The 72,089-nt window shown below is 46.9% G+C and overlaps 1 pseudogene; it reads right to left on the reverse strand.

The window, feature by feature from the left end:
* Positions 1 to 26,521: 26,521 nt before the first annotated feature.
* LOC109745311 (uncharacterized) lies at positions 26,522 to 28,611 on the reverse strand (annotated as a pseudogene).
* Between the last annotated feature and the right edge of the window lie 43,478 nt (positions 28,612 to 72,089).

Raw genomic sequence — 72,089 nt, forward strand, 5'->3', positions numbered from 1 at the left:
GGGTGTACGTCGTAAAATCCTCCAAAATTCCTTCAGAAATCGTAGTACATTTTCATTATAAACTTGGGAAAAGGTGCAAAAAATTGAACTCCCTTATGGTTAACATTTAACAGGAAAGGAACATCACCTCGATATACAGCTTCTTCAGGCACGTAAAGCATCTCAGGCAACTGACAACTTGGTCCAGGTTGGGGCCGATAGGTTCTAGTGCTAAGACCTTCACTGTGCGCAGAATCTGGGTGAAGCTTTTCTGGATGACAGATGAACATACATCTTCAAAACTAGAAATAATGTTGATATCAAGAAGGAGAGGTAGAAGGCGACTGTTGTACCTGAAAGTAGGAGTATTTGACAGACGAGTAGCCCACCACTGTCAATTTTGATGCAGAAATGACATTGATTCTTGTTGGACCTTGTTGATCAACTACAAGTAATCTCTCAAGTGATGGTGTGTCCTCAATGACCATATTGTGGTCCACCTTTTGTGATCTCTCGTTGCAGCACCAACAACACACACAAATAGTCCGGAGAGTCTTGGAGATGATGTGGAAGCTACTCGACCAATTCATCGCCTCGAGACGAAGGAACTCGAGTGCAGTACAGCCGCGGAGCAGGCACTCCATGTCATCCTTTGGGATGCAGACGGCGACGAGCTCGAGGTGCTTCAATCGTGGTAGAAAAAGAGTGGGCGCGTCATTAAGGGGGGTGGTAGTTCATGAACTTGGCGAGGCGCAGCATGGGCGCGAAGCGGAGCGCGGACGTTGGTAGCGAGCGCATATGCCCATCATTAAAACTGAGCTCCTCGAGCTGATCTAGGGCAGGGGATCAGAACCACTCGTCAAGCTTGGCTCGGTCCTTGCCATTGGAACAGAACTTGCCCGTGATAAGGCCTTTGATTGGGCCATGGTGACTGCCAAGGATCTAGGAGAACGCATCCAAGCTTTTGCGACAGCTATGGTAGAGCTCGTGGGCGTCGAGGAGGTCGAGAGTGGTGGAGAGCCATAGGGGGCGCCACCGCCGGGAAAGTGCGGTTGTCCTCGCCCCATATTTGATTGGGAGGATGATGACTGTCAACATATCATCGGGGAGGCTGCGGATGAAGTCTAGGCCTGCTGGAGTCGCTTGCGGTTCTTTCTCAACCCGCCTCCGCTTGTTGGCAGCCTTGTTCTCCACCTCGTCGGTGGCGACGGAAACCTCTGTCTCTGTATTCACGCCGTGCTCCCGTGCTTTAGCAGCCCCGGCGTCACCACTCCCTCCGATGGGGCGCTTCGGCGACATCCTCATACACTGACGGCTTTGAGGACTGAGAACGGCGTCAAGGATGCGGGCGGAGAGAGAGGATTGTGTGTGTGGCGAGGATGGGGGTGACGGCTTTGAGGACTGAGAGCAGCGTCGAGGATGCGGGCGGAGAGAGAGGATTGTGTGTGTGAGGATGGGGGGTGCGACCGCTCGGGCGCGCCATTAATACGGACCAGTGGGAGCGAGGTGGGCGGCGGTCAAAGGCTGTCTCGCTTCCCGGTGAGCCTGCGCGTTGGACATCTGGCATTCCTATACCATCATTTCACGGAGCGAGGTGGGCGGTGGTCAAAATCAATCCTCAAGATCTGGCTTCGAATTATTAGCACACACACTAACCCTAGTCGGATTATTAGCAAAAAAATCATTTGTACAGAACAAACAATTAATCACTAACCATAGATACCATTCAAACAATTAATACACTACACGGATCTAACAAATCTTACTCTGATTTCATGGACTGGGTGAACATAACCAAGGGTTTCTGTTCCAACAAGGGGGGGGGGGCTAACCGGTTTTCCATCGGAGTCCGAGTTGTTGCCGTAGTAGCTATGGACGGGGTGTGCGGCCGCCTATTATGACCAGCGGATCAGGCGCGCCATTAATATTGTATCATCCCAATTTTCAATTTGGATGCTAATCATTAGGTCATCATATGCATCCATCATTCTTGCATTTTATTTGGTTTTATTTGGACATTTTGATCCTAGAGACCTTAAGCAACTCAAGGACCATTTGAGAGAGTTGGAGGTTTTCATAAAATCCATTTCTGAATTTTTCAAAATTGGTAAAATTGGATCAAAATGATTTTTATTTGAATTTATTTTTTTCCAATTATTTGGAAAATAAATAAAATAATGAGAGAAGATAATATGACTTCTTCAAAACAGAGGAAATAACGGAAATTTAATTTTAAATAAAAATATTTGTTTTATTCCAATTTTATTTGACATTTTATTCGAGTAAATTAGGGAATAATTGCATTTTAGCCCAGAAAAATTTTCATGTTGTCCTAAATATTAGTAGAGGACTGTGAAAATTGTTTTTGGGATTTTAGGATTTTTATTTATTTTATTTTGGATTTTTTTCCGTTTGGGCGAAATTATTAAAAAAAACTTTTCGGACCAACTAGGCCGAAGCCCAGCCGGCCCACGTGCGCCGCCGCCTCCCCGGAGTCCGCCTCCAGCATGCGCCGCCGCCGCCCGAGAGTCCGGCTCGGACTCCCGACGCCGCCGTCACCCCTCCCCCGGCCTTTATAAGGCGCCGCCCCGGTCCCCTCTCGCCTCAGCCGTCGCACCCCGCCTCCCGCCGCCGCCTGCCCCCGCTGCCGCAGCCGCACGCGCCGCCGCCTCCCGCCAATCCCCGTCGCCGATGACGCCGCCGCCCGACGCCGCTGCCGCCGCTCGCCGGAGTTCGCCGCCGCCTGTTTTTCCGCCCCGAACCACCCCAAACCGGTATAAAACCGAACTGCCGCCCTGGTTTTTTTTCGGTTTATTCGTTTAGGTCGGTTTTACTTTTAGGGTTCGCTAATTAGCGAATGTTCACCCGATCTTCTCTATTAGCGAACGAATTCGTTCGTTAGTCTCTGTTAGCGGACGTTCGGCCAATAGATTTTTCTTTTTAGTTTTATTTTCGGCCAGGGACCTTTCTGTAATTACTTTTATCACAGATTAGTCCCTGATGTTTAAACCTTCGTTACTTTTTACTCGTTTGTCCAAATCTAGTGAAACCAACGCCAAAATCTTGGTCGTGTTCCCCTCTGGCCAGATAATCAACTTGAACATGATTTTGAAAATTTAAAATTTGGTTTAAAGCGTATTTGAATTTGAACTTCTTTTGATCGTAGTTTGAGTTTCGTAACTCCGATTCGATTGATTCTTTTTGCAAATCGAAGCTCTTCACTTGTATTTTCTATTTAGATCTTTTCTTTTGGGTTTTACCTTTGCATATTATGCTTGAGTGCTTATGTATGCTATTGTTTGTCCACGATAGAGTTTCCGGAGTGCGAGGCTTGCTACTACGAATCTCTAGGGTTTTCCGATCGTCAGCAAGGCAAGTAACACTTGGATCATACCCCTTTATTACCCAGTTTTTTATGCATTAGATTCAACTCTCAAACATTGCATGAGTATGACTTGTTAACATGTGGGTATTGGGATGTAGTTGATGAGGTAGAACCTATTGTCTTGCATTCAAACCTTGGGTGTTACTACGTTATGCTTGCACTGCTATGCTATGCTCGTAGACATGGATTGGTTTGAGTGATTCATGAAAGATGTGAGAATTATTATTAATGGTTAACCCATGGATAATTTAATACACATCTGGGTGGATTTGTTGCGGGCACCTGGGGATATACCAATGTTGTCCAAGGAGATCCCGAGGAACCCGTGTGACCATCCTATGGTTTGCCACCCAGGCTCTATGGGATCATAATGTTATTCATGTGGAAACTTCCGTGTGTAGCCACAAGCCATTATGGGCTCTGGCATAGTTGAGTATGTTGTGTGACCTCTTTTAGTGGTAGACTAGCAGATGTAGGGGATGTAGGTGGTACTGTCTTCCCATAGTAAAGAGTTAATGCTTCTGAAAGACTGTGTTTCGGTCATCCGTTTCTCAAACATCATGTAGTGCGAGAAACTCAACGGAGGAGATCGAGTCTTGTGGGGAAAAGTGCGCAAACCTCTGCAGAGTGTACAAACTAATCATGGTTAGCCGTGTCCCCGGTTATGGACATCTTGAGTATCTGGTGCTTGAATTATTATGTTGATCTCATCACTCTACTTAATTAATTTGTCGGGTTATTAACTTTTAATTTTGGGATTGAGTTGGGGTTACCTTCTCAATGATTTCGACCAACTTTGTAGTTAAATAAAATATATTCCTTTGTTGTAGGGAAAAACTAGCTTTATGAAAAAATGATAACCATAGAGCCTCCACCAGCCATATATGCATGTAGTGATAGCTGTTATTCTGTTCATTGCTCTATAGTGTTATCTTGCCAGCATATTCCATGTGCTGACCTACACAGGCTGCAACGTATTATGTTGCAGAGTTTTCAGACGAAGAGTAAGGTGCCCTAGGTCGTTGTCGTGCACTTAGTTTTGCCGTGGAGTTGGATGGACTAATTTATCTTCGAAGCTTCCGCAGTTATCTTATTTAGATGGCCTTCAGCCATATTATTGTAATAAGTTCTCTTTTTGAGACTCTCGATGTAATAAGTGTGTGATTGAACTTGCAATAAATCCTCGAGTACTGTGAGTGTTAGCAATACCGATCCAGGGATGACACTTAAGCACAGAGACTTGACCGTCTAAGGTCTGGTCGCTACAATTGGTGTCGTATTACACCCCGATAAGTTTCAAGAATTTCAACTTAGTTTTCGATTTATTGGATTTTAAAATCAAGATTCTAGATGTTAGAAATTTCTTGCATGAGGACTAAACATGCACCCAGGGACACATACACATATGATATTGCAATCCATTTTCGTGCACTATCATGGGTCTCATGTAGATCAAACTTGATTTTTGCACATTTCAATCCCTGGGAATTCAATCAATGAATAAAAAACGGACAGATGTTATCTATTTTTTTTCAATTTTCAACACTAAACTCCTTTGGTCGCATGTTCGCTGCAGAAACTTTTTGGCATGCATCTTTGGGCCACATGCATGCGGTGGTCCTAGGACACTCACTCGCGTGGGCCCGCGAGGTCGCCGTCCAACACTATGACATGCAATGAGAGAGGTTAATTTGACCGACAAGGATGGTCATTTTTTGGTTTTTGTTATACGTACGGTAGGAATATATATATATATATAGCACACATTGAAGAGGGTGGCCGGGGGCAATACTACGCGTCATATAGGACACTCACTGGCGTGCGATGCTTCCATCCATGGGCCTGCGAGGTTGTGCTCCATCACTTTGACCCAACAAGGATGTTTATTTTTGGGTTGTGTTGCGGTAGGAGTATATAGTACGCGTTGAAGAGCGGAGGAGGGGGTCGGGGCAGCACATATATACTACACATGCCTCATGAATCGATCCCGCTCCGTGTGGGGACTTTTCGGTTTCCGAGGCAGGTGCCGCAAGCAAGTTGTGCATATTGGGTATTAAAAACATCACCAACACATTGGGCCATGTGTAGACGATGATTGTCACTCATTCGCCTGTGACTCTTCCCTCCATGGGCCCGTGAGGTTGTCGTCCATCTAATACATGACACAACGAGAAAGGTAATTGACGAACAAGGAGGATTATTTTTGGGTTGTATTACGGTACGTAGGAGTATATATGGCGCGTCGAAGAGGGGAGGGGGGCAACATATATATACTACGTGTCATGAACCTCGGTTCGTGTGGGGGACTTAAAGGTTGCCGAGGCAGGTGCCACATCAAAGTTCTGCATATATATTAGGTATTCAAACATCACAACCACACATCTCCATACATGTGTTTGGCCCACAAGCAAGCGATGGAGGATATCCTCTAGCACTCACTCATGGGGTTATCGGCGATATGCTTCGTCCATCTCTATGTGCCCGCTTGGTCAATCACTTTAACCGACAGCGATAGAGGTTAATTTGACTTATAATTAGGAGGGGATTAAATTTTGGTTTGTCTTATACGGTTCGGTACGTGCAACTATACTTCGCGCGCATGTGTACACACGAATCCCTCCCACCGGGTCGAAGTGGGGGGGGGGGGCGAGCATGCGATGCATCATGAACCAGATCTGTGTGGGGACTGTGCGTTTTTCGATGCATGCATGCGCCACATCAAAATGTTGTGCTTTTGGTATTCAAACATATATGCATGCATCACGCATGTCCATAAATATGTTTGGGTACATACATGCAGTGGTTGTCTTTGGACACTCTCCCTTGCTTGGTTATCATCGACGGCCCATATATTCGTGGGCCTGCGTGGACGTCCATCACTTCGACCAACAATGTGAGAGAGGTTACCAGGGTGGATTCTTCTTCTCTTGGTTCACGTTACCGTATAGTTGTACGTCGATCATGGCGAGATTCGAGACCTAAGTTCGAGGGCTCGCATCCACTTGAATCAAAGTTGTGCATTGGGTATATTCAAACACCACATGACACTTCATACATATTGTTGGGCCACATGCACGCAGTGGTTGTCTTCCGGCACTCCCTCGCGTGGTTATCGGCGACAAGCTAGCCTATTTTATGGTGCCGCATGTGGAACATTAATGCATGACTTTGACCCAACAAACAAGAGAGGTTATACGACCAAGGTGGTGATTCTTCTTGGTCAGTCTTACAATACGCCTTGGTGAGAAGCCCCTCCCACAGACTCAAAGTGTGTGTGTGTGGGGGGGGCACGTTACTACTTCGTACTAGATGAACCTCCATGGGGTCGGGGATGCCCGGTTAATTGGCGATGCACATGTGCCACATCAAATTTGTGACTTGGTTATTTAAATATCATAACACATCGTTTTCACACACACACACACACACACACACACACAAATCGGGCCACCCGCAGGTGTGGTTGGTAAGTGGTCTCACCCATCTAACGCCAGAAGAACACATCAGTGGGCCCGCACACGGTCCACATTTGATCGGAAGCAAAGGGGGGAGGGGGTTGATGTACTCCTTTCAGTTTTGTGTTATGGTACAGTGAGATGTGAGACCTAGCTATTTGGGGGCATGTGTTCATTGCTAGGATTCCCCTCCCAGCAAGACGAAGTGTGTGTGTGTGTGTTTTGGGGGGGGGGGGGGGGGCTAGCAATAATAACGTGCGCTTTGTCCGACAGGTGCCACATCGAAGTTGTGCATTGGGTATTTGAACATCAAACCACCCTTTTCATACATATATTTGGTCCACATGCAAGTGTGTTCGCGTTTTGACCCTTTCCCGCGTATTTTGGCCAAATTTATAAACAGCAAATGAGTCGGACGCAGCAACCGTCTGCGATCGGGTACGAAACAGACATAGTTCCCTAGGACTACCCGTGTGTCGCGCCCCTGCCCCTGTCACCCACATGATCACAGTAGATTGGGATCCACGAGGCTTCCCTCCCCCTCTCAAAAATATCAACTCCCTTGCCATCTCGAAAATATCTACCCGCGTAGATGATTTTTCTATTTGATAGCACACAATTAGTATGTCTAGTCCGTGTGCGATGTCTGTTACTCCCGCTCTGCTTCAATTAGTAGATCCAAATTTTCAGTAGCCCCGGCATTTTACTCCCGCCTCCATCCCTCGCAATCTCAAAAATATCTGCTCGGCTGGAGTGTTTTTCTGTTTGATAGCACACAATTATTATGTTTTAACTGTGCGATGTTCGTTACTCCCGCCCTGCTCTGCTTCAATCCCTTGATCCAAATTTTCGGTAGCCCCGCCATTTTACTCCCGCCTAGTAAAATTTTAAGTACCCGCGACATTTACTCAAACACCACCTTGGACCCCCTCCACACACACCCCCAAATCCTTCGCTCACCCCTAATCCCCCGCTCACACACACACACACACCACCCCTCCCGCGCTCCAAACCTAGCTAGGTCGCCGTCGCCGCTGCCGCCACGCCGCGTCCATCGTCAACCTTTGCTGGTCAGGCCGTGTTGTTTACCCACCGATATACATACCCTGCCGCCTTGAGTTTCTTAGATGACACCTGCGAAACGCCGCCTTTCCCAGAGATCCCCTCCCCCACTCTAGAGCGTCGCAGCCTAAGCTTGGCTACGCTTCCCGGGAGCTCGAGGAGCGAATGGCCCAAAAGAGCTTTTCCACGGCCTCTTCGCCCAACATCGGCGAGGTGGCCGCTGAGGAAGCTTACGATGATGACTGGACCTGGATTGCCTTTCAATCAGCGGGCTAGAGTATTATGGCATGTCGCGGACACAGGCTACGACATCGAGGTCGTCGACACCGATGGCTTGACGCAGGTTATGTCACAGGTTAAGTTGCCCAACCCCAACCCTTCGGGTCCGACAACCGTCGATCTCATCGATGGCCCTGCTGCTGATCTCCTGCGGCTCGTTATGAACAATTTGCCATCCTTTATTGCCATGGAGCCCCTTTTGTCATTTCTTAAGGACACGTTCTGTGACGCGGGCTTGGGATCCTCAGCTTCCAAGTCAGACCTCATCGACGGCGAGCACGAGGAGGAGCCAATCTGTGACAAGGTGAGGAAACCCATGATTTGTTTTCTCGAACCCCTTCTGTAGTGAGAACATGTCCAGTATTTATTGCTATATTTGGTTGTTTGAATTACAACTTGTTTATTTCTACGGTTTATGGTTTTTCGGTTGTTTGTAGTTAGCAAATGTCCAGTTTCAATTTCCATCTTTGCTTGTTGGTAGTATGCCTTGTTTATTTCAGGTATTAACTGTGTGATGTTCTATATATGCTAGTATGAACTGTCCAATTCAATTTCATTAATACCAAATTTAACAATAGCTCTATGAATGACTATATTTGGTTGCTGTTAAGCATGTTGTACTCCCTCCGAATCATTTTAGTTCGCATATAAGATTTGTCTAAAGTCAAGCCTCGTAAAGTTTGACTAACTTTATAGAACAAAATACCAACATTCACAATATGAAATAAATATCAGTACATGTGTCATGACTTAAATTTTCATATTGTGTAACTTTAGCATGGTAGATGTTGATATTTTTTCATATAAATAAGGTCAAACTTTATGAAGTTTGACTTTAGACAATTCGGATATGCAGAGTAAAATGGACCAGGGGGAGTATTGAACACGCCTTTCCATTTGATTTAACAATGACACTGTTGGGATACTCTAACTTACATAGTGGTTAGAGTTAGTTTCTAGGTCATGACAGTTAAAAGGGAGAGAGAGAGAGATTGGTGGAATAGTTGATTATATTGCTTGATCCTCGTGGACATATATATAGGAGTACATGGTCATATTGGAGTACAAGTGACGGTAGAATAAATCCTACGCTATCCTACATTTCCTAAATAACAATGATACTAAACAGTGACTAACCCTAAAGTAACTCTAGCCAAAGAGGTGTATGGATGACAGTGTTAAATTGACAACAAATGCACTAGGAGAACTAGCCCCAATCAGCACCTCTTGGGTCGGATAGTTGTTTTGGGTGGGTTTGACGCAACTAGCTTAAACTAGCCCTCATGTTTGGATACTTTAGGGATATTTGAGACCAAACTAGCTCAAACTAACTCTAACCCATGGATCCAAATAGGGCCAATAACTAGTGTACTTAGACCTGCACAATACAAGTTTGAATAACTACCTTTGCTTGTTTTTGAATATTTGGCATGTTGCAGTTAATAACACACATTTCCACTTCTTGTTTTTAAATATTAGGTTTTTAACAATTCAGTTTGCACATGTAGGTCCTGCTGTCAGAGGTTTTGACCCACTGTTTGACCCTTTTGCATATGTGGAAATGAGTTGTCCATGAATATCAGTCAAGTCAAGAAACTTAGAAAGATTGTTACGATAAAGAAATTAGCGACAAAAAACAACAAGATCTTTGTCTACACAATGAAGAAGACACCAGTTCATTACGGGATGGTACTAACTGTTATACCTTGTCTTTTTAATTCCTTTGCACCATTTCAAATCTAGAGAAGATATTTATGCATATCCTTGTTTCTTTCCAAAGCAGTTCACTGATGATTACCTCTCAAACCACCTGTATGGTCAGGAGGTGAGGAAGGTTTTCATACAACACCCACGGTTCAATATTGAAGTGTTCTTGAAGAGGACGAAGGATGGATGGTCAATCATCCACAAGCACTGGCCTAAAGTTGGAAAGACCTTCAACATCAATGAACGCTCAATATTCGCCTTCCGTTTCAGCAGTTTTCCAGATGAGATTCATCTGTCTATGTACCGTCTATGATGCTAAATTCGAAAGGTTATAGATGTTGCATGTGAAACTTGGTGCTGGGGAAGTTGTGTAATGGGGTAGCTCAGTGCTGCAGCTATATGACGTTGTAGTCTGATGTATTTCAATTATGAAATCCTGCTTGCTTAATATGGAAATGAAATATATTGTGTGCTTAATATGAAATGTCAATTAGATTAATAAATGGATTATTAATAATAGGGCAATAAGCCTGCTAATTGGGTTTTTCTATTGCAAATGGTTATTGAGAAAACACCGTGGGCGATGACCTTAGGCAACGCACATAGTTTCTAGGAATAAACCATGTTGGATCAATGAAAAATCACACACGACATCCTCTTGAAAACTGTTTATGTTAGGCTACCTTGCGCAAACATTTACCACATAAAAAGTGTGTGTGATGGACAACCTTTATCACACAGTTTCTTCTACGCACCGTGAGTGATGCATTCAATAACGCAAACGATAAAATTGTTAATATCGCGTGCAATGGCAACGCTATCACAAACGATTTAATGGGGAAAATTGTGTGATGTACCTACGAACGGAAACGTTTTCTTTGGAGTGACTATGTGGGATGTATATACGAACGTAAACATACTTCTTAGATTAACTGTGTGGGATGTACATACTAACGGAAACGTATTCCTTGGATTGACTGTGTGGAATGTACATAAGAACGGAAACGTTTAGCCAGGACTGATTGTGTGGGATGTACTTACGACCGGAAACGATTTGGCCTGTATAATTGTATTGTTTTAGCACAACTATACGTATAACCGTATTTGATCGCTCGCCCATCGCACACGACCTCATTTTTCCCAGCGTGTGTACCAGGAGGGCCTACCCCTGACGGTTTTTGGGTTGTGTGGGAAGGACCCCCCCTATCGCAGTCACTCACTTGGCGATGGTTCAGAACGACGTCGCGGAAAGGGGTTAAAAACCATTTGTATAGCACCTCGCTATACCAATGTAAGATTGCTTGCCGGCTTCAATTTAACCTCTCCTTGGCAAAGATGATCACCTCAAGAGACAACATGATACCAACTTCACCTGGAGATGCAAACAACTGATTAGCACTTTCCTAAAAGCCACTTCTCATATTCTTACTGTTGTCTTCCACATCTCCAAGAACAACAATGAAATTGCTCACAACTGTGCTCACCAGGTTCTCTACTCGAGAGTAGAACATGTTTTTAGTTCTACTCATTCTGTTCATACTAAAGCTTCTTGCCCTATTCTGCAATCCTTTCTTGATTTTCATGAGCAAGGTTATGTAATTCATGTTGTACACCGTCGATGAGTTGAATGAAAATTTGGTGCTTGATGGCGCCTTACTTGTGTAAAAAAAAGAACATAGAAATAACAAAAATTACATTCATGTCTGTAGACCATCTAGCGATGACGCCGAAGGCATGCCGCCATCATCACTCCTCCCTCACCAGAGCCGGGACAAAAAATTTGTAGTAGAGAGTCGGGAAGTCATCGTGCTAGGGCCCATAGGACCAGTGCACCAGAACAACAACCATTACCAATGAAGTGATGTGTAGATCGAAAGGATCCAACCTGTAGACACATGAACGGAGACGAACAAAAGACGATATCCAAGTTAATCCACCGAAGAGCAGCACCGATCAAATTCTATGAGATCCGTCAGAGATGCACCTCCAGACGCACTCCAATGATGCTAGATGTATAACCAAAACGGGGGCTAGATAGAGAAAACCTTATTCCATCTTCAAGGAGCTGCCATCGTCTCATGTTCTTAAGCAGGACACAAAACCTAAACAAACTAAAAACATCTAAAATCAGAGTGAGATCCCTCCCACTTGCAAGGTCCGGGGTCCACCATGCCTCCATGACACTAGGGTCAGCGGAGACAAGTGTCACACCCAATATGCGATCCTATCCGAGAGGAACTCGAAGGTCCCACCAAGGATAGAGCCGCATATTGAAGACGCTTTGCAAGGTGGATATCATTACATCATACCATTACATAATAGTTGGGGATACATATATACAAAGGGCATACAAATGCCACATGAATACGTCAATACATAGCAACCATCATATAGAAGAGCGGCATCCACCCTGCTAGCCCAAGCTGCCGACCAGGAACCTATCCCTCAAACAAAGAAGAAGCAGAAGAAGAACTCCAAAACAAGTAAACATCGCTCTCACGTCATGATCATCGCATTACCTGTACCTGCAACTATTGTTGTAGTAATCTGTGAGCCACGAGGACTCAGCAATCCTATTTACATGGGTAACAAGACTAGCAAAGCTTAATGGGTATGGAATGGATAAGTGGTGAGGTTGCGGCAGCACTAAGCATTGTATGATGGCTAACTTATGAGTACAAGAATAAGATGAGAAACTACGCAACGGTCGCAAACTAGTAACGATCAAGAAGTGAACCTGAACTACTTACGTTCAAACATAACCCAATCGTGTTCTCTTCCCGAACTTCGTCGAAAAGAGGCAATCACGTTTACACACGCAGTTGGTGTATTTTAACGAGTTTAGTGTCAAGTTCTCTACAACCGGATATTAAAAAAATCCCATCTGCCACATAATCGCGGGCACGACTTTCGAAAGATTAAACCCTGCAGGGGTGTCCCAACTTAGTCCATCACAAACTCTCATGATCAACGGAGGAAAATCCTCCTCCCAGAACAACCCGATCAAGCTCGGAATCCCGGTTCACAAGACACTTCGACAATGGTAAAACAAAACCAGCAAGACCTCCTAACATGCTGACACCCTGATAGTAGCCGCGCGTATCTTGTCTCAGGCCACGATCGGATGGGAAAGCCTACGAGTAAAACCAGACCTCGAGTTGCCTCGCGGTGGCCCCGTAGTCTGCCCATTTTGGACCAGCAGTCATGAGGAGCACTGGCCCAGGTTGTTAATTAAGAGTCCTCGGGTGCTAGCCAGTCTCTATGCAAGTTTCAGTTGTTATTAGGCAAATGGTAAAACCAATGTTGGGTCTTTCTGGAAGAGTTTTATTCAAAGCAAACTGTCAAGGGGGTCCCATAAACCCCGACCGCGTTAGGAACGCAAAATTCAAGGAACATAACGCTGGTATGACAGAACCTAGGGCGGCAAGAGTGGAACAAAACACCAAGCAAAAGGCCGAGCCTTCCACCCTTTACCAAGTATATAGATGCATTAATTAAATAAGAGATATTGTGATATCCCATGCTATCCATGATATCCATGTCCCAACATGGAACAACCTGCAACTGCACATGCAACTAACAATGCTATAAGAGGGGCTGAGCAAAGCAGTAACATGGCCACACAATGGTTTACTGGGATGGTGGAAAAGGTTAGAGGCTACCATGGCAATTTGGGAGGCTTGATAAACAAGTGGTAGGCAGCGCAACATAGCGATAGCATCGAGAAAATTAGCATAGCAAAGATAGTAATGAGGTCCAAGGTTATGGTCATCTTGCCTGAAATCCCGCTAGGAAGAAGATCGAGTCCAAGAAGTAGTCGAACCAACGTAGTCGAACGAATCCTCACGATCGCAACGAAACAGGAACTATCGAGAAGAAGAACATCCAGAAAGAAGCAAACAACACGGTAAACACACAACAGATAACATGGCATGATGCTCATCCAAGTATGATGCATGACAAGGCTACATGATGCAACTCATGGCAAGAGATGATGCATACAAGAACTCGACATCAAAGCAAGTTTAAATGAGGCCAAATTTCGAATTGGGCACTGGTCAGAACAAAACATTATGTTTAAGTCATTAAACAACAAGTTAAAGTGCACCATGATGATCTACACGTCTTTCGAGTCAAGTTACATATAAGGTTCATTTAATTCGGAGCTACGACCTAGAAGATATGATCAAAACAAGTTAAACATGGCATTGATGCAAAATGCATACAAACATCAAGCACACATACTCAAATCAAGGGTGCAACATGACATGACGAAATTACATGTAAAACCAAGCAAGTTCCATATAGAGCATGATCAAAACGGAGCAACGGATCAACACATACACACAACGCAAGTTTAAACAACAGTCTGCCCAAAACAACAACTAGGCATATGGAAAGCATCAACACAACATGCTACAGGAACAATATGGGCACAAACTTAATATGCACTTAAAGTAGAGATGACATGCTTCAAAACATCTATACTAATCAGGTTCATAAGCATCATGGTTAATTTACTATGATCCATGCAAAATGCAATGTTATGAAATAGATCATGACAGTGAAAAACTGGGCATACATGACATCAGAGTTAATATAGTGGCATGTTGGAGGCATGAAACAAGTATGCTACAGTGCATGAACATGGCATCAAAAGGCATATCATGCTAGTAAATATAATGGGGCTCAAGTAACACAACATGGCATATACATAGGAGCAACAAGTTCAGGGGAACCATCAAAACAATATGCAGCCGTGAAATAAGCTGATTCTCACACAGTAAAATCTAGGAATGCAAAACAGTAACATTATGATGCTGACTTTGGAGGCACATAACAGCACGCATAGCAATTTTAATATTTATTTGAAAGAAATGGGCTTGTAGTAGACATGGCATACTCCAACTTACTCCATGGGCACAACTCCATATGATGCATAGATTAATTACAATGAGGTTTGCAAAAAGGAACATGCTGTTAACAGGTTGACAGATTTAACATGATGACAACTTTAGAGCAAGAATGAGTCAAGCTATAGCAAGTTTATGTGACAACCAAGGGCCTAACATCAAAGTAAATGTAACATAAAGCAAAACACGTCAAATAATCATATGCATATGACTAATGGATTAGTGAGAACCATCAAGCAAAGATGGAAAGTTTTATAACAAACAGCTTTAACTTAGTGAAATCAACAAGGCGGAAACAGATTTAAGATGCACATTTGGATCCAAGAAATAAATATGCTAGATGTCAAGAACATGGCATAAAATGGCAGGGCATGATAGAGCATAACATATATGACAAAACTTGTTTACTAATCATGTTCAAAAGAGGCATGGATATGATGATAGCATCAAGTGAACATGGAAAGAAGATAATAGACATGTAGACATGTTGGTCAAAAGAAAATCACACGTTTCAGACTTAGCAGAACAGTAACAGCAAGTACCCTACTTTGCAAGCTTGTGCTAGTCACCGCAGGGCATTTCATGGCATGAGAGTTATACCATTGCAAAGATGACATGATTATTCTCCTAAAACATCTAGACATGTAGCTCAAACAAAATCACACAAAAAGATATGAAAAAGACAAAATGACAAGTTATAACAGTTTTTAGCACTAAACACCAGCAAGCACTTTTGCAACAGAGATTATGACATGAAGATTAACCCTAACATGAATGCAACAGCCACCATCATAAAGAGCACACTGAGCAGATCATTTCCATATAAAGAATATCATCATCGGACAAATATGCACAAAATTACATCATTTTGAAAGTGCACATGTGATGCTGGAAATGCCAGGGACTTAGTCGAAATCAACAGAAAAACAGATTGAGCGTAAAGTAATTATGTCAGGCATGGGCGGAGTTTAAGGGCGTAGTCCCCCACCTAGGACCCAAGGGCCTGTCAGTGCTGGGCTGGGCCGGTGGAGACGGCTCTGGGCCGGCGGAGAGAAGGCCGGGCCAAGCGGGCGTCAACTCGAGCGGCGCGGTGCTCGTTGCCCTCGATCCGGCGACGGCTGGACTCCGGCGACGGCGGGGAGCAGGGGAGGCCGGAGACAGACGGGGACAGGTGGATCCGGTCCGGCCTGGTCGGATCCGCAGCGAGGGCGAGGTGGTGCGGCACGGCGGGGCGGAGGCCGGCGGCGGCGGGCTTGTGGCGGCGCGAAGGGAGGCCAGCGCGGGCGGCGACAAGGCGGGGAGCGGCGGCGGAGGATCCGGTGGCCGGGGCCCTCGAGATCGTCGGATCCAGGCGGGGCGAGGTCACGGAGGCGGCGGGGTCGAGGGCGCGAGGCAGATCGGGAGCTCCTCTTCCTAGAACTCGGGTGAGGGTGGCGGCGTGGTGCGGGCGCCTCCGGCCCAGATCGGCCCGGGGCAGGCCGCGGATGGACTTGGAGGGCCACGGCGGCTGGTGGGTGGCTGGGGGCGACGTGGCGCAACGCGGTTGGCTGCGGGCGCCGGCGCTGGCGACGGCTGGTGGGTGGGACGGGGCCAAGTGGCGGAGGAGGAGGGGTCGACGCAAAAATCGAGAAAGGGGGAGGCTAGAGGTAGGGGAAGGCTAGGCTGCTAGATCTGGAAGGGGGAGGTGTTTATATAGAGTAAAGGGGTTAGGGTTAGGGGGTTTTGCTCCATTTTCGGACCGTTTGATCGCCATCGGACGGTCCAGGGCTGAGGGGGTTGGTAGGTGGGCTAATGGGCTGTGTAGAAGGCCGTGGGTTGTGGGAGAGAAGAGAGAGATAGAGGCCCGACGACTGTTTCCAGAGACCGAAAACGTCCGACGAATAGACCGACTATAGTGCCGCTATAGTTATCCGTTGGGGTATCAAACGGACTCCGAATGCGATGAAATTTGGTAGGCGGTCTACCTACAGCATAACAACACCGCACTCCAACTTTCAACTCATTCCGAGAACATTTTTATCCCACTTATAAAATAATATTTCGCAGGTGCCGCGGGTGATGAGGACATCAATACCACTGTTACACCCACAACCCCTACTGTTACATACAATGGACCAATTACTAGAGCTCGCGGATGCCAATTAAATTACCAGGTACTTTCGTTTCTTGGTAATGATTCTAATGTTCATGAGAATATGATGCTGCCTAAATTGGATACTTTTGTTTTGCTTACAAATGAAGGGCCTAGCTTGGAGAACGATGAACATTGGAGCAAGAACAAGCATGGAGTTGATGGCATGTGCAAGGGGAACAAGAACGGAGTTACAAGTGATGATTTCAGGACTTTGAAGCCACCATAAGGAGTGAATGAAGCCTTGGACGAAATATACAAGATGCCACTTCATAAATTTCGTCCAGAGGCTATTCTAGGTGTTGCGTCACCTTATTATTGGGCCAGGCCCATGTAATTTCGAAATACATAAGTATAGGCTGTTTTTAGAGTCCGTATGTGTGGGGAAATAAGAGATAGGGTTGGTTTCGGACCCCTTCCCCAAGGGACACGAATTCCCCCCCCCCCCTCTTCCTCCATATATACAGCCCTTAGGGCACCGTTTAGACTTTGGGTTTTGTTTAGATTAAAAGTTCACCATAGCTGCAACTTCGCGTACTTCGTTTGTGTTCAACAACCAGACAAAGGCGTCACAGAACCCCACATTGATCAATAAAGCTTTCCTCTTATATTCACAATATCCAGATTGCAACCTTAGTTTCTTGCTTGTTCTTCGTTTGCCTGCAGGAAACAGACCTTCGTGGTCAGGTTGATCGTGCTCCGGCGTGGTCAATAACCTCTCGGAGTTGGTTTAGCGATTGCTAAGGTGCGATGTCCTCGCACGTTCGTAGTCGGATCGTCAAAGTCTACTTCCTTCGAAATGATAGCCACCATCTCATCGAAAGACGGGACACCTTTGCCTCTATCAAGTGGTATCAGATTTCCAGGTTGCTCGGTGAGATTTTACAGTTTTTTGTAGTTTAGATCGAGTCTGTTCTTCATACCTATAGTCCACGAAAAACCCAAAAAAATATATTAGGGTTAGTTCATCTTATCTGAACCAATCTGAGCCTTTGCATAATATTTTCTTTATTTGGTTTGTTGAATTTGCGGTTGCATCGTCGTGTCAAGTTGCTGGTCCTAGCGTCTAGTACTTTAGAGTTTCGAGTTCTGTTCACAAGTTGTCACGCCGCCGCCGCACCATCGTCATCACCGCTGCCATATACCACCATCGTCATCGCCGCTACCATATACCACATATCCACTGCCATCACGCTAATCCGAGTCCACCTGCATCACAGATTCGCCACCGGTTCGTGTTCCATCGCCATACAAATATCCGCCACCAGTCCGAGTTTCCACCAGATTCATCTCCGCCACTAGTCCTAGTCCGAGTCCAGTAATTATTGCTTTGTTCTCGATTTCCAGATCACGCGATACTCCGAGTCGTGACAAAATAGGACTCCCCAACTTCCGAGCCATCCGCAGAAGAAAAATAGTTCCAGTTTAAAAAAAACTAAGTCTGGAAAATTCTGGCTAGGTAGTTTTTAGGACGTTTGTAGACTTTTTCGAAAAACTTTGTTGCGGAGGAAAAAAAAAGAGGAAAAAAAGTGCAAAAAAAAGTGAAAAAAGAAAAAATCAGAGTGTGCTCCTCCCTTGTTTACGTGTAGCGCCGTGATTTTGTTAGTGTTCTAGGCTCGCGTCTCTAGTACGGTCTAGCCTAGGACCAGCACAGTACCGTCGTTGAGCGTTTATTCAACTTTGCATCTCTGAATTGATTACTGCCGACCCTTTTTGCTAACATATTATAAGTCTTCCCAACTCCACATACATCTACATCGTGCGTTTGACTCTCCCTGGTAATCCCTCTATCCAAGCTTTGAGAGTTTTGACTAGATCGGTTGCCGATCACCGCCTGCTGCTGGGTAAGAACTGGTAAGAATTTGAGATTTGCTTGATGGATTTGTGACACCCACCACCACCACCACTTGTTAGTAGTCTATAGGATCATATTTGTGTGTGTTTCTATTACTGCTAACCATGCCAGGATCATAAGCCGACGAGATTGATTGGGAGAACTTAACGAACAAGGATCTTCATGATAAGTTTCAGCAAATGATGACTGAACAGGTGCAAGATGTGCTGAACAATTTTGAAGAGGCCATGGACAAGAACACTGGCCTTGAGAAGACGTTCGAAACAAAGCTTGATAACAGATTTAATGAACTGCTTGCGCGTCTTCCACCATTTGATATGCTCCACCTCTACAACAACAACAACAACAACAACAACAACAACAACAACGACGACGACTACCTCCACGTCGGGAAACAGCCGTCCGCCGAGCGAGCCGTGTCCCTCTTCAGCCTAGCCAAACTGCTAGTGCTGCTGTTGATACTTCTGTGGCTCCTACTGCTGATGTGGAGGAGGATGATTATGTGGGAGATTACGAGAATGAGGTTGATCAAAATCAGAACTACGTGCAACCACCAGCACCACAACCACGAGGTCGTCCTCATGCAAATAATGGCAATGTTAGGGCTCCCCCTCAGGTACGAGATCGTGACCATCTCCCTAAACTGAAATTGAATATTCCACCATTTGAGGGTAGATATGTTCCTGATATATATCTTACTTGGGAGTTAGAAACTGAACAATGATTTACATGTTCACATTATCCTGAGGAGAGACGTGTTCCTGCTGCTGTTTGTGCTTTCACTAGCTTTGCATGTGTTTGGTGGTCTAAACATTGTAGATTATATCCTGTTCCAGCTACTTGGGCTGCTTTGAAAACTGCTATGCGTACTCGTTGGGTTCCACCATATTATCAACGTGAATTACTTCAAAAATTGCAATGCTTAAGACAAGGAAAAATTATGTAGAAGAATATTATGAGGAATTACAAACTGGCTTGATTAGATCTGGTATTGTTGAGGAGAATGAAGCTATGCTTGCACGTTTTATGGGTGGATTAAATAGAGAGATTCAGACCATTCTAGAGTATAAGGATTATAATAATGTCACTCGTTTATTCCATCTTGCTTGTAAAGCTGAACGTGAAGTGCAGGATCAACAGGCATTGGCGCGAACTAACTTTTCTGTAGGTCGACCTTCACCATGGACACCACGTGCATCATCTACTTCCACTGCACCATCACCTCCTTCAGGTGCCACCTCCAACCGTGATACAAGAAAGCAGGCACAACCACCACTATCTGCCAAGAGCACACCTGCCGGGCCTGCACAGAGCTCTTCTTCTTCCATGGTGTCAATAGGGCACACAAGTGATATTATTTGTCGTCGTTGTAAGGGAAGAGGACATTTTGCGAGAGAATGCAAATCTCAGCGTGTGATGATTGCTACTGAGGATGGTGGGTATGAGTCCGCTAGTGACTATGATGAGGAGACTTTGGCTCTTATTACACATGAAGAACACGGTGGAGATGATTCTGATCATGAGACGCAATACATGGCTGCTGAAGATGCTCACAGGTACGAATGTTTAGTTGCTCAACGTGTTTTGAGTGTGCAGGTTACACAAGCTGAGCAAAATCAGAGGCATAATTTGTTCCATACAAAGGGAGTTGTGAAGGAACGTTATATTCGCGTCATCATAGATGGAGGGAGTTGCAACAACTTGGCTAGCATGGAGATGGTGGAGAAGCTATCTCACCACAAGACCACATCCACATCCTTACTACATCCAATGGTTCAACAACAGCGGCAAGGTTAAGGTAACACGTACTGTTCGGGTGCATTTTAGTATCTCTACATATGCTGATTATGTTGATTGTGATGTGGTACCTATGCAAGCATGTTCCTTATTACTTGGTAGACCATGGCAATTTGATAAAAATTCTGTACACCATGGTAGAAACAATCAGTATACTCTTGTTCATAAGGATACAAATATTACTTTGCTTCCTATGACTCCGGATTCCATTTTGAAAGATGATATTCATCGAGTTAATAAAGCAGAACAGGAGAAAAATAAGAGTGAAAATCAGATTGTGGCAAAAGAATTTGAGCAACAAATGAAGCCTAATAATAAACCATCTAGTGTTGCTTCTGAAATTAAATTGAAAAGTGCATGTTTACTTGCCACCAAATCTGATATTGATGAGCTAGTTTTTAGCAAATCTATTTGCTATGCTTTTGTGTGCAAAGAGGCATTATTTTCATTCGAGGACGTGCCTTCCTCTTTGCCCCCTGCAGTCACTAACATTTTGTAGGAGTTCTCTAACGTCTTCCCACAAGACGTGACACCGGGGTTACCACCTATTCGAGGGATTGAGCATCAAATTGACTTAATTCCCGGTGCGTCGCTACCCAACCGTGCACCATACCGTACCAATCCAGAGGAGACGAAGGAGATTATGCGTCAAGTACAGGAGCTGCTCGACAAAGGTTATATTCGCGAATCCCTTAGTCCTTGTGCTGTTCCTATTATTCTAGTGCCGAAAAAGGATGGTATGTCGCGTATGTGTGTTGATTGTAGAGGCATTAATAATATTACTATACGTTATCGTCATCCTATTCCTAGGCTAGATGATATGCTTGATGAATTGAGTGGCTCTACAATATTCTCCAAAGTTGATTTGCGTAGTGGATACCATCAAATTCGTATGAAATTGGGAGATGAATGGAAAACAACATTTAAAACTAAGTTTGGTTTATATGAGTGGTTAGTCATGCCTTTTGGGTTAACTAATGCACCTAGTACTTTCATGAGACTAATGAACGAAGTTTTACGTGCTTTCATTGGACGATTTGTGGTAGTCTATTTTGATGATATACTGATTTATAACAAATCTTTGGAAGAACATTTGGAACATTTACGTGTTGTTTTTATGGCTCTACGTCATGCACGTTTGTTTGGTAACCTTCGGAAGTGCACCTTTTGCACCGACTGAGTATCTTTTCTTGGCTATGTTGTTACTCCACAGGGAATTGAAGTTGATAAAGCCAAGATTGAAGCTATTGAGAGTTGGCCGCAGCCCAAAACGGTCACACAAGTGCGGAGTTTTCTTGGACTCATTGGTTTCTATAGGCGTTTTGTGAGAGATTTTAGCACCATTTCTGCACCTCTCAACGAGCTTAGAAAGAAGGATGTCCCTTTTGTTTGGGGTACCGCACAGGAAGAAGCCTTCATGGTATTGAAATATAAGTTGACACATGCTCCTTTACTCCAACTTCCTGATTTTAATAAGACTTTTGAGCTTGAATGTGATGCTAGTGGAATTGGATTAGGAGGTGTGTTATTACAAGATGGCAAACCTATTGCATACTTTTCTGAAAATTGAGTGGGCCTAGTCTGAACTATTCTACTTATGATAAAGAATTGTATGCTCTTGTTCGGACTTTAGAAACATGGCAACATTATTTATGGCCCAAAGAATTTGTTATACATTCTGATCATGAATCTTTGACACACATTAAAAGTCAAGCAAAACTGAACCGTAGACATGCTAAATGGGTTGAATTCATTGAGACTTTCCCTTATGTCATTAAACACAAGAAGGGTAAAGAAAATGTTATTGCTGATGCATTGTCTCATCGTTATACTATGCTTTCACAACTTGACTTTAAAATATTTGGTTTGGAGACCATCAAAGATCAATATGTGCATGATGCTGAATTTCAAGATGTATTGCAGAATTATAAAGAAGGTAGAACATGGAACAAGTTCGTCGTTAACGATGGATTTGTGTTTCGTGCTAACAAGCTATGCATTCCAGCTAGCTCCGTTCGTCTTTTGTTGTTGCAGGAGGCGCATGGAGGAGGACTAATGGGACACGTTGGCGTGAAGAAGACGGAGGATATACTTGCTACACATTTCTTTTGGCCAAAGATGAGACGGGATGTTGAGCGTTTTGTTGCTCGCTGCACTACATGTCAAAAAGCTAAGTCCCGACTCAATCCTCATGGTTTATATATGCCTTCGCCTGTACCTAGTGTTCCTTGGGAGGATATATCTATGGACTTTGTTTTAGGTTTAGCTCGAACAAAGAAGGGGAGGGATAGCATATTTGTTGTCGTGGATAGATTCTCGAAAATGGCACACTTTATACCATGTCATAAAAGCGATGATGCTGTTAATGTTGCTGATTTGTTCTTTCATGAAATTATTCACTTGCATGGTGTGCCAAATACTATTGTTTCAGATCGTGATACTAAATTTCTTAGCCACTTTTGGAGATGTTTATGGGCTAAGTTGGGGACTAAACTGCTTTTTAGTACTACTTGTCACCCCCAAACTGATGGACAAACTGAAGTAGTCAATAGAACATTGTCTACTGTGCTTAGGGCTGTTTTGAAGAATAATAAGAAAATATGGGAAGAATGCTTGCCTCATATTGAATTTGCTTATAATCGTTCATTGCATTCTACTACTAAGATGTGCCCTTTCGAAATTGTGTACGGTTTCCTACCTCGTGCACCAATTGATTTGTTGCCTCTTCCATCTTTGGAGAATGTTAATTTTGATGCTAAAGAACATGCTGAATTGATTTTAAAAATGCATGAGTTAACCAAGGAAAACATTGAGCGTATGAATGCTAAATATAAACTTGCTGGAGATAAGGGTAGAAAACATGTTCTGTTTGCACCTGGAGATCTTGTTTGGTTACATTTGCGTAAGGATAGATTTCCTAATTTGTGCAAATCAAAGCTAATGCCACGTGCTGATGGTCCTTTTAAGGTGTTAGAGAAAACAAATGATAATGCATATAAACTTGAGCTACCTGTAGATTTTGGGTTTAGTCCCACTTTTAACATTGCAGATTTGAAGCCTTATTTGGGTGAGGAAGATGAGCTTCCGTCGAGGACGACTTCATTTCAAGAAAGGGAGGATGATGAGCACATCAATACCATTGTTACACCCACAGCCCCTACTGTTACATATAATGGACCAATTACTAGAGCTCGCGCACGCCAATTAAATTACCAAGTACTTTTGTTTCTCGGTAATGATTCTAAGGTTCATGAGAATATGATGCTACCTAAATTGGATACTTTTGTTTTGCTTACAAATGAAGGGCCTAGCTTGGAGAAGGATGAACATTGGAGCAAGGACAAGCATGGAGTTGATGGCATGCTCAAGGGGAACAAGAACGGAGTTACAAGTGATGATTTCAGGACTTTGAAGCCACCATAAGGAGTGAATGAAGCCTTGGACGGAATATACAAGATGCCACTTCATAAATTTCGTCCAGAGGCTATTCTAGGTGCGTCGTCACCTTATTATTGGGCCAGGCCCATGTAATTTCGAAATACATAATTATAGGCTGTTTTTAGAGTCCGTATGTGTGGGGAAACAAGAGATAGGGTTGGTTTCGGACCCCTTCCCCAAGGGCCACGAAATCCCCCCCCCCCTTCCTCCATATATACAGCCCTTAGGGCACCGTTTAGACTTTGGGTTTTGTTTAGATTAAAAGTTTGCCATAGCTGCAACTTCGCGTACTTCGTTTGTGTTCAACGACCAGACAAAGGCGTCACAGAACCCCACCTTGATCAATAAAGCTTTCCTCTTATATTCATAATATCCAGATTGCAATCTTAGTTTCTTACCTGTTCTTCGTTTGCTTGCAGGAAACAGACCTTCGTGGTCAGGTTGATCGTGCTCCGGCGTGGTCAATAACCTCTCGGAGTTGGTTTAGCGATTGCTAAGGCGCGACGTCCTCGCACGTTCATAGTCGGATCGTCAAAGTCGACTTCCTCCAAAATGATAGCCACCATCTCATCGAAAGACGGGACACATTTGCCTCTATCAGCGGGCGCGCAAGAGTGTGTATTGGTCTCGGAACGGACAACAGAGAGAACTGGGAGTAGCCGGCAACTATGAACGGATGCAAGTTTTAAAAAATATGCGGATGAAATGCACATGATGACATGGCAAAGTACAACACACAAGCAGATGGCATGGCAACGACGGCGAATAACTTGAAGACATCTGGCGCATCGGTCTCGGGGCGTTACAACGAGGCATACTGATGACGGCGTAGGCGGAAGGCAGAGGAACCATAAGCTTTTTTTCTTGGAGAAAGGTCGTGGCTGCATTCGTAATAGCTGTCATCCGACTTGATATATTTAATGTTAGTTTTTAAGAGAAAATACTACTAAACAAATGTCGTCGTGCAACCTCACTTTAAGTCATCGATCGATAATATTCAACTATATGTAGATCCTAATAAAAATGTCGTGTTCCATAAATTTTTCATTGATCCCAAATTTAATCATACTCCACAAAAGCAGCCTTCATCTCGAGCTTTCTCTACTCGAGTTTCAACTTCTTCATTGACGTTCACCTAAATGGGTTGCTCCTTGAGCTTCATACAACAATGCGTTAATGTGAAGGGCTTGCCCTCCGTCCTTTGATACATCAGGGCAATGTGTCTAAACTATAGAATGATGCGATCATTAAGTTGCAACATTGAGTAAATCATAGAATTGACCAACACATAGTGCAACAAGAAGTAAAACTTATGATCTCCATAATTGACGCGACCACCAGCCACATGCTTTCCATTTGTACAATTGCACCACAATACTTCACTATGGCGTTTGAAATGGTGTACCACCGATGGATTAGCGACTTTGCATTGCGATCATGGATCACATCCAAGTTGCAAGGCACCTAGTTTTTGGTGCTCATGAACCATTGCATCTTCAGGTCTGAGCTTCTCGATGAGCCGTATGTCACCGTGAGGCTACCAGGTGGAGGTTCCCTCATTAGCAGTAACAACAACTCATAGTTAGTGTTGTACTAGAAGGGTTGGGTGCGCTTTGTTGTGCCGTTGGCGTTATTGAGTTTTCCTAATTTTTTTACTCAGCATGTTTAAAAAAAGAAGGTGTATTAATCCTTTGAAAAGTCAAATCTCTTTAAGTTTGATCAAATTAGTAGAGAAGTATATCAAAATCCATAACATAAAACGATATCATTAGATTCATCATGAAATGAATTTATATAAATTATCTTCTTTAGTATTTTGGATGTCGATATTTTTTGCTCCGAACTTGGTCAAGTTAAATAAATTTGACTTTCCAGAAAACAAATGCACCTTATATTTTGGAATTGGGGCGCTATTTAGTTTACCGAGTGAGGGAGATGATGGAGTCTGTTTTAATTTTATTTATTTAATGTGGTGTTTTGGTCGGACTTTTATAGCGTGATTTTATATTATCCGCTAATCAACCCATATTTATATGGGGAAATTTCTGCAACGGTTGCGGCGTATACTATATTGGTACTACAGTGTCGTATGATGTCTTTTTTCTAGGTGGTAAGAGGGTGCACGAGATTGATTTGTTTTTATAGGCTCCAAAATTAGGGAGCATAGTGAATTAAAAGAATTGAATAAGAGAGCCCCTTGTGAAATTTTTGACCCGATTAAAATCGAATGACCTAATTTTAAATTGGAGTCCTCAATTAATTGCAAGGTCTTAAAAATTAGGAAGCATAGTGTATAGTATAGAATAATTGAATGAGAGAGCTTTGAGAAATTATTACTCCGGTCAAATTTAGATGACCCAGTTCCAATTGAAGACCTCAATTGAATGTAACCTCTTTAAAACTAGGGAGCATAGTGTTATAAAGGATGTGTAATAAATGGCTATTCATTCTGAAGACTCAATAGGTAAGCAAAAGAAATACTTCTGACAAATCAGTTACTGACCAGCAAATTCAACATTTTCAAACTGGACTCACTATACTTGTATTCAACTCATAGTAAGTCACGGATGTGTCATAATCAATTGATATCCCTTTCTCCGCTAAATCCTTCCTCAGAGCTTCTACCTTAGATCCTTCCCCACATTTTACATAGGCCACAACCATGATATCAGAAATATCACTGCAAGCAACAACATCCTTGTCCAACATTTATTTATACATATTTTCCATCTCATGTATTCTTCTTGCATCACCCAACGCACTCAAAATAATATGATATTTTCTAAATGAGGGTTTGATGCCACACTTGCACATTTCTTTCCGAAGCTCCAAGGCTCTATCAGTGTTGCTCCTGTCGCAATATGCTGATATTAGAGTATTATAGCCGACAACATCAGGAGTTAATCCATGATTTCTTAAGCTGTGAATTAGTTCCTTTGTTTCAGATATCCGAGACTGCTTGCATAGGCCTTTCATCAGCAAATTGCATGTAACTGTACCCCACTAGTCTTCATCTTCTCAGCTAGAGTAAAAGCCTGTTCAGTGGCATCACAGTCTATATATGCATCTATGATAGCATTGTACACCTGTGCACTTGGTAAAACATCTTTATGGAACATATCATCCAAAATAGCTACTGCTTCCGGGATTTTCCCATTCTTGCAAAAGGCATTGACAATAAAACCATAGGAGACTACATTTGGCTTTACCCCCTTCTCTCGCATATCAGAAAGTAGAATGAAATTTTTTTCAAGCTGCCCATCCCTTCCATAACCATCAATAAGCATATTGAAAGTTTCCACACTAGGACTTGCTCCATTTTTCTCCCTCTCTTTGACCAAAGCATGTGCTTCTGTGATCCTTTCAGCCTTACCCAAACCGTTTATTAGTGCATTATAGGTGATGTGATTTGGACTAACAAGGCGTGATTTCATGTTCTGAAAGGTTGAGAAAGGCCCCTTCAAGCTCTCCAATCTGACAGTACCCATTGATTACAGTGTTGTAGATAACCCTTGTTGGGAGTTGTCCTGCATTTACAAAAGTCTGCAATAACTCTTCTGCATTTGAAATTTTGCCATCGTTGCAAAGACCATTCAGCAAAATACTTAAAGTGTAAGCCCCAATCCTCACACCCTTCTTCACAGACTCCTCAAACAAGGAAAGCATTGCCTACGAGTCTCCAACTCTGGAATGACCATCAAATCGAATGCTATATATGAAACCATCCAGCACCATCTTCCATGACATCATTTCATACAACACAACGGTCATCTCGCCTATCCTGCCAGCATGGCATGGCCCTGACAGGAGCATATTGTAAGTGATCATATTCGACTTCATGCCATGATGCAACATCTGATCCCGCGGCCTAAAACAAGCCTCTAGGTCCCCTATCTTGATGTGTCCATCAATCATCGTATTGTACGTGATATGACTTGGCAGCACAACCCTCTTTGCCATTTCATCAAACACGTCGACAACATCACTACCCCTTCCTGCTCTCCACAGTCCAGCGATGACCACATTGTATGAGAAGGCGTGGGCGCCGGGGCGCTGTGACCTTCACAATCCATCCGATGAAGCATCAGGACAGCCTTGTCGACATCACCTAACACGACGCACACTTGGATGGCCTTGTTCCATGTGAAGGTGTCGGGGCGTGCCCCAGGGGCATTTAGGAGGTCGAACGCCCGGCCCACATCGGCGTGGCGGTCGAGGGAGAGGAGGAACTCACGGAGGAGGTTATAGGAGGAGAGGGATGGCAGATTTGCGTGGGCGTCGGCGAGGAGGGATAGTAACCAAAGTGCGCCATCTGGGAGGGCGAGTAGCGCGGAAGCAACGATGAGCGCGGAGGCGGCGTTAGAGAGGAAGGATGGGGGATGCGGGTCGACCTGGGAGGCGGCGGCAGTGGAGACAAGGGTGTGGTAGAGGTCGGGGACGGAGGTGGCTGGCGGCTGGGAGTAGAGTAGGAGTGATTTCGCCAGGCCGACGGAGGTGTGGAAGTGGCAAGCAGCGACGAGGGTGGCGAGCTCGCGGATGAAACCAGCGCCAGCGGTGGGAGTGGTGGAGGAAGAGGAGCAAAGGAAACAGCGCAGGAGTAAGCGATGCATTTCTTCTCCATCTTTCGACGACAACCCCGTTCTCCTTGTACCGCTTCCCCGAAAATCATCAGCGCCTTCACCGGAGGTTCAATTCGATCCCCCACCCCCTCCGAGCAGCAAATCGTTCACTTGAATTTGTAATTTCAGGATGGTAAGATCATCTACAGCCGCACTAACCCTAATGCCGAATCCCCCTTGTTCCTCGATGGTAGAGTGGTCGGCTGTTAACTCACTGGTCATAGATTCAAATCCTATTCGAAAAGATTTTATTCATTCTTTAATATAAATAATTTTAATGTAAAAAAATTGAATTAAAGGGCTTGCTTTGACCCTCAAGAGTAGGTAACCCATTTGCTATCCTCGTTTCTATTTTTATTGCATTCTATCTTATTGTATCACATTATGTTCTACGATTTCATTTCGACAAAAGAAAAGAGCATAGTAAGTTCAATAGTTTCATGTCCGCTATTTCAATCACGATTTTCCCTACCCACAGGGGAAAGGTAAAGGCCCAAATTCTTTTGCCACAATTTGATTTTCACTTTTATTTTGCTTTACTAACTCTAGTAAGATCATCTTTCAAAATGTGTTCAGGAGACATAGGAAGCAAAGTAATATGGTTATCCTTATAAACAAAAGTATACTGATTCTTTTTACAATCGTGTACACATTTTTATGCTTGCATGGGTACCACATCACAATCAACATAATTAGCATATGTAGCGATACTAAAATGCACACGAATAGTACATTTTACCTTAACCTTGCCGCTGTTGTTGAACCATTGTGTTTTCTCTTCCCGAACTCCCTCGAAAAGCGACGATCATGGTTACGCACACGTGGTGTATTCTATTTTGGGTTTCGTGCCAAATTCTCTACAAACGGATATTATAAATTTCCAAGTCACCACATAACTGCGGGGACGACTTTCGAAAAGATTTAATCCTGGGTGCTCCAAGTAGCCCATCATAAATTACCACACACATGCGATGAAAAACCTCACACCGTGATAACATGATGCCTACCTTGAATGAGGTAACAACCACGAAATAGAACGAACGGGTCTTGAATGAAAACCCGATTCTTCTGAGATATCTTCAGCACACCGGAGAACGGATCTAACAAATCTTACTCTGATTTCATGGACTGGGTGAACATAACTAAGGGTTTCTCTTCCCAACAAGGGGTGGGGGACTTACCGATTTTCCGTCGGAGTCGGTGTCGTTGCCGGAGTAGCTGTGGATCTCCGGCTCTGGCTAGGGAGGCACGACGACGGCGACGAAATCAAGGTCACGCTACTGCCCGCACGAGACCTCGTTGGCGCGATAGCAACCTCTGCGCCCAGCTTCATGCGTTGCGCGGGTGCTTCACCAGCCCCGGCGTCGCCACTACCACCGATGGTGCGCTTCGGCAAAATCCTAATACACTCTATGTGGCGGTGACAACTGTGGACGGGGTGTGCGCCCGCCTATTATGACCAGCGGATTAGGTGCGCCATTAATATGGAGCAGTGCGAGTGAGGTGGGAGGTGGTCAAAGGGCTGGCGCGCCTCCCGGTGAGCCTGCGCAGCGGACTGCTGGCACGCGAACTGTCATTTCACACAGCAACCACACCAAAAAAAGGACACATCCGTGACATTTTGGGCCGAACAATTTTTTTTCTGTCATGCTTACAACACTTCTATGACGATAATTGTGACAAAACTCGTTATCATCATAGATGTGATGGGCTCCTACTTCTATGACAAAAAATCATGACAGAAAATGGGCTTTTCGTCCTGGGCGGGCCAGAGACGCAGCTGCATGACATTCTTTGGGCCGTCCATGACGGAAAAAACCATCGTTCAAGCCAGGGCGAGGAAAATATCGGGGAGTTCCCGGTTACGGTGGGTGGTCGGGGCCGAGCGATGCGCGTTTCTCTTGTACCCGCACGTGCGTGGGTGCGAGGCGTTGGGCTCTAACTGAACCCGAGTGTGGCGTTCGCCTACTGAACTCGAGCGACTGCACTGCAGGCTAAGAGTTACTGAACCCGAGCGATCGATCGATGCCTGGCTGTTAACTGAACCCGATCGAGCGATTCCTTCGCTATTACTGCTAACTGAAGTCGATCGAACATGCTGCCTCTTGATGAATAGTGAGCATTGTTGGGGGGTTGGATGAATAGTTCCTGGTGGGGGCTGGATGAACATGACCCCGTGGTAGTAGAGGCCATTGCCGCTGGATGAACAAGAGCACGATCGATCCGGTTGGGGTTGGATGAACTGGTCCCCGTGGAGGCCTGGATAAACAGCAGCCGGTGGAGGGCTGGTTGATCAGTAGCTGGCGGAGGGCTGGATAAACAGTAGTCCGTGGAGGGGTGGTTGACCAGGACCCCGTGGAGAGGGCTGGTTGAACAGTAGCCGGTGGAGGAGCGTTGGAGGCTGGATGAACGGGAGCCCGTGGATGAACAGTAGCTCATGGAGGCAGGAGGGAGACGCCGTGGATGAACAGTCGTTGGTGGAGGCTGGAGGAGGTCGACGGTGGATGAACAGTAACCAGTGGAGGCTGGAGCGAGGCAGTAGACGGTGGATGAAAAGTAGCCCGTGGAGTCCCGTTTTGCGGTACGCCACACCCCTCCCGATGAACATGACCCCCGTTTCGACCGTAGGAGGTCGAAAAGAAGTCCATTTTGCGGTACGCCACACCCCTCCTGATCAACATGACCCCGTTTCGACCGTAGGAGGTCGAAGAGAAGTCCGTTTCCTCCGTTTTGCAATACGCCACACCCCTCCCGGTGAACAAGATCCCGTTTCGACCATAGGTGGTCGAATACAAGGCCGTTTCCTCCGTTCTCCGGTACGCTAGGCCTCGTTTCGGTTGTTCTGTCCAAACCGGTTGGCTCCCGATGAACACGACGCATTCCGTTGCCTCCCGATGAACACGACGATGCAGTTTCTCCTTTCCGACCCAGCCGGTTGGCTGCCGATGAATAGGACGCCGTCGCTGCCTCTCCGTGTACACGAGCTATGGCCGTGTGTATGCGCGAGTAGGCGTTGGAGACCCCGCCCGTATGTACGTATGTGGTCGTATTTACTTTCTTGCACCCTGGTTGTACGTACATGTACATGCTACGTTCCCGCCTCTACTATGACACGTGCCCTTCCTTACTCGGCCATGGTTCATCGCTGCAGCCTGCGGACAGACCAATCGTATGTACGTACACGTTCCCGACCAGAATGACAACGCTACGTACGCTTCGACCAGGTGGGTCCCGACTGTTAGGGAGGATAAGGAGGAACTTCCTTGTGTGCGAAGATGTAGCTGGTGGATCCCAGCACTCAGGGGGAAACGTTTTTTCCACGAAATACGGTGGCCCGTCCGGTGGGTCCCTGCTGTCAGGTGGGGAATCATTATTTTGCGTGTAATAAGGAGGCACTTCGTTGCTGCGGCTGTGGACCCAACTGTCAGCCTCTCCACGTATAGTACTCTTCCGATGGAAGTCATTCCTTGACCACATTGACCACGCCGCGCCGAGAGCACCAAGGCGGTGGACGATGGCGAGGCCTAGGAAGGGGACGACGCGGAGCTGGGGTAGACGCGGTAGTGGATGCCCACGCGGAGAGGAGTACAAGGGTTGACTAGTTCGGCTGCAGTGTGAGGCCGCCGTCGCCGCAGAATAACAGGGGGTGTGGGTGAGTAGAGGGATGACCTGGCCAGCGGTGGGAGTAGTAGGGGGTGATGAGGCCTTCGCGGCAGCACAGCCGGCCACCGGAGGAAGGAGCAGGCGACATGACCGGCGCTGGTTTGGGCGGCTGGAGCAAGAAGACCAGAGGTTGAAGAAGCACTACAGCCGTTGGATGGACATCGTACGGTCACTGGAGCTAGAATCGTTCATATTGACTAAGATGACAAAGCCTCCGTCCGCGTCAACTTAGTAGGCCCACAAGTCAGCCTCCCACTATGGCGGGTCCTAGCTAGCAGGGGGAGTATTCATTTTTTTGTACGTAATAAGGAGGCACTTACTTGCGTGCGAGGATATAGCTGATGGGTCTGAGCTGTCAGCGAGAGGAATGTTTTTTCGCAAAATACAAAGGCCCTTCCAGTGGGTCCCAGCTGTCAGGTGGAGGAATCATTATTTTGCGCGTAATAAGCAAGAATTTCCTTGCGTGCAGCCGTGGACCCAGCTGTCAGCCTCTCCATGTACAGTCCTCTTCCGATGGATGTCATTCGTTGACCATGTTGACCACGCCGCGCCGAGAGCTCTAGGGTGGTGGACGACGGCGAGGCCTAGGAAGGGAACGACAGAGATCCAGGGAAGAATCGGCAGTTGTTTGCCATGCGTAGGGGAGTACGAGGGTTTACTGGTTCGTCTACCATCGCTGGAGAATAACAACAGGTGTGGGTGAGTAGAGGGATGGCCAGGCCAGCGATGGGAGTAGGGTGGGGCGGTAAGGCCTGCGCGGCAGCGCAGCCGGCCACGAGAGGAGGGAGCAGGCAGTCCTGCCGGCGCTTGTTTGAGCGGCTGGAGCAGGAAGAGTAGAGATTGAAGAAGCACGATGGCCGTTGGATGGACATCCAACAGTCACTTCTCTCGTGTGTTGACTAAGTTGACACGGCGTTGCGTGTGCGTCAACCTATTTTTTAGGAAAGCGTAGCGTCAAACTATAGTAGGCGCACAAGTCAACGTCAAATCTATGGAAAACAGCATACAACCGTCTGCCATTATTTCTAATAATTTACAGCCCATTTTCTAATAGGTTTTTTTGGAGCCCATATTCTTTTTGTTAGCATTACAACCCATATTGTGGCCATGGTTAAAAATTATACGAAATTTTGCATATTCCGGTGCGGTCCGAACTATTTTTAATCCCGAAATTTCGAGTCACATTCAAACTAATTTAAAAAATAAATTTATATCAATATAAAATCCAACAAATTGTCCACGCATAAAAATCATTGGAATTTAAAATCTTGAAATGAAAAAAAAATTGAAACTAATTGTCGGTTTGATGTGTTTTAAAAATGTACAACCCATTTCTCAGTACTGATAGCCCATTTTCTGGGCCAGCTGACTGAAGCTCTCCACATCTTGAAAGATTTGCAGCCCAACAGGGCTGACGAAGCGACCTACTTGACAATGCACGAAAAAACTGGGCTAGCCATTTTAAGAAAGAAAAAAAACTACTGGGCTGGTCTTGTGGTAAACATAAAAGAAAAGGCTGTCTAGACAGGCCAGAGTGGCCCGCACAGCCCAGTTGACACCCTGCTTCTGTCTCAAAAACAAAAATAACTGGGCGAGCTGCTGGGTCCCTGGTGTAAGCCACTCGTTGTGCAGTTCTCTCATTTATTGACTACATTGACAATGGAATCGGACCCAGATGTCAGAAATCCATTAGGAGGAACCATTTTGTTTTTGCTTGAAATAAGGAGCCACTTGCTTGCGTACTACCATGACCTTGCTGGGTCCCTGCTGTCATCCTCTCCACGTAAAATCATGTCCTGATTGTGTACGCGTCAACCTGGTAGGCCCACAAGTCAGCCTCTAAATCCGTGGCGGACAAATACAACTCATTTAAAAAAACTAACAGCCCATTCCATATGTTCAAACGGAAAGTTCAACATTCAGCGCAAAGTAACAGGTCTCATCCAGATATAGAGTACTGAACTTCCACGTTGACAACCATCATAGCCAAGTTAACAATATACTCCCACTAATACTCTAGTAGTGTACAAGTACTAACTTACTCTTAGCTAACTAGATGATGCCAGCCGCCATCTGTGGTACAAGCTAAACGCCGGCACCGACGTCCTCCGCCTCGCCTTGGACTTGCCAGAGGTGCGATAGGGCGCATTGCTCGCACGCGTTGGCCCTTTCCATGCCGGCGTGGTGCACCGAAGCTTCGGCTTCTAAGAGGGAAACCCACTTGACGAGCTGGTAGTAAAATTCGGTGTAGCGAACGCGTGCATGCCCGACAGCCTCCGGGGCTATTTGTCGGGCGCCGGCCTCCATGTAGTCGGCCCAGTTGTGGGCGCTCTGCTCATGACTTAGAGCATCGGTGCTCTGCTGCTCCATGCCCCGCTAGCGGTGCAAATCGGCGATACACTGCTCCTCCGCCAGGCGGTCGCGCTCCAACAAGTCCTCATACTCCGCATTGCCATCTAAAGATCGATAGAATGCCTCCTCCCTCCGTCTGCCTTCCAGTGAAAAACCGAACACTAGTTCCGGCGGTGACCGCCTCCGGTGTCGCCTATTGCGAATGGGCGGGGACATGGCGGAGGTGGCGGGAGCGAGGATAAGTGACGAGCGACATCGGGCCGGTGGGGGCTTATGAGGATAGGGCGATTTGGGTGATGGTGCCACCGGAGAATGCCGGGAACCAGTAATTATAGGCGGAAGGTAGGTGAACTAGCGTGTCACGGGAAAAGCGACGGTCATCGTGGTCATCGGAATTCAATGCATAAGCAGGCGTGGCTTAGCACGCCAGCTTGCCGTGGAAAACTAGAAAAACTGAAATTATGACTGTGCCGTCCCGTCCCGTCCCGTCGCGTCAGTGGTGCGTCCGTCCGTGTTGGGTCGCACGTTGGCATGACGGTCAAACTAGTGCGCTCGATTCAGCCAGATGAGGTACGTGTGTGATCCGCTGGTTATTCGCGTAGGATCGAGTCGGTCGGATGGTGTATGTGTAGGATCGCAATAGCGTATGAACGTTTGCTGGGCGAAAAGGCATTTGCGAACGTTTTTGCTGGCAGTTTCTTCAGATTCGCATGGCATTTTCTTCAGAACAGCATGTCAGTTTCTTTAGAGGTAGGCATTTTTATTCAAAAAAATGCCACTTCCGATCTTGCGTCGGAACTAGAACTGCCAGGAGCGCATTAGTAGGCTAGCTAGTGATCGATCAGTAACTTGTAAACACTGAGCGAACAGAAATAAGGAACTGTTAGTAACTTGTAAACACTGAGAACGTAGAATAAGGATCATGATGTGCACAGTAGTAAGAGCCGATCTGTTCGAAATGTTCACACGAGACTCACAGGCCTCGCATTGTAATATGTTCTCACACTAGTACGCGTCGGTGCTATACAAACGGTTTTTAACTCCTTTCTACGATGACATTTGGAACTGTCACCAAGTGAGTGTGGGCGATAGGTGGGTCCTTCCCACACGAGCCAGAAATGGTCGGGGATAGGCCCTCCTAGGACACAGGCTGGGGCCGTGTGCGATCGGGCAAGGCATCGAAACCCCATCATTTCCGTTCGTATGTATATCCCACACGGTGAATCCCAGAAAACATTTCCGTTCGTATGTATATCACACACAGTCAATCCAAGGAATACGTTTCCGTTCTTATGTACATCGCACACAGTCAATCCAGGGAAAACATTTCCGTTCGTATGTATATCACTGACAGTCAATCCAAGGAATACGTTTCCGTTCTTATGTACATCCCACACAGTCAATCCAGGGTAAACGTCTCCGTTCGTATGTACATCCCACACAGTTTTATGTGTAGGCTCATGTGTGAAAGGTGTAACTATCACACACGCTCTGCCTTGGTTAACTGTTTGCTTTTATCAACTACATCACACACGATTTGATGAAGAAAACTGTGTGGCATTGGGCTATCCATCACAAGCGCTTTTACTGCTAGAACCGTTTGCAAAGTTCCATGAAACATTTAGTTTACAATAATAATTCTAGTATTACGCAGATTCACATTTCATATCAAACAGTTGTTTGCCAATTTCATATCGGGCACATAAATATATTATAACATCACAGTATGATAGCTACATGAAAACAGCACAGTACAACATATAGCTAGTTAAACTTCATAAGAACAATATTAGAACAATATATTCATTTCCCTAATTGAGATCATCCAGGCTCGTCTTATCCACCTTTGCTTTCAGTTTAGTAAGAACCTGTTTTGCACTGGCCAACTGGGAAAGTGCCTCCTCCTTCGCCAACACCATCTTAGCATAGTCTGATTTAAAAAATCTGAGCTCATTCTCCACCTTCCTCTTTTTATCCCGCATCTTCAAATATTCTTCAGCGTTGACAACACTTTCTCTAAGCGTACGTCTGTTCTCTTCCTCATACATACTCCAGAGCTTCGCTAGGCACATCTCCAAAGACTGTGGCCACTCTTGATCAACCCACTCCAAGCAAGAACACTTCGTTCATCCTGTAATATTTAAAACTAGATCAGTAACAATTGTAGGGGAAATGGGTTTATAGCAACATAGAAAATCACCAGTGCTTATTTTGAAAAACTGAGGAAACATTTTAATTATGACATATATTCTCAAAAAGATCAATGTGCAAATGAATTAATTGCTACTGAGACAACAACCAAATTCTAGAACATCAGAAGCTGTAATTAACTACAACAACGCTACAAGTTCTTATTCATGTACAATAAAAACAAACTGAACATTTTATGAGGAAGGTAAATATAACTGCAACATCATAGTGACAGTGTTTGGATGACATCAAATTGATACTAACAGGTGTGTAGATGCACAAATTTAGTAACATAGAACTAATAGCACTAAGGCCGTCCACTATGTATGCCAAAACTGGTGTAAAGACAACTGTTGCTACATCTCGCACCTGTGCCCTGCACTGGCGAGCCGATGCAGCGGAAAAAAATCAGGGACCCGGACTCCGGAGCACCTAGTTGCTCCGATGCGCAGTTCCTTCGTGCCATAAAGATTTAGTATTTTACTGCTTAGCTGCTCAGATGTGTGGACCAAAGTTGGCTGCACAAACTGCTGAAGCGGTGCCAAATAATTTTCTAATGGCACCGCTGATGAGATGGCAAAAAATTTAGATACTAGGTACAAATTGTGACATTGTCTTAGGATGCGTTTGGTTGAAGGTGTTGTATGAATGGGTTGGGACCGTGAGAGTGTGTGAATCACATCTAACAAATGATTTGTAACAATGAAAGAGGGTCTAACCTTCTCTGCACATGCCAGAAACTTCCTCCCACTGTCCACAGATTCAAACGCAACTAGCTTCACGGATGGAGATTGATGGTGACAATGAGCAGATAGATCTTCAGCCACCCTGCTCCATTCGTTGCCACTGATGGTCCTAGGGAGCTACAAGAGGAAGAAATGACTCAAATCGACCGCCGGGTAAAAATCCTTCATTCCAAGTCATAGCCCGAGAGAGAGAAGAGAGGCATACCCGGGTGGTGAAGGAGTCATCGCCTGAGGAGGAACCGCTGGATAGGTCTTTGAAGAAGACCATGGTGACCCCGGCGGTAGGATGCGAGACGGCGAGAGTGAGGAAGCGGCTATAGCTTAGGAAGGAAGGAAGGAAGGAGGAAACAGGGGAAATGTGACTTGTGGTCAGGGAGAAAAGGGGGTGGGGAAGGGGGTAGATATTTTGGCGGTAGGCCAAAATTTTGGAAATGTGGAGGGAAACTTTGCGCGCGGTGCTGCCGGACCATTCACTTTGAACGACTGTGTGCATCGCAAATGACTCTTCTGCTTTACGCACATGGGATGAGTTTGATAATTCAAATTTTGGTGGAAATTTCCCCGGGTACGTCATTGCATAACTTACCATCGCTTGCTAATTTGGGCACAAAAATGAGCGTACAACAAACATACCACTGTTACTAAATCGAGCAATTTTAGTAATTAAACAGAGCCAGTTGACCTAAAAATTGCTCTAACAAAAGACCAGCATTAAAAACAAAGCCTAAGTACGCATAATTTTAATAAATCGGCCGCCGCGCCGGCCTATGCATCGCCGGTGTGAGATGAGACGTCGATGACATGTCCTGGCGACATGCCGCTGTTGGTTGACTCCGCGTCCCCCCTCCTGAAGTCGAGCGCGTCCTCTTCCTCATCCTCATCCTCGTCCTCAGCGCCGCCCTCAAGGTTGTAGTACTCGTAGTAGTGGTTGTGCCAGAGCTCGCGTTGGTACTCCACCGCCTATTCCTCGACGGACAGACTCTTCTCTACCTCGACCTTGGCCATGCGCAACTCCTCCTCCCGGCGCTCCTCGATCTCCGCCGCCTCCTGCATCACCAGCTCCTGCTCGGCGACCTCATGAGGAAGCAGGTGCTCCATGGCCACCACCGCCTTTTCGAACATGGGTTGCATGCTGTAGTCCGAGGTGGCCTGGAATATCTTGGCGTGTGCATCCTCGATCTTGGCGTGGATGGCCTCGACCCGGGCGAGGGCGACATCGGCGGCACGGACGGCAGCTCCGGCGCTCTCGGCGTTTGCAGCCGCCGTCTCGGCTGCTGCAGCTTCCTTGTCGGCTGCCGCAGACGCCCTCTTGGGTGAAGCGGCCGCGATCAATGCGGATGCGGCGGCACTCTCGGAGTAGGCGGCCGCGATCTCATCACAGGCGGCGGCACTCCGGTGGAGGGGGGACGTGGCCATTGTACGGAACTTCACAAAGCGTTTCCACAGCGTCATCTATGCAAGAAGGGGGTGCGGGAATGGGGATGAGGATCCGTGGATTTGGGGGTTACCGGTGACGATGACATGTACCTAGGGTAGGGCAATAGACCTGATCTAAGTACCCTACCCAAGGACACTGCCCTACAGTCAAGAGGTCCAAGTTCACAAGATTTCTGTGGTCAGAGGATAGTCAGTCGACAGGCGCAAAGTATGATTGCTTCCGAGTAATAAAATAACAAGTTCAAAGAGTTCTAAGACTACTGCCGAATCAAACATTCAACAGTAGTCTCGGGGAATACACCCAGTGGGTGCACTCAGCGTGCCCCCACTGGTTCGACTTTTCAATTGATTTGGTCCGTCCAGTCGAAATATATATATATATATAGCTTGTTCTCAGACCATAGCCGACCGCTCGCAGTCGACTATGGTCTCGGGGACTACACCGAGTGGGTGCACTCAGCGTGCCCCCACTGGTTCAGGTTCCACTCGACATGATCTGCTTAGACCGAGTGGATAAGTTCCGTTCAAAAACCCCCGCCGAATCAAACATTCTACGGCGGCCTCGGGGACTACACCCAGTGGGTGCACTCAGCGTGCCCCCACTGATTTCAAGATTCAATCGACACAACATAGTCGACTCAAGTGGAAAAACTATTCAGAAAGAAATTAAAACACCCAGTGGGTGTACAGATGCAAGATGCAGACTGACAAGTAGAAGCACGATACAAGTTTTCAGGTAGCATATCCTAACAGAACAAGCGACAAGCCAGAAGACCAGTCGGATATCAGCTAACCTAGACATTGGCTTGGAGTGCTGAGCTGCCGTCGTAAGCAGCTTGGCTGGCATCGCGAACCACTGTCATCTGATCCATCATAATGCCTTCCTGGCGTATGGCTTCCTTAGCAGCACCCACTTGGTGATGAGGACATCAATACCACTGCTACACCCACAACCCCTACTGTTACATATAATGGACCAATTACTAGAGCTCGCGCACGCCAATTAAATTACTAGGTACTTCCGTTTCTTGGTAATGATTCTAATGTTCATGAGAATATGATGCTGCCTAAATTGGATACTTTTGTTTTGCTTACAAATGAAGGGCCTAGCTTGGAGAAGGATGAACATTGGAGCAAGCACAAGCATGGAGTTGATGGCATGCGCAAGGGGAACAAGAACGGAGTTACAAGTGATGATTTCAAGACTTTGAAGCCACCATAAGGAGTGAATGAGGCCTTGGACGAAATATACAAGATGCCACGTCATAAATTTCGTCCAGAGGCTATTCTAGGTGCTGCGTCACCTTATTGTTGGGCCAGGCCCATGTAATTTCGAAATACATAAGTATAGGCTGTTTTTAGAGTCCGTATGTGTGGGGAAACAAGAGATAGGGTTAGTTTCGGACCCCTTCCCCAAGGGCCACGAAATTCCCCCCTCTTCCTCCATATATATAGCCCTTAGGGCACCGTTTAGACTTTGGGTTTTGTTTAGATTAAAAGTTCGCCATAGCTGCAACTTCGCGTACTTCGTTTGTGTTCAACGACCAGACAAAGGTGTCACAGAACCCCACCTTGATCAATAAAGCTTTCCTCTTATATTCACAATATCCAGATTGCAATCTTAGTTTCTTGCTTGTTCTTCGTTTGCCTGCAGGAAACAGACCTTTGTTGTCAGGTTGATCGTGCTCCGGCGTGGTCAATAACCTCTCGGAGTTGGTTTAGCGATTGCTAAGGTGCGACGTCCTCGCACGTTCGTAGTCGGATCGTCAAAGTCGACTTCCTCCAAAACGATAGCCACCATCTCATCAAAAGACGGGACACCTTTGCCTCTATCAAGTGGTATCAGATTTCCAGGTTGCTCGGTGAGATTTTACAGTTTTTCGTAGTTTAGATCGAGTCTGTTCTTCATACCTATAGTCCACGAAAAAGCCAAAAAAAATTAGGGTTAGTTCATCTTATCCAAACCAATCTGAGCCTTTGCATAATCTTTTCTGTATTTGCTTTGTTGAATTTGCGGTTGCATCGTCGTGTCAAGTTGCTGGTCCTAGCGTCTAGTACTTTAGAGTTTCAAGTTCTGTTCACAAATTGTCACGCCGCCGCCGCACCATCGTCATCACCGCTGCCATATACCACCATCGTCATCGCCGCTACCATATACCACATATCCACCGCCATCACGCTAATCCGAGTCCACCTGCATCACAGATTTGCCACTAGTCCATGTTCCATCGCCCTGCAAATATCCGCCACCAGTCCGAGTTTCCACCAGATTCATCTCCGCCACCAGTCCGAGTCCAGTAATTATTGCTTTGTTCTCGATTTCCAGATCACGCGATACTCCGAGTCGTGATAGAATAGGACTCCCCAACTTCCGAGCCATCCGCAGAAGGAAAATAGTTCCAGTTTAAAAAAAACTAAGTCTGGAAAATTCTGGCTAGGCAGTTTTTAGGACGTTTGTAGACTTTTTCGAAAAAAAATTGTTGCGGAGCAAAAAAAAGAGGAAAAAAGTCAAAAAAGAAAAAAAATTCGGAGTGTGCTCCTCCCTTGTTTACGTGCAGTGCCATGATTTTGTTAGTGTTCTAGGCTCGTGTCTCTAGTACGGTCTAGCCTAGGACCAGCACAGTACCGTCGTTGAGCGTTTATTCAACTTTGCATCTCTGAATTGATTATTGCTGACCCTTTTTGCTACCATATTATAAGCCTTCCCGACTCCACATACATCTACATCGTGCGTTTGACTCTCCCTGGTAATCGCTCTATCCAAGCTTTGAGAGTTTTGACTACATCGATGCCGATCACCGCCTGCTGCTGGGTAAGAACTGGTAAGAATTTGAGATTTGCTTGACGGATTTGTGACACCCACCACCACCACTTGTTAGTAGTCTATAGGATCATATTTTTGTGTGTTTTTATTACTGCTAACCATGCCAGGATCACAAGCCGACGAGATTGACTTGGAGAACTTAACGAACAAGGAGCTTTGTGATAAGTTTCAGCAAATGATGACTGAACAGGTGCAAGATGTGCTGGACAATTTTGAAGAGGCCATGGAGAAGATCACTGGCCTTGAGAAGACGTTTGAAACAAAGCTTGATAACAGATTTCATGAACTGCTTGCGCGTCTTCCACCACCAGTTGCACCTCTGCAACAACAACAACAACAACAACAACAACTACTACTACTACTACTACTACTACTACTACTACCTCCACCTCGGGAAACAGCCCTCCGCCGAGCGAGCCGTGTCCCTCTTCAACCTGGCCAAACTGCTGGTGCTGCTGTTGATACTTCTGTTGCTCCTGCTGCTGATGTGGAGGAGGATGATTATGCGGGAGATTACGAGGATGAGGTTGATCAAAATCAGAACTACGTGCAACCACCAGCACCACAACCACCAGGTCGTCCACATGCAAATAATGGCAATGTTAGGGCTCCCCCTCAGGTACGAGATCATGGCCATCTCCCTAAACTGAAATTGAATATTCCACCATTTGAGGGTAGATATGTTCCTGATATATATCTTACTTGGGAGTTAGAAACTGAACAACAATTTACATGTTTACAATATCCTGAGGAGAGACGTGTTCCTGCTGCTGTTTGTGCTTTCACTAGCTTTGCATGTGTTTAGTGGTCTGAACATTGTAGATTATATCCTGTTCCAGCTACTTGGGCTGCTTTGAAAACTGCTATGCGTACTCGTTGGGTTCCACCATATTATCAATGTGAATTACTTCAAAAATTGCAACGCTTAAGATAAGGAAAAGATTCTGTAGAAGAATATTATCAGGAATTACAAACTGGCTTGATTAGATGTGGTATTGTTGAGGAGAATGAAGCTATGCTTGCAAGTTTTATGGGTGGATTAAATAGAGAGATTCAGACCATTCTAGAGTATAAGGATTATAATAATGTCACTCGTTTATTCCATCTTGCTTGTAAAGCTGAACGTGATGTGCAGGATCGACAGGCATTGGCGCGAACTAACTTTTCTGTAGGTCGACCTTCACCATGGAAACCACGTGCATCATCTACTTCCACTGCACCATCACCTCCTTCAGGTGCCACCTCCAACTGTGATACAAGAAAGCAGGCACAACCACCACTATCTGCCAAGAGCACACCTGCCGGGCCTGCACAGAGCTCTTCTTCTTCCATGGTGTCAATAGGGCACACAAGTGATATTATTTGTCGTCGTTGTAAGGGAAGAGGACATTTTGCGAGAGAATGCAAATCTCAGCGTGTGATGATTGCTACTGAGGATGGTGGGTATGAGTCCGCTAGTGACTATGATGAGGAGACTTTGGCTCTTATTACACATGAAGAACACGGTGGAGATGATTCTAATCATGAGACGCAATACATGGCTGCTGAAGATGCTAACAGGTACGAATGTTTAGTTGCTCAACGTGTTTTGAGTGTGCAGGTTACACAAGCTGAGCAAAATCAGAGGCATAATTTGTTCCATACAAAGGGAGTTGTGAAGGAACGTTCTATTCGCGTCATCATAGATGGAGGGAGTTGCAACAACTTGGCTAGCATGGAGATGGTGGAGAAGCTATCTCACCACAAGACCACATCCACATCCTTACTACATCCAATGGTTCAACAACAGCGGCAAGGTTAAGGTAACACGTACTGTTCGGGTGCATTTTAGTATCTCTACATATGCTGATTATGTTGATTGTGATGTGGTACCTATGCAAGCATGTTCCTTATTACTTGGTAGACCATGGCAATTTGATAAAAATTCTGTACACCATGGTAGAAACAATCAGTATACTCTTGTTCATAAGGATACAAATATTACTTTGCTTCCTATGACTCCGGATTCCATTTTGAAAGATGATATTCATAGAGCTAATAAAGCAGAACAGGAGAAAAATAAGAGTGAAAATCAGATTGTGGCAAAAGAATTTGAGCAACAAATGAAGCCTAATAATAAACCATCTAGTGTTGCTTCTGAAATTAAATTGAAAAGTGCATGTTTACTTGCCACCAAATCTGATATTGATGAGCTAGTTTTTAGCAAATCTGTTTGCTATGCTTTTGTGTGCAAAGAGACATTATTTTCATTCGAGGACGTGCCTTCCTCTTTGCCCCCTGCAGTCACTAACATTTTGCAGGAGTTCGCTGACGTCTTCCCACAAGACGTGCCACCGGGATTACCACCTATTCGAGGGATTGAGCATCAAATTGACTTAATTCCCGGTGCATCGCTACCCAACCGTGCACCATACCGTACCAATCCAGAGGAGACGAAGGAGATTATGCGTCAAGTACAGGAGCTGCTCGACAAAGGTTATATTCGCGAATCCCTTAGTCCTTGTGCTGTTCCTATTATTCTAGTGCCGAAAAAGGTTGGTACATCGCATATGTGTGTTGATTGTAGAGGCATTAATAATATTACTATTCGTTATCGTCATCCTATTCCTAGGCTAGATGATATGCTTGATGAATTGAGTGGCTCTACAATATTCTCCAAAGTTGATTTGCGTAGTGGATACCATCAAATTCGTATGAAATTGGGAGATGAATGGAAAACAACATTTAAAACTAAGTTTGGTTTATATGAGTGGTTAGTCGTGCCTTTTGGGTTAACTAATGCACCTAGTACTTTCATGAGACTAATGAACGAAGTTTTACGTGCTTTCATTGGACGATTTGTGGTAGTCTATTTTGATGATATACTGATTTATAGCAAATCTTTGGAAGAACATTTGGAACATTTACGTGCTGTTTTTATTGCTCTACGTCATGCACGTTTGTTTGGTAACCTTGGGAAGTGCACCTTTTGCACCGACCGAATATCTTTTCTTGGCTATGTTGTTACTCCACAGGGAATTGAAGTTGATAAAGCCACGATGGAAGCTATTGAGAGTTGGCCGCAGCCTAAAACGGTCACACAAGTGCGGAATTTTCTTGGACTCGCTGGTTTCTATAGGCGTTTTGTGAGAGATTTTAGCACCATTGCTGCACCTCTCAACGAGCTTACAAAGAAGGATGTGCCTTTTGTTTGGGGTACCGCACAGGAAGAAGCCTTCACGGTATTGAAAGATAAGTTGACACATGCTCCTTTACTCCAACTTCCTGATTTCAATAAGACTTTTGAGCTTGAATGTGATGCTAGTGGAATTGGATTAGGAGGTGTGTTATTACAAGATGGCAAACCTGTTGCATACTTTTCTGAAAAATTGAGTGGGCCTAGTCTAAACTATTCTACTTATGATAAAGAATTATATGCTCTTGTTCGGACTTTAGAAACATGGCAACATTAGTTATGGCCCAAAGAATTTGTTATACATTCTGATCATGAATCTTTGAAACACATTAAAAGTCAAGCAAAACTGAACCGTAGACATGCTAAATGGGTTGAATTCATTGAGACTTTCCCTTATGTCATTAAACACAAGAAGGGTAAAGAAAATGTTATTGCTGATGCATTGTCTCGTCGTTATACTATGCTTTCACAACTTGACTTTAAAATATTTGGTTTGGAGACCATCAAAGATCAATATGTGCATGATGCTGAATTTCAAGATGTATTGCAAAATATTAAAGAAGGTAGAACATGGAACAAGTTCGTCGTTAATGATGGATTTGTGTTTCGTGCTAAGAAGCTATGCGTTCCAGCTAGCTCCGTTCCTCTTTTGTTGTTGCAGGAGGCGCATGGAGGAGGACTAATGGGACACTTTGGCGTGAAGAAGACGGAGGATATACTTGCTACAGATTTCTTTTGGCCAAAGATGAGACGGGTTGTTGAGCGTTTTGTTGCTCGCTGCACTACATGTCAAAAAGCTAAGTCACGACTCAATCCTCATGGACTTTGTTTTAGGTTTACCTCGAACAAAGAAGGGGAGGGATAGCATATTTGTTGTCGTGGATAGATTCTCGAAAATAGCACACTTTATACGATGTCATAAAAGCGATGATGCTGTTAATGTTGCTGATTTGTACTTTCGCGAAATTATTCGCTTGCATGGTGTGCCAAATACTATTGTTTCAGATCGTGATACTAAATTTCTTAGCCACTTTTGGAGATGTTTATGGGCTAAGTTGGGGACTAAACTGCTTTTTAGTACTACTTGTCACCCCCAAACTGATGGACAAACTGAAGTAGTCAATAGAACATTGTCTACTATGCTTAGGGCTGTTTTGAAGAATAATAATAAAATGTGGGAAGAATGCTTGCCTCATATTGAATTTGCTTATAATCATTCATTGCATTCTACTACTAAGATGTGTCCTTTTGAAATTGTGTATGGTTTCCTACCTCGTGCACCAATTGATTTGTTGCCTCTTCCATCTTCAGAGAAGGTTAATTTTGATGCTAAAGAACGTGCTGAATTGATTTTAAAAATGCATGAGTTGACTAAGGAAAACATTGAGCATATGAATGCTAAATATAAACTTGCTGGAGATAAGGGTAGAAAACATGTTGTGTTTGCACCTGGAGATCTTGTTTGGTTACATTTGCGCAAGGATAGATTTCCTAATTTGCAGAAATCAAAGCTAATGCCACGTGCTGATGGTCCTTTTAAGGTGTTAGAGAAAATAAATGATAATGCATATAAACTTGAGCTACCTACAGATTTTGGGGTTAGTCCCACTTTTAACATTGCAGATTTGAAGCCTTATTTGGGTGAGGAAGATGAGCTTCTGTCGAGGACGACTTCATTTCAAGAAGGGGAGGATGATGAGGACATCAATACCATTGTTACACCCATAGCCCCTACTGTTACATATAATGGACCAATTACTAGAGCTCGCGCACGCCAATTAAATTACCAGGTACTTTCGTTTCTTGGTAATGATTCTAATGTTAATGAGAATATGATGCTGCCTAAATTGGATACTTTTGTTTTGCTTACAAATGAAGGGCCTAGCTCGGAGAAGGATGAACATTGGAGCAAGCACAAGCATGGAGTTGATGGCATGCGCAAGGGGAACAAGAACGGAGTTACAAGTGATGATTTCAGGACTTTGAAGCCACCATAAGGAGTGAATGAAGCCTTGGACGAAATATACATTATGCCACTTCATAAATTTCGTCCAGAGGCTATTCTAGGTGCTGCGTCACCCTATTATTGGGCGAGGCCCATGTAATTTCGAAATACATAAGTATAGGCTGTTTTTAGAGTCCGTATGTGTGGGGAAACAAGAGATAGGGTTAGTTTCGGACCCCTTCCCCAAGGGCCACGAAATTCCCCCCTCTTCCTGCATATATACAGCCCTTAGGGCACCGTTTAGACTTTGGGTTTCGTTTAGATTAAAAGTTCGCCATAGCTGCAACTTCGCGTACTTCGTTTGTGTCCAATGACCAGACAAAGGCGTCACAGAACCCCACCTTGATCAATAAAGCTTTCCTCTTATATTTGCAATATGCAGATTGCAATCTTTGTTTCTTGCTTGTTCTTCGTTTGCCTGCAGGAAACAGACCTTCGTGGTCAGGTTGATCGTGCTCCGGCGTGGTCAATAACCTCTCGGAGTTTGTTTAGCATTGCTAAGGCGCGACGTCCTCGCACGTTCGTAGTCGGATCGTCAAAGTCGACTTCCTCCAAAACGATAGCCACCATCTCATCGAAAGACGGGACACCTTTGCCTCTATCACTTGGTCCTCTGGGATGTAATGGGCAGTGAAAAGTGTAGATGGCGGATCAGCTGCAGCAGAAGGAGCTTGTGCAGTCGACATTGAAGGTTGTGCACTCGACAATGGAACGGCAAAAGTAACAGAAGCCCGGTTGATGTCTCCGGACTGCTGAATCTCTGGTTCCGCCACTGGCGTCGACTGAGGTGTCTTGCTAGACGTCTTCCTGCCCGAAGTCCTGCCTCTCCTTCCTGTGGGTCTCTGTAGCACATCCTCGTCATCGTCTGAAAGTTCTATGACATTGGGCGGAGCTCCAAAAGAATCAATCGCAAGGGTTCAGTCGACTGTTAAGTAAAGACAGAACAACAAGAGTTATACCTGCGTTGGAGGTGACTACGTCTTTCATATCCTCATCTTCATCATCTTTATAAATAGAAGTCCCAGAAGTAGCAGCACTTCAAATTCGAAATTCACTCGGTCAGAACAGGGAAATGAGTCGACCAAAGAGCAAGTCGCGCCAAACTAAGAGGTCAAATTCAGGGATTACCCAGAAGCAATAGGCACAACCACTTTGATCTTGGGCAAGGCCTTCCTAGGTTTTGTTGGTACGACTTTGGGCTACTTCGGAGCCTTCTCAGTCGGCACAAGAGAAAACGTCCGAGTGTGCTTTGAAGACCGTCCAGTCTGCGCAGTTGCTTTGCCACGGATGCTGACTGGGTCATGGGTATGCTTGGATCGCCTTTCCATGCGGGGAGGAGAGTCGACCTCCTCACCATCACTCGAGTCGTCACTCTCCTCGTCCTCCCCTCCATCAGACTGCTAGTCGGTGCTTTCTCCTCCGCTCACCTCTCCCTCCTGCTCCTGCACCTGCTCTCCGTTGGGCATCGAGTACATCACCGTATAAACCTGCAAGGCACGGGATCGAACAGTTATCAGTCATTTTTCTAAAACAATTTCATATCGGATCAAAAGACATTCAGAAGTAAGGAGTTGGACCTTGTCTGGTTTGTAGGTGTTGTCGAGTGGAGGGATCCTCCTAGAGCCCCTGGGGTTGTCCTTGTTGCCAGTGATGCCCTGCAGCCACTGCGCCACCGTCTCCTCGTCAACTTCCTCTGGGTGGATCCGAGCGGTGTCATCAATTCCAGAGTACATCCACATCGGTGATCGCGGGCTTGAAGTGGTTGGATGCGTCGACTGAGAAAAACATCCAGCAAATCCATACCAGTCACGCAATCACGGACAAGTTGGATTACTCGCTCAACCAAAAATTTCACCTCCACCTTCTCCGCCAGATTCACTTTCAAGGAAGAGGGCTTCTTGACTCGATCCATGGAAAAGGGGGAAGCCCAGTCGACTGACCAGGAGTCGGCTGGCCTTTGCAGTAGAACCAGGTCGACTGCCACCCTCTAACTGAGTCGGGCAGCATCATAGCAGGGAAAGTACTTTTCCCCCTCATCTGGATCCCTAGACCTCCACACATCTGGATCACGTGTGTCCTCTCATCACTCGGATTGGCATTTTTTACAGACTGAAAACGACAAGTGAAAGTGTGTTTGAAGAGACCCCAGTGTGGTCGACAGCCTAGAAAGCTTTCACACATGGACACGAATGCAACAAGGTACGTGATAGTGTTGGGAGAAAAGTGGTGGAGTTGGGATCCAAAGAATTTCGGAAAACCCCGAAAGAAAGGGTGGGGAGGCAAAGAGAAACCGCGGTCAACATGAGTCGCGAGGAGGACGCACTCACCCTCCTGCGGCCGCGGCTCGGTCTCGTCCTCCGGAAGCCTCCAAGAACCATGGGGGATCAGTCCCCCCTATACCAGATCCTCCAAGTCCTCCTGCTGGATCGTCGACCAGATCTAGTCGCCTTGGATCCAGCCGGGCGGCAGGCCAGATCTCGACGACGACCCGCCTCGGCTCGTCTTCTTGCCCTTCGCCTTCGCCGTCGTCTTCTTCGCACGCTCCAGAGCCGCCGTCTTATCCTTCGCCATCGCTGCGAGTTGCGCTCGAGCTGGGAGGCGGTGTCGAGGGAAGAGGCGGGTGCAGTGGAGAAGCAGAGGAAGGAGAAAGGAAATGAGGCGCACCGTGCAAAGGCACCGGCCTGAATGCCTTATATAGGCTTGTTCCCCGAGTGACTGACTTGTGGGTCCGGGCAATCCTGTCAAATCCCGCAACAGTTGCGCGTGCGATACATGGAGAAAAAGGTGGCGCGGGGATCAAGGCGCTCCTGTCTAATCCACTCCGATTACCACGGCCCTCTCCGCCCCGCGCGCTTCCCCAAATTTCAAATCTCGCGAGATCCGAGAATGGCAGAGCAATCAATCACGCCAGAGATTTTGTACCATATCAAACACTCGAAGCTTATCAACAAAAGTTCACTCGACAACCTCTGAATGGCTCAAGGCGACTGAAAATGATGTCGAAGTTTTTGCGTGGTTCACCAATCCAAGTACAATGCTTCCGAAGCATGAAAATTGAGTCAGAACCATCTTCAACTTCATCTCCACTCGAACCCAGAACCATTCGGGGGCTAATGGTGATGACATGTACCTAGGGTAGGGAAATAGACCTGATCTAAGTACCCTACCCAAGGACACTGCCCTACAGTCAAGGACATTCAAAGAACAACAGATTCTACCGACTGAAATCACCACCTGATGCAATCCACTCGACTGTGAGTTCCACTCGGACAACCCAATTCCATTCGACAGGAGAATGCTCACTGGACCGTATCAGAAACCACTTGGAGTATAGAAGATCTGAGGTCACTCTGAATGAAAACGGTCAGGCGTTCACTCTGTAGTCTTAATGATCATTTATAAGACTTTAATGCTGGCGTTACCAGTAACGTCCTATCTTTATGTACATTGAACCCTGTGTAACTAAGGGCCGGAGGGGTCTGGCAAACTCTATATAAGCCACCCCCCTCCTCGGGCACAGGGGTTCGCACCCCCTGTAACTTCACGCATAAAAACCAATCGACCAAGCCTCCGGGCACCGAGACGTAGGGCTGTTACTTCCTCCGCGAAGGGCCTGAACTCGTAAATCTTGCGTGCACAATCTCATCGTAGCTAGGACCTTGCCTCTCCATTCATACCCCCTATTCTATTGTCAGGTTTAGACCCACGACAACTGGCACTAGAGCACACGAGCCGGCGACGCTTAAGGAGGAGACTTAAATAGACCCAGATATTTTCATCGCAAACGGTTCCTAGAAAACAACTGTGTGTGATGTTGTAGATATTTTTTTATTAGCTGTGAAAGATGAATTTGGAGTAAAGTGGCAACAGATGGTGTTTTAAATGTACGGGAAATTTTGTAGTACTAATACAACTCTCATGTCAAATTTTGGAAAATTTCAGGGGTCATTTGACCTTTAAAGACATTTAAGTGATTTTATAGCCATTTAATGACCGTAATTGAAATTTGAACTACATGTACATGCAACAGCTAACCATAATGGTTTGAAAAGTCATATTTTGTGTACTTGTGTGCGATTTAATTCCATATGCAATAAATTGGAAGGAATTTTCAAACATATTGGTCTAACGGCTATGAAACAATTAAGCATGGAGTGCCATGGCATTTCAATTCCAAAAAAATAAAAAATATCAGAAACACATGAAACCTTGTTTGATGTAATGTCATGCCACCAAGATAATGTGGTAAAAAATTTGGCATGTGTGACGAACCTTTGGACACACACCCCTCACAAACTGGAGCAACTCACTAGAAGGCTCGTGGTTCCGAGAGGGAACAATGCATGTTTGATGACGAACGGGAGATAGCTTCCTCTTACAGGCTTCAAATTTTGTCTACGTCTAACGTCCACTAATACAACTGTCAGATGAAAATTTGGAAAATTTCAGGGGTCATTTGACCTTTTGAAGACATAGAAGTGATTTTCTAGCCATTTAATGACCGTAATTCAAATTTGAACTACATCTACATGCAATGGCTAACCATAACGGTTTGAAAAATCATATTTGTGTACTTATGTGCGAGTTAATTCCATGTGCAGTAAATTAGAAGGAATTTTGAAACATATTTGTCTCATGACATGGACACATGCATATGTATGCATGGAGTGCCATGGCATTTTAATTCCAAAAAATTTAAAAAATATCACAAACACATGAAACCTTGGTTGATGTAATGTCATGCCACCAAGATGATGTGGTAAAAAAATTGGCATGTTTGACGAAAGTTTGGACACACACCCCTCACAAACCGGACCAACTCACTAGAAGGCTCGTGGTTCCGAGTGGGAACAATGCATGTTTGATGACGAACGGGAGATAGCTTCCTCTTATGGCCTTCAAATTTTTTCTATGTTTAACATGCACAACTAGAACTGTAATGTGAAAATTAGGAAAGTTCTAGGGGTCATTTGACCTTTTAAAGACATTTAGGTGATTTTCTAACCATTTAATGACTGTAATTCCAATTTGAACTACATCTACATGCAACGCCTAACCATAACGGTTTGAAAAATCATATTTGTGTACTTGCGTGCGACTTAATTCCATGTGCAGTAAGTTTGAAGGAATTTTTAAACATATTTGTCTCACGCCATGGACACATGCATATGTATGCATGGAGTAACATGGCATTTTAATTCCAAAAAATTAAAAAAATATCAGAAACACATGAAACCTTGCTTGATGTAATGACATGCCACCAAGATGATGTGGTAAAAAAATTGGCATTTTGACGAAAGTGTGGACACACACCCCTCACAAACCGGAGCAACTCACTAGAAGGCTCGTGGTTCCGAGAGAGAACAATGCATGTTTGATGACGAACGGGAGATAGCTTCCTCTTACGGCCTACAAATTTTTTCTACGTTTAACATGCACTACTCCAACTGTAATGTGAAAATTTGGAAAATTCTAGCGAACATTTGACCTCTCAAAGACATTTAAGTGATTTTTTGACCATTTCATGACCGTAATTCAAATTTAAACTACATCTACATGCAACGCCTAACCATAACAGTTTCAAAAATCATATTTGTGTACTTGTGTGCGAGTTAATTCCATGTGCAGTAAATTAGAAGGAATTTTTAAACATATTGGTTCAAGACAATGACACATGCATATGTATGCATGGAGTGCCATGGCATTTTAATTCCAAAAAATTAAAAAGTGATCAGAAACACATGAAACCTTGCTTGATGTACTGTCATGCCACCAAGATGATGTGGTAAAAAAATGGCATGTTTGACGAAAGTTTGGGCACACCCCCTCGCAAACCGGAGCAACTCACTGGAAGGCTCGTGGTTCCGACAGGGAACAATGCATGTTTGATGATGAATGGGAGATAGCTTCATCTTAAGGCCTTCAAATTTTTTGTACGTTTAATGTGCACTAATACAACTGTCATGTGAAAATTTGGAAAATTCTAGGGGTCATTTGACGTTTTAAAGACATTTAAGTGATTTTCTAGCCATTTAATGACCGTAATCCAAATTTGAACTACATCTACATGCAACGGCTAACCATAACGGTTTGAAAAATCATATTTGTGTACTTGTGTGCGAGTTAATTCCATGTGCAGTAAATTTGAAGGAATTTTCAAACATATTGGTCTCACGACATGGACACATGCATATGTATGCATGGAGTGCCATGGCATTTTAATTCCAAAAAATTAAAAAAATATCAGATAAACATGAAACCTTGCTTGATGTAATGTCATGCCACCAAGATGATGCGGTAAAAAATTGGCATGTTTGACGGAAGTTTGGACACACACCCCTCACAAACCGGAGCAACTCACTAGAAGGCTCATGGTTCCGAGAGGGAACAATGCATGTTTGATAACGAACAGGAGATAGCTTCCTCTTACGGCCTTCAAATTTTTCTACGTTTAACGTGCACTACTACAACTGTACTGTGAAAATTTGGAAAATTCTAGCGCTCATTTGATCTTTTAAAGATATTTAAGTGATTTTCTAGCCATTTAATGACCGTAATTAAAATTTGAACTACATCTACATGCAACGGCTAACCATAACGGTTTGAAAAATCATATTTGTGTACTTGTGGGCGAGTTAATTCCATGTGCAGTAAAATAGAAGGAATTTTCTAACATATTGGTCTCACGGCATGGGCACATGCATGGAGTGCCATGGCATTTTAATTCCAAAAAAATAAAAAATGATCAGAAAAACATGAACCCTTGCTTGCTGTAATGTCATGCCACCAAGATGATGTGGTAAACAAATTGGCCTGTTTGACGAAAGTTCGGACACACCCCCTCACAAAATCGGACCAACTCACTAGAATGTTCGTGGTTCCGAGAGGGAACAATGCATGTTTGATGACGAACGGGAGATAGCTTCCTCTTATGGCCTTCAATTTTTTTTTCTACGTTTAACGTGCACTAATACAAATGGCATGTGAAAATTTGGAAAATTTTAGGGGTCATTTGACCTTTTAAAGACATTTAAGTGATTTTGCAGCCATTTAATGACTGTAATTCAAATTTGAACTACATCTACATGCAACGGCTAACCATAAAGGTTTTAAAAATCATATTTTTGTGTACTTGTGTGCGACTTAAAAAATCATCAGCTGATGTAAATACCTGGTGTTCAAAAAGAAAATGTAAAGATCTGGCAAGACAACCGGCCCCCACACGATTGGCACTCTATCTCGCAGCTCGAGGTTTGGTAGGTGAGTGGCGGGGATCATTAATCAAACACGGTTCTGTATTGGAAACTGTCAGCTATTATGTTCACACACAGATTTTGTTGTGGGAATCATGTGTAATTCAAACTACAGTACTCGTTAATTCTGGCGACCGGCGTGTGTACTGTTCCCGTCGATCTAGATTCCGGCCGCCAATAAATACTACCTTACTCACGTCGTGCTGCCTGCATTCTCATCTACATCCTCCCCTCGCTCGCCCTCTCTCTCTCTCTCTCAAATCTCTGCCATGGCGCCGTCGTCTGCCCACGCGTCGACGAGGAGTCGCCGCCCCCCGAGGATGCTCACTCGAATAGCAGCAACAAGGACCCTTATGCGCCGCTAGACCAGGATGCACCGGACCCCCCAACTTTGGATTGGTTTTGGGGCCAGTACAATCTTTGTCTATGGAAGTCGCTGCCGCCGGCTGAGAAAACTAGGCAGGTGGTGTTCAAGAAGGAGATGGCGGAGGAGGAAGCCAGGTACCAGGCGGCCTGTCAAGCCCATGATGCCGCCTGGAAAAAGGAGGCGGCGAAGCTTTGGGGGCGGGCGCATCGTCGTGCGGAGGAGGTGTACGAAGACGGGTACGTCGCGAGGAAGGTCAAAGGCCTGGGCGCCTCGTCGCTGCGTGGACGTGGGCCGATAAGGTCCAGTGTGCCACCGAGCTCCAGTGGGCGCCCAACGAAATGGCAAGATCATTCGTGCTCGTCCGCCAGCAAGAGGCAGATCGGTACGTCAAGCGCTGCGAGGCAAAGGAGGCGGAGTACTGCCTCCACACTGGAAAGATGTCGCGCACCAGGGAGCTGCTGGCGAGGGGTTGCCGGAATACTGGCCCCAGGAGGGATTATTAGTTTTAGTATTGTTCGTTTTCAATTTTATGCATTGTACCTAGTAGTTAAGTATCATCACGTATATGTGATGATATTATATATATATATATATATATTCTGTGATGAACTAATGAACAATTAATATATAAGAACATATAAGAACGGAAAACAGAGTACACACATTGAAACAGAGCAATAAATAGAGCAATACTATGATTGCTGTGAATACATAGCTATCCACGTCGAAACGACTCAACAAAATAAAATGCGTCCATGAGACGATGACCAGCAGCCTCTGCCTGAACTCGTGCAGGCGTTCGTCAAAGCGGTCGATACGCTCGCGGTACATCTGCAGCGCGATCTCGAGCTCCAAGTTGGCTATTTCATCGGAGATCACCAGCTCGAGGATGTGACGGCCATGTTCCTCTACTGCGCCCAGGTGGACACCTGGGCCAAGGAGGCGGTCGAGCCTACCGACCAGCGCGTTGGCATCAAGCGGGCCGCAGACAAGGCGAACGGTGCGACACATGCGAACAGCGCGGCGGGTGTCCGGTGCAAGAACGGCGCGGCCGGCCTCTGGTGCAAGTACGGCGCAGAGGGCCTCTACCCACTCCTGGTGAGGAATGGGGGTACTGACAGGATGTGTACCCAGCTGCGACACCGTGTCGACAGCAAGCAAGCGCCGATGGATCCGCTCTTGCTGTGCGGCGCGCCGCGCCTCTCGCTCTGCGGTGCTCCAACGGTCTCGCTGTGCAGCGAGCCGCAGCCTATCGGCGCGGACGTGCTTAGCTTGCTCTGCGGCGCGCCATCGATCATGTTGTGCAGCGAGCTGCAGCCTGTCGGCGCTGACATGCCTATCTTGATCCGTGGCGCTCAAGTGCCATGCACCAAAGGTCTGCTCAACCCTGGCGATGACGCACATCATGGCGTCGTCCATCGCGTTGCTGGGGAGCGCCTTGGCCTTGACGGGCCATGGCGCCTGCTCATTTTCCTCGTCGACGAGGTTGATGGAAGAGGCGGCACTTTGGTGGGTTGGCATGCTTGGAAAAGGTGGATGAGATACAGGTTGCGCTTGTCTCCTCCATGCGTCGCGCGCCGCCTAGGTTTATGCGCAATATCGCTGGGTTGCGGGAAACAGGTGAGGAAATGATGTGAAATGGTGGCGTGTTCATAAAACGCCATCAATTAATGGAAACTTAGCATAGAAGGAACATCGAGCTAGCACAAGAAGTAGATGATGATCAGATGAACACGGACGACACTAGGGAACCCGTCAGTGATGAATTCATCAATCACAAATGGTTGTATACTAGCAAGCATTTGCCCACAACACACATGGCTTATTCCATCACAAATAGGTCGGATGGATCAACTGTATGCCACGTATCGTACATTGTCAAAAAGTAATGTGGTAGACCTTCTTTAACATGTGTTAAAAAAACAAGGACCTCGAGGTTAATGTAACTGATGGGATGGATCATCCAGGTCAAAGGTAATTTAATTTGACCGGGATGACCCATCACATCAGTTAATTTAACATCAAGACAACTTCTCATCCATTCACCCATCTGATGGTTGCTCTAGCCTGAGCACACTTAACTTGAGAGTTCTCTTACATGAGCTACTGGTGGAACACCTAGTCCTTGCTGATATAGGATGCCTCTTCGCTTCCTTATGGCGTATCCGCATGACCGCCCGTCCCCCAATGGCCAATAGATGTTGTGTAGCCAGAGCATATCACATACGTCTTATTAGAAGCAATCATCTGTGTTATTATCGGCCTTCACACACATTTCTGATTACAGACCTGTTTGTCGCGTATCACACACATCTTGATATATTGAACTGTTTCTGTTCTCTTGTCTCAACGCAAACAGTTCATCCGAGTGAACCGCATGCCGTATATTGCACACACCTTCATCTGGCTGCCCGTTTCTTTTGTTGCCCCTCATGACCCTTTCTTTTGTGTTGCCTAATCACAAACAGTTCATCCGAGTGAACCGTATGCTGTTCTTTTGTGTTGCCTAATCACAAACAGTTCATCCGAGTGAACCGTATGCTGTACATCGGACACAGCTTCATCTGGCTGCCCGTTTCTTTTGTTCCCCCTCATCGCAAACAGTTAACTAAACTGAACCGTATGCCCTGCATCGCACACAAAACTAAAATCTGAACCGTGTTTGATGCATCCTCCATCGCAAACGTTTTGCACCGTTTTTGACAAGTACACCACTGTTTGCGATTATTGCATCGCACATAGTTTCGTCGAAGGGCCTCTGATCATAGTGTCGCGTTAGCAGCATCCTGCAGTAGTGAAATTAGTAGCCCCAATTCACAACCAACTAGTACGATTCCCATACATAAGACCAACATGTTAATGGATCTCAATGATTCACAGATCCTATACAAATATGTAGCTCCAAAGCAAAGATCTAGAAAAAACAGATGTTCTTCCTACTAACATGGATGCTTCTCTTGGCCAACATTCAGTATTGAGTGAAAGAAAAATTTCTTTGTGAAGTCTACAATTCCTCTTGCAAACGTAAGTGTTTACACCAACAGCTGGAACCATGAGAATGAACCACACATGATGGAGGAACATCCACTGCAATATGATTTGGTCTTCTCTCGATCACACGGCGAGACTATGTTCGGAATACAAACTTTAACTTAGGCAAAATGATGCCCATTGTATAATCAGACCAAAGCAATGATGCACCCAGTGTTGGCCAATAAATAGTATAGTACTACTTTTGTGCAGTCCATGAAGTGACTATCCAATCTTTCTGTGTCTATTTTCAAATGGCACTTCATGTAGTGACTATACTATTCTCTTGTGCAGTTCCACCAAAATTGCGGTCACTTTGTTTGTTTGCCAAATAGCAATGGGCAGACATCTGTCTGCACAAATATCAAGTAGCTAGTAAACATATACCCCATCTTGTATTTTCGGTTTAAACACGTCTCTTCCGCTTAGCATCTGTCATGTTTTGCACTGGACAATTTGATACTGTCATGTTTTGCCCTGGACAATTTCGTACTGAATTGATTTGCTGGTACAGAGCAGAAATATAGCGCCTATTCTTCATCAGACCAAGGATATCCATGTTCGCAGTGATGGAAGAGGTGAAATCGATACAACCGAAATTGAGCATCCAATCATTGAATCATGTCCCGCACCTCCAATGTAGGTCCACCCTGCCAATAAATTCACATGCAAACCACTAATATTACTATCTAATGACATTACAAAAAGAGTAGCAAGATAGTAGCAAACCATTTACCTACGTAATGAACAGCTCATAGTGCCACCAATTGGATATAAAGGTTTGGAAGAAAACATGCTCCTAATGTTGAACCATTTTGACTTTTTGTGTAGTGTCACTAAAATTGAGCATCCTTGTTTGCATAGATATTGAAAGTGTGGTTACTATAAAAGTGGCACGAGTTGAAGCATAGACTCACAAATATAAGCATTCCAATTTCTTAATGGGAAAAGGTAGCAAGACTGTTTCTAAGTACCTATTTGAAGGAATAAATAAGGCAACAGCGGATGATGTCAGGAAGGCATACATAGTATTTTCTTAAAAACTGAACCATTCCTCACCTTTCCTCTTCTTTTAAGCATATTTTGTGCAGTTCAACTAAAATAAAATGCCATCACTGCCTTGACAATTCAGTGACACTGTACAAAAAGAAATGACTTAACATTACATCATGATGTCAGGTATGTAATCGACATGCATTAGAGACAAACATATAGACATCCTCCGATAACATAATGAACATTAATTTTAACAAAGGTGTGACTAGCTTTACTGGGATAATTTGAGTGAACCCTACCCCCTCTGTTCCTTAATATAAGACGTTTTCGCACTTCAATTTAAAGTACCCAAACTTCTAGTATTTAGAAAATCAGGTAGTAGTTTTCTTGAGCACATATCTGGGAAAGCTTGCCACACTTTATATATGTCCATAGGCTAATGCAACACCATTCGAATGGTATAAATATACACTAATCCACAGGCTAGTGCAACAGTACAATAAGTTTTTATTACGGGGTACAGTACAATGCTTTTACTGAACATATTTCCATAAGCTAGAACTGGAAGATTTCTATAAGTGTTAACTATACAAAATGTAAAGGTAACAAGTTTCAGCATTGGTATACTAGCTGTGCAAGAGCATTAGACCAAATACAAAAGTCTGAAGGTAACTAGCATTATTAACTAATGATAGTATAAAAAATTGCAAACCATGTACCTTCAAGGTAAACATGATTTTGAACTCGAGGGGACCGAAAAATTGCTATCCCAATCTTGATAATCGATCAAACATAAAAACTTGATCGAACGGATCAAGAGAACAGCCAGAGGAGCAGGTGCCCACTCTTGACCTTTCCTCTTGTCTTCATAATATTTTATGCAGTTTAACCAAAATAAAGTGACAACAACGCCTTGACATTTTGGTGACACTGTACAAAAAAATAGACTTATCTCATGAAAGTGATGTATGTAATCTATAAGCATTAACAGTGCAAAAATCTAAAGGTAGTAACAAGTTTCATCATTGGTATACTAGCTGTGCAACAGCATTAGAATGCCTTAGCTGAAAAATCTTTAATACATCCACAAGCAACAGCTGACCCTGAAATGATCCAATGACATTAAATGGCATTACTTAAATTTATCGGTGGCATTAGACTGAGTGCGGCATTAGTTAAATGTGGCAACACTTTAGCAGTAGCATTGCTTGACTTTACCGTTGGCGTTATACTAACAACAAAAAAGTGGCAATAAGAGCATGGAAGGACCATTCGCACAGTGGGCGCACCAGTACGATGCACCTCCACGGACGCATAGAGTGGTGAGGGAGGTATGGTTGCCCAGAGCAACAAATATCCAGGCAACATATGTGGATTACATCCCTTTTTTGTTCTCGTTAGCCACCTTTTTCCTATGTGAGGACAACAAACCGATCGACCTGGTCATTCTCTATTGCGTTGTCATGCCTTTCTACCCTTTTTCACCCTTTTTCAACCAAGAGACACGAGACTCGTTCCTTCGCAACTAATTTCTCCCTTTTCAACCTAGATGCGGGTTCGATGCCTAGTCTCTTGGACAGTACTTTCTCCCTTCCTTACCTTATTCAACTCAGACATGGATTAGTCTGCATGAAGTACGGTTTCCTTTAATAGTGCAAATTAAGGTTTTCGTCTGCGTGACCAGCAGAGCAGAGGATAACAAATTGGGAAGATGGTGGAGTGGAAAAAGATCCACATGCAGTGACGTGGCAGATGGGGCAATAGAACAAGGGTATGGTTCGAAAAGAGGTAGCATACCTGAGGGTCGGCGGGAAGTGGCTTCGCTCCTGGTCGTCGTCCTCCGCACACACTACGGCAGCGAGCTTGGGGACAGAGGCCATCCCGCGCGGGCGCTAGGTCTGAGAGGACGGCCTTGTCGTCAGTGCGGGACCTCGCTCGCCGATGACGAGTTCGTCAACGCTGCATGTCCCTTTCTTCCCTGGCGGATCTGTGACCACCGGTGAGGAGGGAGAGAGAGAGGCCGTCTTTTTTAGATTTGGAGAGAGGGTGATAGTGTGAGAAGCAAGTGGGCAGCCCTTAGCAAGAAAGCGTTGAAGCTCTAGCCTATATATCTTTCTTGATACTAGTACTAGAGGTGGAGTAGTGGTAGAGTAGTTTATATTTTATCTGCATACAGTACCAGTTAGTCGTGCTTCAAAACTGAATGGCACGCCATTAAACAATTAAAGTCGAGAACTAATGCGGCACCTCGGGCCAGCGCGGCCAGATCGCATTTTGCACGAGAAATTACACACCATGTTTCATTGACATGTGGTCCCGTTCCAACCTGTTAGTGAGACGACGACAGATCTTTTGAACAATTTCCGAACGGACGTCTATGTAGGCCGGGGTGCCTCTCGTGTACCGTGGCAACCGTCCACCGCCTCTTCACCTTTCGCTCTTGATTTGGAACTGCTGTCGCATGCTCTTCCTCCTCCTCCATTTGCCTTCACCGTTCCTTCTGCCATTTATCGATCGTCTTCTCCATGATGGAGGGAACAGGCCGGAAACGACCCCGTTATTCTTGCCCTGATCTGAAAGATGACATGGTGGAGGAACTTATTGATCGGTGCGACGTCATCACCTCGGCTAGCATGGCAGGTTCATTCAAGACCATTCTCGACTCAACTAATAACAACATTACAAAGAACCCAAGGGTCCAGGAGTAGATTGATCTCCCCTATCTTCTTCGTCATGACCCTGATCACTGGCACGCGGATGACGGAAGCCTCGCCCGGTGCAAGTTTATGCCGCTTGATAATGATACGTGTGATGTTAAGATGCCATCGCTTGAGGGTAAGGCTTGGGACGGCCCAAATGGAGATTGGGTTGTTTATCTTGGGTACAACAACAAGTGGGAATGTCAGGGAAACGACACTTATGGGATCACTGGGATCCCTTCTATGGTTGGGGGGCGTGGGGTTGTGGAAAGAGCGGGTCTGATAGGAAGCACACGGATCGTTTACCCAAGTTCGGGCCGCGAAGATGCGTAATACCCTAGTCCTGCTTTGGTGGATGTATTTGAGTGTTCTTGAGCTAGCTACAGGGTGTAACTTGCCCAAAAGATCCCAATCCTTCTCCTGGTCGCCTCGGGCCTCCTTTTATAGACAAAAGGGGTTGCCGCAGAGGCACACGGGAGGTGGAAAGGTGTAGTGGATGAGTCTATCATCTGGCACCGTCGGACAAACGCATTAAATGCGCTGCCGACGTGCCCCTCTCGCTTTATCGGGGAAGGCAAGGAAGCACGTCCCAGCTGTCGCCGCCTCGCCTGGCTTCGGCACGCGTCCGAGCTCACGAGGCATCATAGTGCCATGTTGGCTGGCTGCTGGGCTGGCGTGGTGGTGGAGCCTTCACGAAGGTCTGCATGCCACCACGCAGGTGCTTGCTGGGTCGGCGTAGAAGTCGCTCGTCGCCACGCAGGTGCCTGCCTAGCTGGTTGAGCTAGCAGCTGCATGGGAACGGCGGTGTAGTCTTGGCAGGCGTGGGCCTGGCTGCGGCCCTGTAGATGCGTTCGGCAAGGGTCTTGCCGTGGCGTGGTGGTCGTCCCTGGCAAGGATCTTGCTGGGGGTCTTGTGGATTTCCTCGGCTAGGATCCCGCCGAGGGTCGTTGTCTTCTGGTCCCCATCTGATCTCGTATGTTTATGATCTTGACAAAGATCTGCATGCCACCACGGAGGTGCCTCCCGAGCCTTGGTTCCAACGTAGCCGTTGGCAGTGTTTGGAATCCTTGGGCTCAAGGGTGGCTCGCTCTGTTGGTGTTGGGCAAGGCTGCCCCGGCAAGGTTCTCGCCGGGGCCGCGGAGGCTGCCCTGGCAAGGGTTTTTCCGGGGGAGTCCACCTTGCCCCCTTGCTCTTTTGTGTTTCTGGTCTTGGCGTTTCCTTGGTTGTCTTGTGCTCCGGCTTCCCTCCTCTGCCCTGCTGAGTGTGGCCGCGGGCGCGGCTCTGACTGCCCGTGCACAAGTAAAGGGGTCAAAAGGAGAGCCCCTACTTTTGTACACCGACAGGAGCCCCCGGGCCTGGGCCACACATAAGCACGACGATTTGTTGGGCTAGGCCCAGAACGGTGCACGGGCAGGTGGGGCGGATTTTATCGTAGTAACTTTTCATCCGCTGTGCTTCCCCACGACCCGCGTTGGTCGCGCGACATGGAGGGTCGTGCGTGACGTGGGGGTCATGCGTGGGGCGGTTCCCGCACGCATGCGTCACATCATGGTAAAGAGGCGGCTCGCGCCTTCCCCATAAAAAGAGGGAGGCGTAGAGGCGCGGCTCATTTACTGAGTGGACTCGGCTCGTGGTCTTCAAGGCGTCCGTGCCCCACGATCACGGGGTGGGGAACGGTCGCCTCACCCGTCCCCCCGATTCTGCTTGCTCGCCACGTGTCCCCCATGCAGGTGGCAGGCGGTGGAGGCGGGAAACTGGGCCGTCGCTGATTGGGGCAGCGGGTCGGTCTCGATTCCCTGCGCCCCCCATGGCCGGATTGGTCGAGTGGGCGGCCGAGCCCCGACCCCGCCCCTTTATAAGAAGGGGGAGGGGGATGGCATCCCACATCCTTTCATCATCCGTCTCCATTCACTTCGGCTCCTTTCTTCCACCTGCCATGGCGAGAGGAGGCGCCGGCCCTTCAACGGTGGCGGCAAGGGTCGCTGCTCGACAGCGCGTCCCTCCTTGCCAAGAGCTCGTGGCGGCAGAGCCGGCCACAAGAGGAAGGGGGAGGGGCGAGGCTGAGGTCGCCGTGGCGCTCGAGGAAGAGGGGGACGGGGTGGCGCACCGGCCTTGCCTCTGCTAGCGATGCCTCCCCCGATGGAGGGCCACGTCGGGGATCAGCCCCATGAGTTCTTCATCAGGCTGAGCCGGCCACCGCGTCGTCGTCTCCGTCTCCCTACCCCATTTGCTCGGGAGATGGAGCTCGATCCACCCCAGACCCTCAGGTTGCACATGAGGGTCTGCGGGAATGGTGGCATGCGGGTCAACGTCGACTTCCTCGCTCCTCACGTCATGTACCTCCGTCGCGGATGGAAGACGTTCGCTCGTGTCCACAGCCTGACGGCGGGGCTCGTTCTCTACTTGAAGTTAATGCAGAACGGCCTGCTTTCCGTCAAGGTCTTTGGAGATCTTGGAACTCGCCTAAAGTGCTGCGGGAAGAGCTCCTCCGACGATGAAGATTCCTCCTCAAACGGGAGTGACGAGGAGAAAAGCGACAGCGACAACGAGGGCGCCGAGCAGCGGGACGCTGACCTCGTCTCCGACTGACCGCGTCATCCCTCCCTTGGCCACGCGCCCTGCCGAGGGCCTTCCTCGTCAAGCTCTCCATCGGCGCGTTCCCCGTCGCCTCCTTGGGCGGCTGGCGTAGGAGGGCCGGAGAAGGCAAAGAAGGCGGGTGGCGGCCGTCAAGTCGGAGTACGCGGGCACCGACGCGTTCGTCGCGTATTGTCGGCCCGCTGCCTCATCTTCCAGCTCCCCTCCCGGCACCGTGATGTTCTCTTGGTGCCTTCGGCTCCTTGTACCTCGCCTAGGTGCTCTTTTTGCCCTCCTGCTATCTTGTTCAACCTTCTGAGGAGAGGGACAAGAAAGGGACTACGGGCATCTTATCTCTTTTTAGTTTGTAAGCCTGCGGGCACTTGTTAGATTTAAAACTTGTAATCCCCTTGCTCATGTTTTTTATCCCGTATGAACTGTACCTGTATGGGACGTTTTTAATGAAAAAGGGTGCTTGTCAGGTTCTTTGTGCGTGAGCGAGCCCATGCCAAGGAATGAATCCTTGTTATTTTTAAGATAAACATTGTCGCCCGGCAACAGGCCTTGCCGTCCCCTAACTTCAGTCGACCATTCTCACGCCCTTGGCGGAGGCAGGGCGAAGTAGAGTTAGGCCCCTCGTTTATTTCCTCGCCACCGCGACTACGACCCGGTTCCGACCCAGGGACTTGGGTCTAGGAATAAAGGGGGAGCACGGTGGTCTAGGAGCAAAACGAGGTTTCATATGTCCCAACTTCATACGGAAATGCGTAATAGAGGAGAAAAGACTTATCTGAATCTGCAGCCCCCGGCAGCCCTGGCTTGCCGTGGTTGGATTCTTGTATCAGCAGCCCCCGGCAACCTTGGCTTGCTGAGGCCGGAGCGCCGGCTCATTCTCTTTCTTCCAAATAGCTCAGCAGAAACGCCCATGTACCCTGCGAAACAAAGAGGACGGAAAGGAATAGAGAAACGCACACTCGACCTCTATGCTGGGGGTTAGTCACCGCTAAGCAGTATCAACCCTAACCGAGGGAGAGACTCAATCTAGCATGCATGCTAAAACTTAGGGCGCCAGCGCTGCATTTATTTATGCTCAGGGTCTGCGCCTGGCTTTGTATAGAGGGTTACATGCCTTGCCGGCAAGGCTTGTACAAAAGATGGTTTGCCGGAGGGGCCGGCAACCGTGCCTTATGGGTAAAACTTGCGAAGATGTTCAATGTTCCAGGAGTTGCTCACTGGAATAGCATCTTCGGTCTCTAGGCGGATTGCGCCGGGCCTGGTGACTCGTATTACCCGATAAGGGCTTCCCACTTTGGCGTCAACTTGTTGGAATTCTTGGCCGATCGAATGCGCCGAAGAACAAGATCGCCTTCCTCAAAGCTTCGGGCATGAACCTTGCAGCTATGGTAGCGGCGCAAGGCTTGCTGGTAGCGCACTGCTCTCACAGCTGCCCGAAGACGATCTTCCTCGAGGAGCGTTGCATCATCTTGCCGCAACTGCTCATGCTCAAGCTCATCGTAAGCGAGCACTCGAGGTGACCCGTATATGAGTTCCATGGGGAGAACTGCTTCTGCCCCGTATACCAGGGCAAAGGGTGTCTGGCCGGTGGCTCGATTTGGTGTCGTTCTCATTGACCAAAGAACCGCCGGCAACTCATCAATCCAGCGCCTTCCGCTCTGGTGCAGCTTGTGAAAAGTCTTGGTCCTCAGGCCTCGCAGTACTTCAGCATTTGCCCTCTCTGCCTGGCCGTTGCTCCATGGGTGTGCCACGGAAGTGAAACAGACCTTGCTGCCGAGGTCCTGGATGTATTGCATGAAGGTGTGGCTTGTGAACTGCCTGCCGTTGTCGGTGATGACTCTGTTTGGCACACCAAAACGGCAGACTAGCCCCTTGAAGAACTTGATGGCTTACTGAGCTGTCACCTTCCTCACTGCTTCCACTTCCGGCAACTTTGTGAACTTGTCGATCGCAACGTACAAGTACTCAAAGCCCCCGACAGCGCGGGGGAAAGGGCCCAGTATGTCGAGCCCCTAGACCAAAAGTGGCCAGGAGAGAGGAATTTTTGAAGGGCTTGAGCTGGTTGATGAAGCTTCTTCAAATGGAACTGGCACACTTCACACTTTTACTAGTGTTGTTGCATCCTGGAGGGCAGTGGGCCAAAAGAAACCTTGCCAGAACGCCTTGCCAGCAAGGGCCCTCGACCCTATGTGGGAGCCACATATGCCTCCGTGTATCTCCGCCAACAACTCCAGTCCTTCTTCCCGGGGGATGCTCTTCAATTTCACACCATTTGTCTTTTCCTGTACAGGACGTCATCGACGAACTGATACATAGCAGACCGACGGGCTACTTTCTCCGCTTCTTCCTGCTCCTCAGGAAGCTCCCCTATTTGGAGGAATCGGACGGTATGTTGTGCCCATGCCGGAGCCTGAGGCTCGACGACAAGGACTAAAGGCATTTCTTCTGCCATGGGAACGGCCGTCTCTACGGCCAGGGCTTGACGCCCTACCGGAGTCAGCTGCCCCTCGGCAGGCTCAGTACCCACGGCAACATCCTTGTCGGCGGCCCCAGGGGGCTCGGCGGGAAAGTACTTGCCGGGGCCTGATTTCCTTCGCTTGTACTGCTTCGTTGATGGTTCAACGGATGGTTGAGTTAACCGAAGCACAAAAGTACCTGGTTCCACAGGTAGCTTGAATGCAGCGCGCTTCGACAGGTAATCGGCGATGTCGTTCTCCACTCGGGGAACGTGCTCCGCTTGTATACCGTCAAAGCGCTCTTCCAGCTTCCTCACCTCATCCACGTAGGCTTCCATCAACGGGCTTTGATAATCTTTGTTGACTTGCCTGATGACAAGGTGTGAATCACCCCTGACGATGAGCTTCTTAATCCCGAGGTCTACCGCGATCCTGAGACCGGCAAGCAACCCCTCGTATTCAGCAGTGTTGTTTGTGGACATCTCCCTGGGAAAGTGCATCTGGATCACATACTTGAGGTGCTCTCCGGTGGGCATGACAAGCAGCACACCAGCACCGGCGCCTTGCAGCGAGAAAGCCCCATCAAAGTACATGATCCAGTTGCGACTGGCTTCCTTGCCGGGGAGAGTGGTCTCATGGATCTCTTCGTCGGGTGTTGAGGTCCATTCCGCAATGAACTCCGCCAAGACTCTGCTCTGGATTGTCAAAGTACTTTCAAACTTCAAACCAAAGCTCGACAGCTCCAGAGCCCACTCCACAATCCTCCCGGTTGCGTCTGGGTTATGCAGTATCCATTGCAACGGGAGGAGGGTGACAACAGTGATCTCATGTGCTTGGAAGTAATGACGCAGCTTCCTCGAGGCCATAAGGACGCCGAAGAGCAATTTCTGCACACCGGAGTACCTTCACCTAGCCCCCTGCAAGAGGGAGCTGACAAAGTAAACCGGGTGCTGCATCATCTTCTTCCTCTGCACCACTTCATTTGGTCGTGTGGGCCCTGTCCCGATGGCGTCAGACTCTACCGGGGGCCTTGCCTTGCCGGCGCCAGGCCCTGCCGGGGGAATCTCTGGCTTGCCATCCGCCAGTCCCGCCATCGCCACTGCCTCTTCGTCGACCTCCCTCTGTGCCACTAGCGCGGCGCTGACCACTTGATTCATCGCCGCCAGATACAGTAGCAACGGCTCTTGTGGTTTAGGCGCAACTAGTATCGGTGTAGAGGAGAGGTATTTCTTCAGATCCTGCAGCGCTGCCTCGGCCTCTGGGGTCCACTCCATTGGGCCCGCCTTTTTCAAGATTTTGAAAAAGGGAAGGGCACGCTCAGCAGACTTGAAGATGAATCTGCTCATGGCGGCAACGCAGCCAGTGAGCCGACGCACATCCTTGATCCGCTTGGGCGCCTCGATCTGCTCAATAGCCTTGATCTTGTCTGGATTTGCCTCGATCCCACGCTGTGACATGAAGAACCCGAGAAGTTTGCCGGACGGAACGCCAAAGACACACTTCTCAGGGTTCAACTTGAGGTTGATCTTGCGCGGATTTGCAAACGCCTCCTCTAAATCTTGTACAAGAGTCGCCTTGTCCTTGGTTTTGACCACTATGTCATCCATATAAGCTTCCATATTTCTATGTAGCTGGGGCTCAAAACCAATTTGGACCGCCCTTGCGAACGCTGAGCCAGCACTCTTCAACCCGAAAGGCATCCATAAAAAGCAATACGTACCACATGGGGTGATGAATGCTGTCTTCTCTTCATCTTCTCTTGTCATGAAGATCTGGTGGTAGCCCGAGTAGGCGTCGAGGAATGATAACAGATCACACCCGGCCGTGGAGTCAACAATCTGGTCAATGTGCGGCAACGGGAAGGGGTCCTTAGGACAAGCCTTATTGATATATGTGTAGTCAATACACAACCTCCACTTCCCGTTTGCCTTGCGCACCACCACCGGATTGGCAACCACGTCAGATGGAGCACTCCTCTAACCAAGCCTGCCGCTTCCAACTTCCTGATCTCCTCTGTGATGAACTCCTGCCGTTCCAAAGCTTGCTTCCTGACCTCCTGCTTGACGGGTCGCGCATGGGGGCAGACAGCAAGATGGTGCTCAATTACTTCCCTGGGAACGCCGGGGATGTCGGATGCTTGCCATGCAAACACATCGACATTCGCCCGCAGGAAAGGGACGAGCGCGCTTTCCTATATGCTGTCGAGGGTGGAGCTTATGGTGAAAGCCCCTCCAGTGCCATCCTCCCTGACGGACACCTTCTTGGTCACTGGTGGTGCGGCTCTGGATTTCTTGCTCTTGCCGGTGGAGCTCTCTGGCACGTCCTCGACGGGAGCACAACACTCCGAAGAGGTGCGCTTGCTGGAGTGGGTGCGAGAGGTCTTGCCGGTCTTCTTTCCTCCTAGGGCTTCAGCGGCAGGAGCAAGTGCCTTGGCGGCAGTTGCCGCAACTGCTTCCCGGTAGAGTTGTTCAGCGCAGATTAGCATGTCCTTCTCGTCGGAGGGGACAGTGATGATGGTCATCGGCCCAGGCATCTTCAGCGTGTTGTAGGCGTAGTGCGACGCCGCCATGAACTTGGTTAGTGTCGGGCGGGTGAGGATTCCGTTGTAGGGCAGGGGGATCTCGGCTACATCAAAGACAATCCTCTCTGTCCTGTAGTTCAACTCACCTCCAAATGTCACAGGCAGCGTGACCTTACCCTTCGGCTGACTCCTTCCCGGATTGACCCCTTGAAACGTGCCCGTTTCTTCAAGGTCTCCATCAGGAATTTGCAGTCTCTTGATCACAACGGGTGAGATCAAGTTCAGACCGGCCCCGCCGTCAACCAGCATCTTGTTCACCTTGAGGTTGCATGTCGTTGGTGAAACCAACAACGGCAAACACCCGACCACAGTTGTGCGATCAGGGTGGTCCTCGACGTCGAAGATGATAGGCGTGCTGGACCACTTCAGCGGCTTCTGAGCATCGAATGCTGGCTCCGCTGCTGTGATCTCACGCGCCCACTGCTTGAGCTGGCGATGAGAAGTATGCACCGAGGCACCACCATCGACGCACATGGCCTCTGTAGCCTTCTGGAACTCATGCTCGCCGGACTCGTCGTCCTCGTCATGATCGTCGTCTTCCTCCTTCTTGTCGCGGCCCTGAGCGGGCCTCTCTTGCTGGTTATCCTTGCCGCGGCGACCTCCTTGGCCGCCATGCTTCTTGCCGGATCCCTTGGCACCATCCTGACCCTTCTCCTTGTCCCGCCTCTCATAATCGGCTTTTTGCTTTTCAGCAAGCAGCTCAACTTCTTGGCAGTTCTGGAGGTTGTGGCCCTTGGTGCGGTGGATCTTGCAATACTGCTTGTCAGAGCCCCCTGGCTTGTCGGCAACCGCCAAGGCCCGGCAAGCGGCGCACCCGGCAATCTCCTTGCCGGGGTCGTCTGCCTTGGCCTTCTTGGCGGCGCCGGTGTCGTCGGATCCCTCGACGGCAAGCACGGCCTTGCCCTTATGCTTCCTGTTGTGGCGCCGGCCCTTTTTCGTCGGGGCAGCGGTGTCTTCATCCGTAGAGTCGGTTTCCGCACCGGCGTCCTCGCCGGGGTACTTCCTTCCTTCTTCAGCTCGGGCGCATTTATCGGCCAGAACATAAAGTTTGGCCACATCTTTAACCTTGTTCATCACTAGATCTTCACGCATCTTGCGGTTGCATACATTCTGATGGAAAGCTCTGATCACGGCGGCGGGATGAACATCTGGGATGCTGTATTGCACCCGGCTGAACCTCTATATGTACTTGCGCAGGTTTTCACCTTCCTTCTGGGGAATGATATAAAAATCACTCGCCTGGCCATGGGCTTGGTGGCCTCCAGTGAAGGCACCAACGAACTCATGACACAGATCCGACCAAGAAGAAATGGAATCCGCCGGCAAGTGCATCAACCAAGACATGACATTGGGCTTCAGGGCCAACGGGAAGTAATTTGCAAGCACCTTGTCGTCACGAGCTCCAGCGGCTAGCATCACGATGTTGTAGATGCTGAGGTCCTCTGACGGATGGGTCTTGCCATTGTAATTCTCGCCGACATCGGGCTTGAACATGCGGTGGGACGGCCACCGGAACTGCCGCAGCTCACGGGTAAAGGCTGGGCCACCCACCTCGTAAGGTAGGCCGCCGGAGCCTCCCGGTGCTGGGTGGTCCATAGCGGGCCCCGCCCACTTATCTCACTCGTGGCGTGTATCGCGCCGGCGCTCGATGGTGGTTCGAGCGTCTTCATGGGCTCGCTCCCGAAGAACTTGGCGCTGGTCGCGGTGGGTCTGTGGGTCGGACGACACTATGGAAATGTTATCACAAGCGTCATCACGACGGATCGACACCCACGATGGCTGGCGTGGAGGAGGAGAGTGCACCGTGGCCGCAGCACCCCCGGCCCCTCCACCGCTGGCGTGCGGTGGTTCGACGGAGTGTCGGCCCAAGGGCCCCGCTGGCCGTGGCTCGTCTTTGTTGGCGACGCCGACGAGGCTCCGGATGGTGGCCCTCCACTCGTCGAGCTTTTCCGCGGCGGGAGGGAAGTCGAGGAGCAGCTGCGCGCGCGCCAAAGCTTCTGCTGGCGTGGGTGGTGGCGAAAGCTGCGTGGACCGTGACGCGCTCCGACTTCTAACCATGTTAGAAGGAGCTCTATCACGGCCTTGCGGCTGCGTGCCATTTTCGCCAGTGCTTCGGCGGGCATGCTGGCCTCCTCCGTCCCGCGAATGATGCACATGACTCTTTCCACGGCGGCGTCCGGGGTCACCAGCGTGGTGATGCTGCTCGTTGCGCACACCCTGGGAAGAGCGCGTTGTGGGCGTCGGCGTAGGCGTCTTGGAGGTTGCTGCGCCGCCCGTAGGTGGCACGGCGCCACCCCTTGAGGGGCCCACGCCGCCTGCGGGGGGTCCAACTTCGTCGTTGGGTTCGGTGACGTGCGGCCCGTCGTCTTGCGCATAGCGATGCCGCTCACCAGGCTCCGACTGCTAGAGCGATGTTGATGGTCGCGGGCCGCGCCCCGGGTTCTGTCCGCGACCAGCCCGCTGCTTGCCCACACCGGCGTGGGCTGTCCGGCTCCGGATGAGTCGATCATGGTGATCGTCTTCTTCTTGGGAGCCATGGCGATGAAGAACTGCTAGGCTAACCGCTAGACCGGATTTTCACAACTGCGCCCCCCTACCTGGCGCGCCAAAGATGTTGGGGAAACGACACCTATGGGATCACTGGGATCCCTTCTACGGTTGGCGGGCGCGGGGTTGTGCAAAGAGCGGGTCTGACAGGAAGCACATGGATCGTTTACCCAGGTTTGGGCCGCGAAGATGCGTAATACCCTAGTCCTGCTTGGGTGGATGTATTTGAGTGTTCTTGTGTTCTTGAGCTAGCTACGGTGATGAGGACATCAATACCATTGTTACACCTACAGCCCCTACTGCTACATATACTGGACTAATTACTAGAGCTCGCGCACGCCAATTAAATTATCAGGTACTTTAGTTTCTTGGTAATGATTCTAATATTCATGAGAATATGGTGCTTCCTAAATTGGATAAATTTGTTTTGCTTACAAATGAAGGGCCTGGCATGGAGAAGAGGGATGAACACTGGAGCAAGACCAAGCCTGGAGATGATGGCATGCGCAAGGGGACAAGAACGGAGTTACAAGTGATGATTTCAGGACTTTGAAGCCAC

Source organism: Aegilops tauschii, chromosome 7 (genome assembly GCF_002575655.3).
Source record: "Aegilops tauschii subsp. strangulata cultivar AL8/78 chromosome 7, Aet v6.0, whole genome shotgun sequence".
NCBI lineage: Eukaryota > Viridiplantae > Streptophyta > Magnoliopsida > Poales > Poaceae > Aegilops > Aegilops tauschii.